This window comes from Epinephelus lanceolatus, chromosome 6 (genome assembly GCF_041903045.1).
Source record: "Epinephelus lanceolatus isolate andai-2023 chromosome 6, ASM4190304v1, whole genome shotgun sequence".
NCBI classification, from domain to species: Eukaryota; Metazoa; Chordata; class Actinopteri; order Perciformes; family Serranidae; genus Epinephelus; species Epinephelus lanceolatus.
In genome coordinates, this window is record NC_135739.1 from 35,337,711 (window position 1) to 35,409,799 (window position 72,089).

Here is a 72,089-nt window from a genome sequence, read left to right on the forward strand (position 1 = left end):
GACAAAAAGAAAAAAGGTGCTCGTACACTGTCCTTTAACTTGCAAAGTACTTTACAGATCATGAGCAGGAAATGGATGTAGGGAAAATCCACATCTGGTTATTCGCCCTAGCTTAACTTATGGGTAGAAACAATGGCGAAGTCAAGAAGTAGTCAGGCGTGCAGTGTTCCTTTTTGACACAAACAAACGTATTTTTCATTCCACAGCTTTCCAATCAATGAGGATCTGAGAAGGACATGGATTTTGTTCATAAGGAGAGATGAGCGAGTGTGATTTACCATGAAGAGAGGCAGCTCTTTTGTATGTGCCTTGCACTTTGAGGAGAGAGAAGTCTTGGCCCACCCAGAGTCTGGTCGGAAATATTTGAAAGGTTTTACCGTCAAGATATCAACAGAATAACTGAGGAGAATGTAAACAGTGCCAGACTCAAACAGCCAGTGTAAGGGGTTGTGATGTGGAGGAAACAGCAGGCACTGAAATTGAGTGTGTTCCTGTGGCAGTGATGCTGCAGGGACGGGTCCACGTCATTGGTTTGACAGCCCATTGGTTCGACATCCCATTAGTCCGACTGTCCGCGGTGCTGAACAGCTCGCGGTGGGCGTATGGTGCGCTGCGACCGGCTTGAAGCGGAGCAGGCTCACGGCTTACGTGTTTGTCACTTTCTTTTTCATTTTAACCCACACCATGATCGTTACCTGACCCTAACCAAGTGGTTTTTGTGCCTAACCCTAACCAGACCTTAACCACAGGGCATCATGATGATTTCGGAACAGGCTTCGGAACAATGAGTTTAATATGGTCGGAACAATGGGTTGTCGAACCAATGGGCAGTTTCCGCAGGGACACGATTACAACTGCTGTTTTCCTCCAGGTGAGTGTAGCATGTTGCTAAAGACTTGGATAAATACAGTAGCCATGCATAGTCGCAACAAGTTGATTTCAATTGCAGTCATAAAACTGTTAATAGATTATTACCTAAGGCAACATTACACACTTGTCAACCTAATGTTGTGTGATATAAATCCATGTCTAGCGTAGAGTTACATTACAAACGGCACGAGTTTTTGATAATGACAAAAGAGGGCATATAAGTCCTGAAATAACGTTAGATGTAAGAAAAGTTTAGTAGCAGCTCTCCTTCCGTTAGCTTGGCTACAAACATTAGCATACAACATTATGAATGTGGTTTTGTCCATTTAAACAAGTCAGTATGCTGACTGCCATAATGTTAGCTTTACAGTATATAATACAGGGCATGGGGTGGAATTTAACTCCTAAAATAGATTTAAGAAAAGTTTAATTGCATATATATACATACATATATGTGTATATATATATATATATGTGTGTGTGTGTGTGTGTGTGTGTGATATATCCCATCACGCGTTGCGCCAAAGGAACGGACAGATTGTGTGGGACGGACACCGACACAGCCGAGAGAGAGAGCAGCAGCAGGATTACAACCTGCTCTGTATGTTTTACTTATGATAACATGTTGAAGTTTGTTCACCAGTTTCTCTTTGCCATGTAATAAACTGTCTATTTAATATGCAGTCGTTGGTCCCCGAAGAGATCATAAAAATAAATCAGCAATTGAACTTCTGCAGTGCTAAACAGTTATTGTACATACTAGGACTAATGACACTAGCTAACGTTAGCAAGGTAGGTTGCGGCCAGTCCTGATTTGTGCCATAATGGCCTAATGTATAATGTTATACATTAAATTCACAAGTTACTACATTACTGACTGGTAAAACAAACTTCATAACAAAAAAGGTTAAACCGAAAATTACTTTAATTAGTAGAACAGGTTTTGCAGTCACGCAGCTTTCTCTCTTCTCTGTCTGACAGTGTAATGTTATTAATAGGCCTGTGTTTAATGTGAGCAGAGCAACACATCACACAACACAACACAAAAGGTCACAAAGTACTTTGTAACATTATTTTAATTTTTAATTTAGGGAAAATACGCTCAGTATAATTTCATGTATTCATCACAAGTATGCATGGCAGTATTTGCTGTATTATTCACCAGCCGATGTTGATATGACAAGTTTTAATTGTGTGACAGCAATGCCAAGAAAATAACCTGAGTAGTGTCTGAAAGGGTTTTTCATGTTACAATGAGCTCACTGTATAGTCCTCAACATAGAACTCCCTACATTGCAAATAGGGTGTAGTGAATGAATGAATGATTTTGGACACAGTCTTTGGTTGTCCATTTATAAATTGACTGTAGTGGCAACAATCTTGTATTACAGTTAAACAGTAAGCTAAAACATGTTTGACAACTCAGTAACAGAATATTGGTTTATGATTTGATCAATGCTGCCTAGTTTTACTGTTTGATCACTGTGATCAGCACTGTGCAGGAAACAGTATGGCACCCACTTCTTGTTCAGAAACTTTCGCTATTTCAGTTAAACACGGCAATAAAATGTGTATCTAAAAACACTGTATGCAAGAAATAGGCAATATGGTAACATGATCTTGATATGAATTCTATCAGTACTGCCTAGTTTTAATGTTTGATCAGATTTTGGTCTGAGTTGCAGAGAGAGAAAGAGAGGGGTGGGTCTGTCTCTTGATCTGCTTCTATACTCTTTAGCCGTTTTTAAATAGGAATTGTGCAAATTTGCAGGAAAGCCCAATCAGTCTTCTTTCAGCATTTAGCAGTATAAAACCAAATCGGGGAGTGCAGCAAAATGCTGCCTGCCTACTTTTGTTTCTAGAGACAGAGCGCAACGCATCATAATCTGAAAGCCACGTCCCCAAAGGGGAAACGAGCCCCGCTTTCCCCTCCGCTTCTTCGCTCGTTCACTCCACGACTGAATTGCTAGCTAGCTAGCTAAAATTATTAGCTATAGCTAGCTAATAATTAGTTAATAATAAGATGGCAAAGGATTATTTTAGCATGCTATATTGATAAGCTTAATATTGCCGGTCTACCTCAGTGTCCCTTCTCCTTACCTTGCTCGTCTTGGAAAAAACATGAGCAGAGCAGAAATTAGTCAGTTAACTAAATGAACCACTACTCCCCCATCTCCACATTCTCCCCTTACTGTAGTCCGAGCATGATGTGGAGATTCTTTTTTAAGAAGATGAGCATTTCGGCATGCTCAGCCGTCAGCCTGCTCCTACTACTGGCACACGTTGTTGTTCTGAGACATGCCTCTACATGCTGGTAGATTGATAGAAGTACTAGAGCGGACCACTGGAATGGACTGCTTGAATCGCGGATCGCTGGGCACAATTATAACAGAAGTTGCATTCATACTGTTAATGCTTTAGCTTAACATACATAAATGCAGTTAAATGTTACTCTAAAAAATACATTAGGAGGGTTTGACAAAGTGTTTGCTGCACACATAGGCATACCGAGTGTCAGGATCCCACAATTTCTTCCCTGTTGAAGCCTCACGTTTTATTGCCTGTATCCACTTTTGTCTTCTGCAAGGTTCCGTTTTTCTGCTCGGCAGCCGATCAAAGCTAAGCTCTGGGTTTTTAGCCTTATTAGCTGTGCAGCCTCGCACACAGCAACTTTTCAGCATTTGGTCTTAGGGAAAACTCAACAGGCTGGAAACGGAGGGGCAAAGTATGAGGGGAAAGCGGGCCTTGTTTCCCCTTTGCTGGCGTGGCTTTCAGATTATGACGTGTTGCGCTCTGTCTCTATACAGAATGTTATACATGATGTGCCTTTGTATTGTTTTGAATGTAGCCTAACAAAACGTGTAGCTCAGCATGTGATGTAAACAGTGACGTGGGAGGGGAGCCGTGGCTGGTCAGCCCTTCGGCGATTCTCTCATAAGTTGGCCTGTCCTTCACTGTTCCCGTCATTTGACGGTTAATGGCCTCTTCATTTTCCTCGTCTTCAATTCCTTGTCTCCCCAGTTGCTGATCTTTATTGTAGTGTTTGTCAGGTTTGCGTTTCCCTCTTGCTACTAGTACTAGCTGCTCATTCCTGCTATCAGCTGTTTCCTGTTTATCCACCGCCAGTGGGTCGCACGTGCGGCATACCTACGGCGTCATCAACAGCTCCTCCCACAAGTCATCAACAGCCCCTCCCGTGGCGGAAGGGTGCCTCGTTCATTTTAAACCAAAAAAGTTCCGCCAATATGTCTACACTATGAGGCGGGAAATTGGGCACCTCGGATCAACTCGCCAATCTGGCTCTGTGTGTTTAAACGTTCGCAGCTTTCCTGTAAAACGGCCCAACATTCGCCGAAAATCTGGCAGTGTAAAAGGGGCTTTTGTGTCCGTGGTGGCGGCGTGACTGGGAGGCAATACGAAAATGCGGAAGTACAGCCTGTAGTTTGAGCAACAGCCAGAGTTAAGCCGGGGGGCGAGGAGGGATATCTAGGCACTGTTAGATGGAGGAAAGTTTACCACAGTTCTTTTACACATACTACCCCCTTTGTTTTGATACAAAGCTGGTTGAAAATTAGCTAAGTATCCCTTTAAGTCAGTATTTGTAACCATTAGAGACATGTTGAAAAGCTGAAATGCCATGTTAAGATTAGCAGAAATAAAAGACGTGGTGCTTTGGGTAAACAGACTCCACACTTTGTGTTCATTGGCTGAGAGTTTTGAGAGATTTTGATGTGAAGCAGAACAGCCTGTTAAACCTCTAAAGACTCTTTATTCAGTGCATCCTTCACTGGCTATCCATCCACTGTAACATTTTATGAAGTGCAACTGCAGCTGCTGCCGCTCCACCAAAGGCACAACTTTCAGAAGGAATGCAGGAATTCAAGGTTGGCTGGTTCCTGGTCTCAGCGATATTACCCTCTGGAGGAAGGGGGCATCAATCGCGCTTGTCTGGAGGAACAAAAGCCTGTGTCTGCAGCCGGGGAGTTTTTTGTTTTTATTTATTTATTTATATTCCCCCTCTTCCCCCCACCCCCGCCCTCCCTTTCCCCAAAACTCCTCATCTGACTTTCATTAAAAACTCAGTAGGGTTCTCCAAAGTTCCACATCACATAAAAAAACATCAAAGCAAAGTAGAAAAATATCTTCATACAAATTGGGAAATCAAATTTGAACATTCCCTTTGAAGGAAGACTTTATGTGTATCTGTGTTTGTTTTTTTGTCTTTTTTTAATTTTTTTTTTTGGGGGGGGGGGTATTTTATGTCTCTTCTTTCAGTCCTCTGTTGGACACCAATTTTTTTTTAAAAATGCAGCAGATTATGAATAAATGATCGTAGCGCCACGGGCATCAAAAAGAGAATTAATGTGATTTTAATCTCTGATTTATCCACCAACAAGATGCTTCACTCAGTTCATTTTTCTCAAATTTAGTTTACTGACCCAAAGATTCAGAAAGATTAAGTCGGGTCGTGCAGCTGTTTCATTTCACTCACAGTTCTTCACTTTGTTTTCAGTCACATAAGTTCCTGGTGTCACTTTGTGTTTGGCTCATATTTCTTAGATTGTTCTTCCTTCTCCTGTGACATCCCTCTGACCGCTCGATGACCACCCTCCTCCGGCGCTCCCTGCAATTACAAAACATGATTAATTTACTTGGAACCCGGCTGGTGTGGTACATCCCGAGGCCTGATGAATATGATGCAGTCTGTCTCTGCCAGGCCCCCCTTTTCTCTCTCATTGTACAATCATTCTCATTACCATGCACAGCAACCTTTCCTCCACAAGGTCAGCTTTTGCATGTGACGCACAACGGTAACTACAGTTCACCATTCCCCACTTAGGAGAGAAAATAAAGTCAACTGGTTGCAAATGGGAGCACCATCATTCTTGGTTTATTCTAATTATCCAGTCTGTCTTCCTATAAGTACACTGGATCAGTCATTGCTGAAGAAAGGGGGGGGGGGGGGGGGGGTGAGAGAATAAGATGGGAAGGATGGAAAGAGAAGTGGAATGGGGTTTGCAGGAAGTGACAAAGCAAGCAGGGAAAAAAAGCATGTGGGAGGGGAGAGATAAGTAAAGGTGTGAAATCTGTAGGAAGACATGGCAAGGGGAGGAGAGCGAATTGAGAGACGGGATGAAAGAGACAGAAAGGGTGACGAAAACACTGAATACTTTGAGAATCAAATTTCTCATAAAATGCATCTGTGCTGCTGAAAATAAATGATTGTGATCATCGGCTCTGTACCTCTGGGCGAGATATCTATAACCTCCGAGCTGCTTTTTATAATGTTCAACCTAAACACTACATACTGAGAGAAGCGCAATCTGAGGCCAAAGAGCTGTTTTATGATGACAGGCTCCTCCACGGCACAGCTTCTTTTATTCAAGCCCCGCTAACATTTTAGAGATATTTCAATAAATAGCCTTCACACAACGAGTGTCTTTAACTACAAAGAAGCAAAACAAGCCTGACAGTGCTGTGTGTATTTTTTCCCTCCTTTGAATTTGGTCATTATTCTGCACAGAGCTGAGAGGAAGCCAAGTGTGGCAGGTGAGAGCATCTCGACGAGACAGCTGTCAAAGCCACTCTGGATGCAAGGGCAGTGCAGGAGTGCAGGAGAGCAGCATCACCAGCGGAGGCCCCGTCGCTCCGACTGGTGAGAGGCAGGTACAGTTGGTGTACAACAAACACACAAACACCGGAAGAGTCACGCTAACACACACACACCTGCATGGGTGGTTTCATTGCCATGGCAACCGGTGATTGATCCCCTGAGTTATGCAGTGAGAGAGGGAATATTAATGACGGAGAAGAAGCAGCGGCGGAGGATGGAAAGTGACGGCATAGTGGGTGAGAAAACAGCTAACATACACACAGAGGCTCACAGTAATATGCTGAGGGAAGGATCAAAGAAAACAGCATGTAGAAAGATTTGTGTTTGGCCATGTCTGCAAGGCAACACTGTCACACTGCAGGCTTTCATGCTCGATTTCAAACTGCTGCTCGCTGCCGATTGTGTGGATGACTGTTGGTACTGTATGAACTGTTGGTTGTAACCCACATAGGCACTCGAAAAATATCCACAACTTAAACCTTTGTATTCTTTTTTCATTGTTAAAGGGGAACCACAGATGTAAAGCTCAAGATCACTTTGCTTATCAGGAACAGTACTACTCAGACAATGAAAACAATTGAATGCATAAAACCTCTGACTGCTGTGGGCGATCATTATCATGTCTGAAATGATCAACTCAGTGACGTCTACTGTTGGGCTCTACATGTCTCCTCTAGAGAGACTTTGCCCCATACCTGCAGTATCAACACGTTCTCACTCCTAATTCGTCAAATATATAAATGCTTGGTTAGTGGTCCTAGGCATCAAACTATGATGCTCCAGGCAACTCTGTCTGCTAGTTGACTGAGTGGATATACAGGTGCAGGACTGCGACACCAGAACCCTGGGTCTGCATTCAGACTCCTGTCTGTGGTTACGATTTGCATACCATGTACATTTGCTTATCTATGGTTTCACTAACAAAGACCACACCAATAAGATAAAGAATTTGAATGATTTATTGCATATGATGGATTATGGGATGAAGGGTTGAGGGATGTGGGATGAAGGGATGAAGGGTTGAGGGTCGAAAGGATGAAGGGATGAGGGATGAAGGGTTGAGGGATGAGGGATGAAGGGTTGAGAGTCAAATTGATGAGGGATGAAGGAATGAGGCATGAAGGGTTGAGGGTCAAAAGGATGAAGGGATGAGGGATGAAGGGTTGAGAGTCGAATTGATAAGGGATGAAGGAATGAGGGATGGAGGGTTGAGGGTCGAATAGATGAAGGGATGAGGTATGAAGGGTTGCGGGATGAGGGATGAAGGGTTGAGAGTCAAATTGATGAGGGATGAAGGAATGAGGGATGGAGGGATAAAGGGATGAGGGATGAAAGGTTGAGAGTCAAATAGATGAGGGATGAAGGGTTGAGGGATGTGAGATGAAGGGATGAAGGGTAGCTGGCGAGCATGGTGATGAACGTGTTGAGTCAAAGGCAGGAACACAGGAGGGATCCCAGGAGTGAGACTGAGTGGGGGAGTTGTCTCTTCGTGAGCTCGGCTTCAGATAGAGCCCCAACTGGTTCCTGTATGCAGAAGGGAGGAGAGAAAAAGGTGTGTGCATCAGGTGTGCTTAAATACTGTTGGGCAGAAATGGGATGTGTTCGAGCCGTGGTCTTTGTTCCCGAACCTAGTTATAAAACTACATATAACAGAAACTGCAACTGGACAGAGAATCTCACCTTCATTTTAGTTATTTCAAAAGAGACACTTTACACATATTTTCCATTTTAAAAACATTTGCCCTTCAGCATTAAAATCTCATACCATTGCAACCCTAGTCATGTGGTATACTATGTTACATTATTAAAATAATTCAACTTTGACTTTTGTTTTCATGGGGGACACAAACAGCGTCCTCCTGGGTTGAAGTTCTGTGTTTGTTTGACCCATCCGTACACCTTGACCTTCTTCATAGGTCGACTTTCTCCTTCTCTACACTACGTCAGTTTCAGATCGTTAATAATGACCCTCGCATCACATGCAAACACTTAAAGGTACCTTGGTGCGTGGGTATCAGATGCTGTGGGCCGCTGAAAAAGTTTCAGTATTTGAGAAGTTGCGAGTGAGAACAGGTTGGCACTGTAGCTCAGTTAGCAGCTCTTTAACAGATGCTTTCTGCTGTATGGGGGTAGCGCCAGGACATAGTCATAGTCTCTTATTGCAGTAAACATTACTCTGCTCCTGTGCTGAATACCTTGCTGACCCCTGAATATAGTACAGTTGAATACAGAACAAATCTCTTATTCTTGAACAACGTTGTCTCTCGCCATTTGTGAAAGCTTGCTCATACCAGCAGCTAAATGCGAGAGGCACAACAGGGCATACAGTTATGTTGTGGTCATAGAAGGGCCAGAGAATTCAGTTTAACTTAACTTTCAAATGTAAGGGGACACAAAGAAATTTTAAGCAGAAAAAAGGCAGGGTTTTTTTCACACAATATGTGCATTCCGTATTGAAAAAATAACTTACATGTACCTCTTTATGTGTGAAAGTCATGGGTGTCTGAAGAAGAGATGCTATCCAGTTGCTTCATAGACGGTGTAGGAGCCAACATTTTTGGGGCTTGACCCATATGAAGGAAAAAAAACAGGAAGTATTACCATGTTCTCTGCGTCTTGCAGATCCCCTAACTTTATGAAAGTACAATACTTAATTGCTGGAGTGCCTCTTTGAATATATGCAAAAATGCACTGGACCTGTGCCATTAAAAAATACAGTGCTGCTTCTTCACAATGGATTCAAGGTCCCTTTCAAAAACAACTTAATATTTTTAAGAAAGGTGGCACAAAATCAAAGGTGCACCCCTGCGGCCATAGACGGTTAATGACTATTACACTAACATGAAGCTGCGGATGGTTGAGTGAGAACCATTACTTTTTCTCTTACAATTTTATCGAGGTGTGGTATGTTAGAATATTGATTACCATGCCTAAGACCATAATTGGATCATACAGCCCCACACGCTGAAGACATACTGTACTGTAGATATCCATTTTGGTTCGAGAATTCTCTTTTCTTACCTGTTGTCACCACATTTTGCAGCAAAATATGTGGTTTTAAGTTTTAACAATAATGGTGTCAGCAACCAACAGTTTCTTTTTTTTTTACCCCACTATCAATTAGTAAATCCAGCAATCATCTACCTGGGTTAACACTAATGAGGACTGCCCATACCAGAGCCTAAACTGTTTATGCTGTGCAGGGTCACAGGCGCTGGAGGCGGGGCAGATCAGCGGCCCGTCCAATGTCTAACATGTATAGCTTCATGCCTCCGAGTCATTTGCTGTCACCAATTAACCTTTGTGGGAGGAACTGGGAGAAAAATGGAAATGGAGAACATGTGGGAGGAAACTGGAAACAGAGAGAATGAAAACTCCAGTTTAAAGCATGTTAACAATTAGTTGGAACTTGGAATTGATTCTTTTTCTGAAGGAAAAGGAATGATAGCAGTGGTGCTCCTGGTGTCTCCAACACCCACAGACTCTCTTGAAGAGAAGCCGTTTTAAAAAGATAAAAAGATCAAGGCACATTTTTTCACTTCAAGAATTGATTAATTTTCTCTTGTTAGGCTAATCAATTAATTGACGGATTGTTTCAACAGTAGTCTCCAGTGTTTGCATTTCCATATTGTATCTCTCAGACAAATGCTGCCTCATCGAAAGTCATTGCTTCTCCCTTTTTTTCACATTTATGCAGCACATTGTGTATCCTCGTAGCCCTGCAACATCAGATCTGTGCCTCCCGTGAAGGTAAAAACAGAGACGCTACACTTTTAGATACAGTGTGAATGCAGTCAACAACATGGTGATAGAACAACAAGAAACGGAGCTTGTAGATAAGAGAAGCCATGAAGAAGATGGTGACAAGTGGATGAGTCGGAGGAGGAGAATCGTCTCTGAGGTGCATCAGGAAAAGGCTTATTACCACAGAGGACTTGTAACAAATGCAATGTCTTTTGTAGAAAACTGCAGCTGGGGAAAAAAACAACCGTCAATCATGAGCCGATATAGGAACAGACAGTGCAGACCATTCATTCTGATCAAACGTTTGTAATCCTGTTGAAGAAAATCAGCACCACATGTAAAAATAACACGGGTGCAATTCAGTGGCAACATGAAAGGATTCACTGTCAGTCACACTTGCTTTTCAAAGGAATAAATAATATGCATGATAATGACAGCACACTTTTTTACATATGGAACACATTAATTATTAATGTGTTTCTTCCTCTGTAAGCAATTATGGATGGAAAACATCACTGCTATGAAGAGCATATTTTTCTTTCTTTCTTTGAGGACAATGAGGCTCAGCATGCTGAAACCTCGCCCTCTCTGACTTCAGGGCCAGCAGCACTGTAACCCCACAGCGGCAACCTGGGGATCCGCTGGCACGCAACTCGTTTATTTTATTTTTTTTTCTGCTGATTCCCTTTCCCCGCAAAGAAGATTATTGTGCTCCTGATAAAGTGTTTAAGTTGCTGCAAGGTCAACGTAATTCCTGCTCCAGATAAAGCAACACATAGAGACCTGGCGCTCTGCTTGGGGGCTCTGAAGCCAGCTGATAATACTGCATTGGGGGAAGGATTCTTAAAAAAGATAAGAGAGAGAGGAAAAAGAAAAAAAGAAGAAGGGGAAGGGAGAGTTTGGGGAAGATGGATCGCCAGCTTCCATAGCCAACAGGAAGTCATCTGTGATTGCCGCAGGCCACCCACACAGGAACAGTGGCAGCGACAGGCCATTTACTTATCTACCTTGGCCTACCGAGCCTCAGGGCTTGAGGATTATTAGAGATAAATGCTATATTTTCCTCCTGACATGTGCTTCTACTGCGCACTACATTAGTTATTGTCCTGTTTATGCCTACTTTGCACATACAAATCTGATGTTAAATTTGGAAAATGCATGTGACAGGTGATATTGAACCAAAGCAAATTGTCATTGACTGAGCAGAATAATACTGCACAGTGTCAAAAGTGTCAGTTGTGTCTGCTTCAAACAAAGTTGTCCCTTCTCAGTTGATTGGATCCTTCCTTAATGTCAGGCTCTGTCGCTGAACATTGGCTGCTGAGCAATACAACAAAGCAACTCTGCCCTCTTCAGTGTAAAAGCAGAATTACACCAAACATACCTTGTTTGGCTTTGTCTCAGATTTGATGGAGCACAGGTGGGAAAAAAACCCCTCAAATTTAAGCCAGTTTTTCTCACATTTCTCAACGCTGAATGAAACTGTGCATGATATTTCAAAAGAATCAATTAATCTGTCAAACATTTCTCCAACCCATTTGCATTTTTATAATACATTCATACCTTGTCCTGTACATTGTGCTGTTGAAACATCAATCAACTGTTAAAAACACAAAAGAGTTCAGTGCTTTGATACATTTAAATGGCTTGACTCACATTATGTATCTGAGACTCTGAAATGATAATAATGGATATTGTGTTTTTGATACCAGCACTGCCTCTGATTTAAATGTCAATCAAATATAACCACAACAAAGTTTTGCTCAAGATGTGCAGCACATCAAGCACCTTCGAACATTTAATGAATGTATTCATGCAGAAGCATTTTTAATGTGCAGCTTGAATGAGTGTGTGATAAAACAAATTAATGTGTTTAATCAACTCAGAGGGAATAACACTGTATAGCGAGGTGCTGTTGACCTTATTTGTAGGGGACAAGAGCACTCGTCATCGTGGAGAGATACAGATCAGTGGAAGTAGGGTTCAGTAAGTGTTTCAGCATCGTCCAGGGGGCCGTTTTATTTGCCATCTTGTATCAAGAGCTCCAGGATTACTGTGCTCAAGGAGCTGTGAAATCTCTTCTGACACCTCGAGCCACTGAAACAACTGGTGTCCGCCTCTCCTATCACAGAAACACACACTGGCCGGCGTCCATCCTGAATAACAAGGAGAGAACCCCACCCCACCCCCATCCCCCTACCACCACCCGCTCTCTCTCACACACACACACACACACACACACACACACAGTCAAAAGAATTGGAACCTGTCCTTTTTAGACTTCTAAACACTAACCTGACATGCCACCAATCCAATTTGTGTCAACAGCAGTCCCTCCGCCCGTCCCCTCGACAACAACAACAACAAAAACAGCAATTCGTGTTGACAGCAGTCAGGAGAATACTTACTTGACACATTGTCGTAACCTTCCCTAAAACAAATGTCACCGTCAATAGCGTGACCCGTCTCAGCTGACGCGAGCCATGTCCAATCTTTCAGCAGAGACATTTAAAAAACCAACGATGACACATGAGCAGGAGAGGAGCACAGAATTCATTTAAACCCTACAAATAGAACTGTGGAAGCATGTTTCTGATTTTCTCCCATGTAATCCTTAGTCTAGATGACACCTTGGTGGTTTTCTGTTAAATAAGGAAACTTTATTTTTTGGCCCGCACTGAACTTTGTACTGCTACTTCGGACAGGTTGTCCATGCTATTTTCGTAGTCCTGTGCTGACATTTTGGGTCGCTGATTTTATAAAAAGAAAAAGAAATGGAGGGTTTAGGGCTTCCTGATAATGTATAATTGAAAAAATAAACAGCCTGTGCCCAGCTCCAGAAAATGTTTCTCATAAATAAAGAAAAACATTCTGCCAGAAATGTGCTGCCTCTGTTTTCATTTCTTATTCAAGCAACACAAAGGTCACTGAGGGTCACTGAAGGTCCACTGTGTCCCCTCTGAAAGATACACATAAAGACACACTCCACCCCAACAACACATACATATGTATATACTATTTACAAAGAAGCAGTGGGATAAAGCAAATATGTGGCCTAAGATCACCTAGTTTTGAGGTTACAAAGTATGTTTCAAAAGTAGAGTTGAACATTGCCACATATCCTGAGATTTGGTTGAAAGTGACCACAGAGCATTAATATAGCATCAAACAAGCAAAAATTAAGCTGCAAATGACATATCAGTTATGAATCATTCATATGATTGAGCTTACGACAGTCCCGTTAAAACAATCCTCACAACTTCGATAATTTTTTTTAACCCTTTGATTCTTTTGATTGGTGGACCCTTACGGACTAAAGGAATCAACACATTCTCCCGCCGACCTCGTCACATATCGACATTTGGTCATGGACTATCCACGTCCAGATACGATGTGAAAGGTATCTTTGGTGCATTGGTTGTCGATGTTCTGGGACATTGTGTCAAGTTCTGCATGTATGCATTGCCTTCTTTCAAAATACACTTCCGTTTTCACAGTTTTTTTTAATAAATGCACTACGTTGGTACAGCACTGCAAATTGGGCCATCAAATCACAGCATCCGTGGGGAGAGGACACGGAATTCTGTGCGCTTTTACGCACGCGGGTCTAGGCGATCACGGATATTTGATGTGGGAAGATGTAGCCAGATGTATTACCTGTTTTTAAGCGGCACCGAGATACGTGGCTCGTCCGTCCGTCCGTAGCACAAGTCATGTGCGCCACTTCACCACCGAATCGTGCGTAAAAGCGCAAACAATTCCGTGTCCTCTCACCGCGGATGCTGTGATTTGATGGCCCAGTACTCATTGTAGCCCACTGGCGAACGACCCCCTTAATGACCGCACCATTTTAATAGAACGGAGCACGTAAGCTACTGACCTGTTGCCAAACCTGGTCTCACACCATTTCTTGTCATATTCACAGTCTATCACAGTTAGTCAACAATTAGTATCACCCCCCTCCCCCCTAAAAAAAAACAAAACCTTTTTCATGTACTAATTTTTCATAACCGTTTATGATCTCAAACACATGTAAACGTGTACACGGACTCACCCCTACTGACGACCACTGATAGAGACCAACAAACAAAAACAATTGCAAAACCAGCTGTAATATAGCGAGTCATTGCTGTGTTTCTAGCAGCTTTTTAGGCAATGAATGTGGGTATTTTGTAGCAGGTCGTTGCTAGAACAGTGGTATGAGAAGCTGTTGTTTTGTACTGAGACATTGCTGCTTTTACAGTGAGGACTGTGTCCCTGAAACTGTGTATTTTATGCCAAAACATGATCTTTTTTCTAACTAATACCAAGTGGTTTTTGTGCCTAAATCTAACCACAAATAACCGCAGTATTTTTGAAATGTAAAGTTTCAATGTAGCCTTTTTAATGTGCAAATGTATCATATGCATAGTTTGCAGAGATGTACAGTGCCAACATTCTGGCGATTAAGCTGACATAAAATGTCAGTTATGGCATGGCCTTAAAATAAGTTCACACCAGGCAAGCATTGTTTTAATAATAAGTTAAGGGAATAAAACAACTTGTGTGAATGTGTGAACACACAGCGGGGAATTGCTAAAGCCTCTTCACACTCTGCGTCCACCCACACAGGGGTTTTCACATACTGTGCCTGATTGGACCTCTTCTCAGGACCTTGTGGGTGTGAACAGGCTGGGTTTGATTGATACCTCCCTCACTCTCCTGTAATTTCCAGTGTATCTCCACCCAACATCAACCTGAGCGGAGGTCTACTCAGACAGACTGATTAAAAACACCTGCGTGGGTGCACAGGGGCATTTAATGTGGGATGAGGTTGTCACAAGGTTGTCATCCATGGTCCTGATCTCATAGCATTCTCGTAAGTATTCCAACATGCAAGTAAACTAGCACTTAACCAATCACTAGACTAAGTTAAATCATGACATTTATTCTATTCAACTGGGTTCTTGTAGAGCCTATAAATTCTCCCTACAGACTGTTTAGTCTTGAGATACAACATTCAAAGACAATGTCAGAGAATCAAAGATGAGTTGAGTTTTAATGCCAGTTCAGTGCCTTAAGTTAGTCATCTTCTTCTAAGTTACCTTATCATGTTAATATTTCGTATTCAGAGCCATAAGAGACATTATTTTCATCATTGATTAATATGACAAAAACTATTACTCTCTGAAATAATCATCTTTCGATTGACTAATCCACTTATCATTTCAGCTCTGGTTCTTTTCCTCAAAAGACTCAGAAGTGAATCCGGCTATTAGCAAAAGCTTTCAAGACACTCTTGAGTCCCTATGACTCAACACTTCCTTCTCCACATGAACAGTGACATAGATTATGGGTTATGACACTGTAGCTGAGTTCAGGTAAAGATTGTGGAAATGGAACCCAACAGCAAGAATATCTTAAGTGCTATAGGCAAGTGGACATGCTTGAGTTTCTTGAAGACGTTTCACCTCTCATCCAAGAGGCTTCTTCAGAACTACCAGTCATCAGGATTTAGCACTTAAGATTACCATGACCTGAATGACTGATACAAAAAGCCAGAATAGATGTTGGTATTGCAAAACTGCGGTTATGTTACATTGGTATGTTTCATATTTAGGAGATATGTGAAAACGTTATATTTCTTCTATTAGAAATGTACAACAATTTAATGCTGAGCAAATTACGTTTTCTATTTACTTAATGACAGTGTTGGGGGTCGTACCTCAAAAAAGTAACGTATTACACATTACTTAGGAAAAAGTAATCCCTTACTTGGTTACTCCCTGGAGAAAGTAATTAGTTACAATACTCTTTACATTACTAGTTACTCTGTAAAATTGCCTGAAATGCATTGTCACGTAATTTGCCACATATGTGTTACATATGTGTAACAATCCTAAGGTAGGTATAGTTTACCTGTTTACCTCAGATTTTGATGTTACTTGTTGAAAAGAAAGCCTTTGCTGCTTGCGTGGGGTCGAGGCGGGTGACTCAGCTTGGCTCTGTGGGTCTCTCGCAACTAGCTTAGTGTCGTCTCTGCAGATGCTTCGTGAGATTGGATGTTGTGTTTGCGGCAGTAGATAGCAGCTTGTGGCCTGGGCAAAGTTTGCACCTCACTGTCACATTCTTGTCCTTCCATGCAACAAACTTGAAATAATGTGAATATGTCCACCCATCAAAAGTTGTGGTCGTTGCTGACGGTGAGAGGGGAACTGCTGTTGGCGCCTCCATTTTTAAAGCCTGCTCACATTGACTAGAGTCAATCGGCCAGAGTGACGACTCTTGCCTGAACCTAACCAATCAGCAATTGTTATCATTCCTCTTGCCCAACCCGAACCAATCACTGCTCCCCGTCCCTCCGGCTCATCTATTCTAGGGGTGCGTCCCAAGTCTCTTAAAATTATTGCTAACCACCTAACCTAACTGTTTAGTCCCTCCCACTTAGGCAAACATTTAAGGAGTCAGGAGTTAGGAGTGAGGAGTGAGGACTGCTGATAAGAGACATGAGACGGCCTTACTCTGAAGCGTCACGTGAAACGACATCCTGTCCTGTGTGGAAGCAAAAAAGTCAAGGTCCTGAGCTGTGCCAGAAAGCTCGCGATCTCGCTCTTCTCTTCTCAAACGGACTTTCTTTGTCTTCCATTAGATATCAAAAACTCAAATACTCAGAGGTCAAAAAAAATCACTGGAGACACGTAGAATCAGATGCAACTGAGTTTAATGTGCTCGCAGGCAACAAACACATCACAACTCAATGAGTCAAGCTCCGGAGCAAGACTGAAATTTCTTTGTTTGCGCTCACTCTTTTATCGTAGAATTTCTGCTGAGTCATCTCTTTTCCTTAAACTTTTCCACTGGGCGCTGATCATAAAGGTGTCACATTTCTGCTGAGTTTTAGTCCTTCCCACCATATCGGTGTCACATTTCTGCTGAGTTTGCACTTTTTTAGTCCTTCCCCCTCTAGGGTCATTATCAGGACAAACTGCAATTCCCCTAACTTTCCACTAGTGTTTTCTGAACCCATCCTCATGCTATTTTTAGAAATGATTCACAGTGAGTCCTAGGTACTTCTCCACCACAATGCTTAAGTGCTCAATGAGTGTGTGTGTGTCATAAGAATACATGAAATATTAAACCAGTGTGTAATTTGTCAGTTGCACAGATTATATTGCTTCAACACGTATCTTTTAAAGGTCAGTTTAAAGGTACAGTACGAACACTATAGTAAATATTACACTACACCTGATGACGGCGGCACAGCTGGATCTGCTGCATAACGGAGCCAGCATTTGGCTTACATCCCAAGTCCCATTAGTCCCAAGCCCCCCCCCCCATTACCATTGTTATTGAGTCATTTGTCGAAGTTTGTGGCAATTAAAGAACGGTCTGTAGCCCTGTCACTGTCACTGTGATCAGTATCATTATCATTATTATTATCATTATTATCACTATTATTAAATCCACTCGCCATCATTCAACAAGTCAGCTGCTGAGTAAATAAGACATCAGACCTGTCAGTCTACCTCAATCAATTCAATTTTATTTATGAAGCCCAATATCACAAATCACAATTTGCCATCCCTCTGTCCTCTGTCCTTAGGACCCTCACAGCTGATCAGGAAAAACTCCGCAAAAAACCCCTTTAACGGGGGAAAAAACGGTAGAAACCTCAGGAAGAGCACAAGGAGGGATCCCTCGTCCAGGACAGACAGACGTGCAATAGATGTCGTACAGAACAGATCAACATAATAAATTAACAGTAATCCGTATGACACAATGAGACAGAAAGAGAGACAGAGAGAGAGAGAGAGAGACAGAGAGAGAGACAGAGAGACAGACAGAGAGAGAGAGACAGAGAGAGGTGCAGGACAGACGGTAATGACAGTAGCTTACAACAACATTAATGAAAGTAATAATAATAATTAATATTAATAATTACCTACAGGCTATTAAACATTATTCCACTCACATGACATGCAGGACAATTAATGATGGGCAAATGTGTTTGTGTATGTGTTTGTGTATGTGTGTGCGTGGTGTTATATCATTCAAGCAGCTGCACATTTAACAGCCACGCATCACAGTCCGCTGAACACCGCAACGGGTTGTGAATGAAATAAACTTAATTACAACATGACAGGGGCGGCACGGTGGTCTGGTGGTTAGCACTCTCGCCTCACAGCAAGAGGGTTCCCGGTTCGATCCCGGGCGTGGAGTGCGGAGTTTGCATGTTCTCCCCGTGTCAGCGTGGGTTCTCTCCGGGCACTCCGACTTCCTCCCACAGTCCAAAGACATGCAGATTGGGGACTAGGTTAACTGATAACTCTAAATTGTCCGCAGGTGTGAATGTGAATTGTTTGTCTCTATGTGTCAGCCCTGCGATAGTCTGGCGACCTGTCCAGGGTGTACCCTGCCTCTCACCCGATGTCAGCTGGGATAGGCTCCAGTCCCCCCGCGACCCTCAAGAGGATGAAACGGTTAGAAGATGAATGAATCAATGAATGAATGAACAACATGACAGTCTTGCGAAAGACGAAATATCATTAACGTTACTCTTTGTAGTCACGTAGGCATGTGAATTACAGCGTTTCATTGCAAAGAATGCACGTAACTGGCATACTTCCGCTGTTTCTTCGCCATCTCGTTCAAATGAGATAGACGTAGGGGGCGGGTATTTATACGTCATGGCCTCAAGCTGAAAAATACTTCCTGTTAGGAACCTCTCGTGTTACCTTACTCATTGCACCTAACAGATCCCTCCTAACGCCTAACGCTAACTCCTTACTGGCAGGAATAAGAGACATGAGACGGCCTTAAAGATGGCGGACCTTGAATGACTTCCGGTTAAAGTAAGGAGTTAGGAGTTAGCAGTATAAAATAAGAGACTTGGGACGCACCCTAGCACTCCTTCTTCTTCTTCTTCTTCTTCTTCTTCTTCTTCTTCTTCTGCTGTTTATTGGTGGTTGGCAAATAATGAATTGGTGCATTACCGCCACCAACTGGAATGGAGTGTGGATCAAAATGACTCATATTACACCCTCTCACTCCAAACGATGGGGAGACATTTACAGTCAGCAGCTGTGTTGTGCGTTTTATTGTCCCGATAATCTTGCAATGAAAATTGATGAATTTATGTAACGCAAGTAACGACTTAAGTGTTTGATTAGTAACCACGTTACTTTGTGGAAACGTTGTTACTTGGTTACCCTCAACACTGCCTAATGAGAAAAAGGTTGTGATTTAAAGTTTTAGCAATCTGGCAAGTCACAAAAAATACTGAACATATCAACAAAATGTTAACTGAAAATGTATTTCAGTTGTTCTGCCCAAATAAGTAATCTTGCAGTACAGTATCCACTCATTTTATCACCTTTATTAACAGGCAACCAAAATCATTATCTTTCCCTAACCCTTAACCAATGTGCTTTTGTTGCCAAAACCTAAAACAGGACTCAGGACATGAACCTGAAGTTCTGCTGTCAGTGTCCCGCATGAATATAGTATGTCATTACCTGAAAACAACGTCTCCATGGAGTGATTATATTTCTACAACGTAATTAAGAGCTATTTCTAGAAGAGAATGTTGGTTTCTTTGTGTCTCAGTTATATGTTGTGACAATTCTGGTTGGTTCAACATCTGGTTAGGTTTAGGCACAAAAATATTTGATTGGGGTTAGGAAAACACTATGTTTTGGTTTATCCCTAACTCTCACTGAAAACTGGTTTGCTGCTGCTGTCTGCTGCTGATGGCCATCTTACCCAGGTGTCACAACATTCACCATTTTTCCTTCCACCTGATGAGAAACTCAGGTTATATACATATAATCTGAACAAGGTCATATGTATTAAATGTACAAATGCAACATATCCATGGTTTGCAAAGGTACAATGCCAAGACTTTATTCTGGCGCCCAGGCTGGGTCATGCTTGAATTAGAAAAACAACCTTAAATTTTATTATAGGTATTACACTAAAGATCTTTTTGGCATGATTCAGTTGCTGATGGCAGGTTGTCAAGAGTTTAATGCCCCATTCACAGTCAGACTCAAACACCGGAGATGCTACACTGCCATTCATTGTGAATTGAACCTTGAAAAACATGACAACCGTGACTCAGAGACACAGGCCTAGTGGTGTGACATGGGGAAGTTAAGACAAAGAGCAACAATAGCAACAAAGAACTGTGCTCTTTAAGGCATGGATATCTAAAAAGACTTGGAGATCCAGGTCCCATTCATTCCTATGAGAGTTGCTCAGTGGCACATGAAGCCAAAATGGTTCAACTGCTGTGTATGAAACTTCCCAGATGATCCAGGGATTATTGGTGCTGCTTCTGCACTGTGCGGCCCATACAGCTGGTGCACTAGGGACTTCTACCAGCTGAGCTTGCTACTTCCAGTTTAGTGCTCTGTTCACTAGAATGGGGATAAAATGATTCAAGTCCTTTTGTCGGTGTTGTGATGCTCAAACAAATGTATCCACTGATTTACAGACTTCTCTTTTCCATGCAAGTCAATGGCGGAAGTCTTTTTGGGCTGCAAGGCATTACGTGATGGTATAATTGCACAGATTGGCCATTACGAGAACTGGCTTCCAAGCCCGGCACACTTCCTGGGGGCCTGTTTTGAGTCCCTCATAAAACAAATGCACCTGATTGTGTTCTATATGATGATAATATGATGCATGGAAACCTATCATTTTCCACTTTAGACGCAGTGTCTTCCAACATGTGCCAGTATAGTGGCAATATGAGAAGATAACTGCCAACTTGCAGCCGCCTATGTAAATTACATGCTCAACACAAACATGACAGCTAAAGGCATGTGAAAGCCAAGACACATCCTGCCACCTTCAATCCATATCAGACCACAACATCTTATATTATTTAGTTTTAGAAACTACTCCCTAAATCCAATGATTTCTCCTCCAACTTAATACTTATCTAATTGAAGAGAAAACATTAAGTATTTTTCTCACTTTCTGTGCGAGAAACATGTATTTGCATTTCAAAACATCCCTCTTATTCATTTTGACAAAATTCCCAAAGACAATGCTGCACCAAAGAAAACCATGAAAACCAAGAAAAGAAAGAAAACAAATGTGAATGCGTGATTGCACCCTGACAGCCAATCGGCAACCTGAGTCATGAGTGTAATCAGGAATGGCTGCTGGATCTGCCATGTCCTGCTGGCGAGCCGGTGATTGTCCACTGGAGGAGGAGGAGGAGGAGGAGGAGGAGGAGGAGGAGGAGGGGTATGGGTGGGGGTGGGGAGATAACAGTACAGCCGACGAGATTCATGACAGCCTCCTGCGGAACCTTGTGGACTGATTACACGTCCAAAAAAATGCATGCGGCAAACCGATATTAAATCAACACAGCTTATTGCCATGCCAGCGTAGGACCGAGCCCGAGCGTGGGCAAAATGCATCTGCAGCTCACCTCTATAAGCACTGTCGGCAGTGGGAGAATTACATTTCTATGGGGGCTCTGGATGAGTTAGGCAATCTTCCTTTCCACGGCAATGATTAATAGTGATGGTCCCATAAATTGTTCTGTCTGAGAAATATATTGCTGCCATAGTATCTGTTGTTTTGCACTGGGGAGGCCACTCTGCCTTTGAGGGCAGTGGGTGGATAAGCAGTCAACAATGGAGTGCAGACCCAGAAAAAATGCACTCATCTTACAGCAGAGGTAGACCTGATCCATCAAAACTGACTGTCACTTGCCATGCACAGATTTTTTTTTAGCTCTTTGGTGTGAAATTAAGCTCCCAGAGACCAAATAAATCAGACATCTGGCAGCGTTATCTCATTTTATCTGGCTGACCCTGTACGCTTGCTGTCATCTGAACAAAGGAGTCTGTATTTTTAGCTGACTGGAGGGCTATACTTGCACTTGAATCTCATCCCCAGACCATTTTCTAACGTCTTTCACTTGTCACACACTTGTTTTTATTTTCTGAATCATTGTTCAAAGTTGAGTCACATATGTTTGTCTTGACCTGGTCTTCGATTGCTGAGTAAATTGCATTCCATCACTGGCAGCGTAAATGAAAGGGAAAGTTGTACACCCAAAATCTACTTTAATCAAAACTTTTTCCAATTAGGGAACTTTTTAAGGGCTTTAGTTTTTGCCTTTTAAGAACTCCTTGTACATCTTAAAGGTTCTATATGTAACTTTTTAGATGTAGCCTTTTTAATTGATTTTTACTGGCAATGGGTGAACAAATTGCGATGCAACTTAAAATACTGAGACCCTCCCCGACTAACTTGTTTGCATAACAGTCTATGAACTGATTTCTAAAGGACTGTAAAGGAATGTTTTGCTGTAAAATCAGAAGGATATGACGTTTATGCGTGCCTCTGAGTGCCTTGCCCCTCTCCAGCTGCATCACAGAGCTAACACTGTGCAACAGCAGCTAATGTTAGCTTGAAAGGGAGTCAGCTGAAGTCAACAAACAACCAGCACCCACCACAACACAGAGTCCACACATGCTCTATTTACATAATATATATTTTGCAGCTATGGCCCTCAGATGGACCTTTACTTAGCACCCTGTACAAACTCCAATTCAGACAGCGCAACACATTGCACCGAGGGTCTGATCCCTAAGGTTAGCCAATAGCCAGCTAGCTGTAACTAGCCATAAATTTGCCAGCTGTAGATGAGTATGCCTCTCTGATTTTTTGTTTGTTTGTTTGTTTGTTTTTTGGGGTCTCACATTCGATGTCACTGACGCGCCGTAAAACAAGCTAGTAAACAGTAGACAGCGGCAAGAATGCCAGTGAAAATGTTACAGTCTTGAGTCTTTTTTATGTCCTTTACTTATACTCCATCCCAACCTAATTTAAAACAGTATTCAAGTGCTGCATGGACAGAGATGGACAGTATTTTGTGGCGGCCGGTAACTGCATCAGGTGGGCAAAGCAGCTAAAATTAGCGCATCTACCCAAGTGTCATATTTCCATTGGGCTACTTCCAATCAGAGCTGGAGCCAATAAATACCCATGACTACTGCAGAGCATAGACTGCAAAAATATGAATGTAGCTACCAGATGTCACCCAATAATTTGTGGACTCATGTTTTGAAGCTTCGAGTAAGTCATTTTGCCCCTCGCCCTACTTGTTTTTTTGGAGCCAGAAGTGACCATATTTGGGCAAGAGGCTGGGGCTATGGAGGAGCGAGGGGTGGATCTGACTGAGAAGCTGAGGACACTATGTGCACACAGTCTGTCATTCAAAGCATGCAACACTTAATTATGCATACTTGACGGGTGAGTTATACAAAATTTCACCCCCGTTACAGTTGTCATGAATGGAAAAACTACCTATAGAGATCAAAAGCATTTTTTGTACCAGGCTGTAAACATGTTTAATTCTGCTGTGAAGTTGGGCATTTTTACATGGGGATTTATGGGGATCGACTGCCTTCTGGAGCCAGCCTCAAGTGGACATTCAAAGAATTGCAGTTTTTGGCACTTTTGTATTGGTGTCATTTTTCAGACCCAGAGGCTGCCGCTTGCTTAGGGGGGCACTTGTCCTGAGAATGAATGGTGACTGTGACCTTTTACATTAAAGACAAAAACCAGATCTTAGTGGGCGTTAGTGGGGTTTTTTGTCCAATAGGAAAGGGGCTTCAGGTAGACTGCATGGAGCTGCTGTTGGTTGTTTCGTAGCGTCAGCGTTAAAATAATTAAAAAATGGCAAGTTAGTGGTCCAAATAAAACATCAGAACATTACAGATAGTAATGTTATTCTTAACGTGATTGTTAACTTTTCCAGCATTCTGTCAGCATGATGCCGGTCAATCAAGTTCAGTCTTGCAAGAAGTGCAAGTGCAAACAAAAGAATGTGCTTAATGGCCACTGGTCATTAATAACAAGGATTTTCTGACACATACAGAACTGTTAAATTGATATTTAAATTGATAATTAGAGGCTTTGTCAAATATTTTGAATCAGTGTGTGAAGTAACCCTTTCTATAAGAATTACTTTGTTAATAAAGAGCCTTTTCAAATTAACAGTAAGTTAGCATTGGGTATTTTGGTCATGTGACAAATGTTATTCCAGCATTAAGCAGCAGTTTAGTTCCGTTCCCTCCTCCATTAACTTCTGTTCAAGATAAAGATGCTCTATAGAGTTATTAAATTGAATGGGGGAGCAGAATAGTATTTTGACATTGGGAAAAACCCTACAGTACAGCTTTATTGCAGAGCTTGGCTTTAAATATGTCCTGATTTTCTCTGGCCATGGTGTTGGCTCAGTCCTGACCCCTTTGGACCTGGTCTTAAGCAGACTTGGAATCAGCCCAGGCCTTGCTGACTGCAGCCAGCTCTGACTGACAGTTTTCTCAACGCATAAAAAATGTTGAGTCTGGCTGCAGCTCAGCTCCGTTCCTGACTGAAACTCACATGGAGTGAAAAATCACAATGACACACACTTTACTTATCCGCATGATAAGTGCTATAGATTTTAGTGTTAGCTTATTGATGAACTGACTAAAAATGAGTTATTATGCACTTTGCCAATTGCCTGTTAAGCAGAAACTCCACAACACTCAATCAAGCTATGGCCTAGAGCTATGCTTTGATCAATGGAGACTACAATTGAGATTTTTCTTCAGTATCAGGCTGTTTGGCCCAAAGAAACTGCTAACTGTGGAGAAAATATAATCATGTAAACGAGACTAAAAAAAAAGCAAACAACTTCAGACTTTCTTTAGACTTTAGACTAAAAAGTTGGGGGTGACAGAAATAAAATGATACGTATAAAAAATAATACAACTAAGGGCTATTTTTTCATTACATTTTCAAAGCTTGCAAAAATGAACCAACACATAACCTTCTTTCATTATTGACTGCTCAATTATAAATAATTTCTTGCATCCATTTAAAAAGACCTACTTATTCTCAATTATGGGATCAATAAAGGTGTATCTTATCTTATCTTATCTTATCTTATCTTATCTTATCTTATCTTATCTTATCTTATTGTACTACAAAGTTGCCACTGACATCAAAATACTTCCCAAAAAGTCAGTCCTAATAGGCTGGTCAATATAGAGAGGAAAAAGTTACACGACCCCCCACAGAACTGACCAGAGCTGAACATGTGTCATTAAGAGTCAGTCATGTGGCATTTGATTTATCACTGTAGTGCAGTTTTTTATTTTCATTTTTTTCTCATAGGGATGAAGAGGAGGAGTAGACTGTGTCAGACAGTGAGGGAAAACCTGACTCATCAGTCTCACTTTTCACACATAAAAAGGCACTTGCATATTCCTTAAGGCTGCCGGTATGCCTCTTACGAAATTCTTGTCAGATGGTCAAATAACTTCTGAAACTCCCTCCTCCCACACCTTCTGACATCGCATTAGGGGAAGCTGTGTCCCACCATTTCTGTAACTTTCCAAAACTGACAAACCGGCATTCACACCCACTTCACGCCATGATTAGCCAGCTGCGAGGATGTGAGAAAGGAGCCAGATTGTGATCTTCTCTCTAGCTCTCTTTTTACAATCTTTACACAACTATTTCTGTCACTTTTCATATGAACAACCCAGTGCAGCAACACTGTGGCCTTGTCTTTTGGCATACACACATTGTATCCAGACAGCATGAAATCAGATCCAAACAACATTTGAAGGTGGCTTGAAATGTGATTCCAGTCTAGTTCCTACAGATGCATCTCAGTCAGACACTCTGTCCTTTCAAATCGCATTTCAATGTGTCTTTTTTATCACTCACAACGCGACACACGACTATGTAAAATCCAGATTGAAGGAAGTGCTGAGCAGAATTCATGCTAGCAGATACTGGCAGGACACTATAGAGAACAACATGGAGAATGCAACGGAGGAGTTCTGCACCGTGACTTGACAGCCTGATTGTTTGGAGGGCAACGTGATGGACCCTCATTTGTCATGCGTCCACATTGGAAAGCTGCGTCACCTGCGTAGATATGTAGTTACTGACGCTTTCATCATTACCACAGAACCCCATGCCAACCCAGTCTCACTCTGAAGTCGTCCGATGCTGGCACTTGGACAGTGACTTCCGGCGTCAGACACTGATAAAGAAAAACTGTCCTTTCATGTCGGCATGATATGCAGCCTGGCACCACTACACAAGGGGGAAATGTGGTGACACAACAACATAAGTTAAAGGGGCAAAAGTCCAAGTAGGGTGGATGGGTCAAACAACCACTGACTTTCACCCGGCAGGCCGATATTTGCTTCCTGTATGATTATAAAGCCAAACCCTGTTCTTTTTTTTCCAAACCCAACCATATGCATTTTGCCTAAATGTAAACGTGCGTTTTTTGTTGAAGGAAAAAAATGACAATTTGTAGTGTTGTACTGATGCAGTGCACTTATTTTGAAAGAAACTGTATGCAAACTGTACATTTCCTGTGAGAACAAAGGGTATTTTGAAAACAGACAATGCATCTAACAGGCTGAATTTAACACAGTGTCCCAGGACATCAACAACAAATGCACCCAGGGTACCTTGTACATCATATGTCGATGTGGAAAGTCCATGACCAAACGTCGATATGTGATAATGTCGGAGTGAGAATGTGTTGCCCATGCAGACAGGTGAATAGTGTCTCGACACACAAATCTGATCTGATCATCTGCAAATGAGTGCATTTACATGGACAATGTAATTCCCTTTTCATTCGGAATGAAAGTTCATTCCTATTAAAAGTGATCTTGTAAACACCTAATTCGGAATGAAAATGGCCAATGCGATTGAAAATTCATCCAATGTAAGGGGCTGGAATATTCCGTTTCTAATTCTGAATGAAAGAATTTCTCACACTTGTATACACTCATTCCTCTTTAAGTTCATTACGGTCTTTCTGCGCATGCTCGTTTCCTTGCCCTTCTGGCGCGATGACGTATATAGCGTGCACAACTCGTTGCACTAACCGGTTTCCAATCGCCAAAGCACGGTCTTCTAGCTCCCTTCTTCAACCTTCTACCTCCCTTCCCCTCCTCAACAGACGAAGCATTAGCAGAACAAGGTTGTTGTCGTACTGCTGCTTCAAGAATATAAGCAAAACAAGCCCGAAAAAGGCACTAAGAACAGCATCGTCAAGCATCTTGTTATCCGGAGCGAGGACTACAGTGTTTTCTTCCAGTAAACGTAAACACGTAACATCTGCCCCGCCCCCTATCCAATCAGAAACCTTCCCTGCCCCAAACCTTGTGCAGACCCGAATAAAGGCGATTAAACTGATCTCCTGTGTAAACCCTCATTCGGAATGAATATTTCCCATGTAAACTACCTGGAAAGACTTTAATTCCAAATTATTTCATTCAGATTTATCTCATTCTGAATGAGAAGCCATCATGTAACAGATCTGATTTGAGAAAGTAGATCTGATTTGTCTGCAGTCTGAATGTAGCTTATGAATGCCTTCCAGGAGAGATTGTCTGAAAAAATGTGCTGTTATCCCCATCTTGATACAATATTGTGTTTCCCCCCTCTGTATGATGGCCAGCTTTTCACTCCCTCTTCCTGTGTGGCTGTTCAGGCCATCTACATCATAATACACTTTTCACATCTAAGGTGGTCGGACAACATGTTGTGTGAACCAGTTCTGATCGAGCATAACCTGATCTTAACTCTCTGTGCGGAGATTATAGATTCTCCCTGTGGACAACATGTACCTGGTGTTTGTGTGGCTGTCTTCCACCAATCCAAAGATACATATCAGGAGGATCTGAGGCATGAATTGCCAATACGCATGAATGTGACAGTCTGTGTTACCATCACAGTGATGGACAGGTTTCCAGTCCATGAACCAGGAAGAAAGTGACATAAATAAATGTAGTCTATCATGAACAATTGTGATTTGCATCCCAAACAAATGTTAAGCCAGGAGAAGCAATGTCAACAAGTCACCCCATGCTGGCTCTAATTTGTCAAAGTGAAGCATCAGTTGCCTGATGCCAATGAGATGTGTGATATAGATCACACTAATGGCTGCTTAGTCTTTTCCAAAGACAAATTATCCACAGCAAACGACACACAGTCCATTTTCTGAATAAGGTAAAGTCCTGTCTCGATCCTCTAATCTATTGCTGATGTGGGACTGTCTATGATGGCAAATTGTGTTGTCTGGACAACATCACTTGATAACATTTTGCATATAGGTAGGCATATTAAATGTTCTTCGGTTATTTTGTATATGTACACACATCTATATTGGGAGACTGTATAGATGTTACAGTGGCATCACAAATGAGATGGCTCTATCGTACCCAGTAGTGCGAATATGTCCACCAGCAATTTGTCAACAAATATCAGTTCCATGTGTCAGAATTTCATAGCAGCTTGAAATGTTTTCTCATGCCTCATTACCAACTTGTTTTACATGAGGGAGGGCACACACATCTTCCTGACTGTGTCTCAAATGGTACATGAAATGTGCATTTTTAAAATTCCTGTCACTTTTAAGAGTTGTAGTTTGTTATCACATTATTCTGTCAATGAGGACTATTTAGTATTTGTGTCTAGGTTTGCTATTGTACTGCTGTAGGAGAAAAATGCCACAGGGCAGTTATATACCTACACCAGAATGAGCTAAACGTGCCTCCACAATGCTTAATTTGACCAGTAATGGAGGATTTGTCTGCTTTTCTATTCGGGAACACAGAATTAATGATGTTACATGTCTCCATTCAGAGGTTACATGCTTGTCAGTGAGGGGTGCTGTCCATTGCCATGGCAACCCTTTGGCCAGCTAGTGGGAATCCGTTTTCTGTTATCCCCCGACCAGCCTTTGGTGAAGATAACCCCAGTACAGGCTCTGCTGGTGTGATCTCCTCAGAAGAGAGGATTCTAAGATGTAGCACGGGAAGAAGTGATATCTAAAAACACACACACAAACACACACTCTTGTATCAGTTGGACCAATCCTCCCTGTCTTTTATCACATGTATCGATTCTGTGAACAGGTATTTGAACCCTAATGCTATTCTCCACCGCTTTTCATAACATTTCAGGATTTGTGTTGGGTATTACCCACTCCAGGGCAAAACTGCACATCTCTTTGATGGTGTGAATCATTCTTGAAATCATGCAATTCCTGCTTGGCTTTGAAAAAAATGGTATTTGAAATGAGGCACTTTTGTGCTGCCTCATCAGATATCTTTAGATTTGTGATTGATTCCCTAGCCCGTGAACCTATCTCAGGCTAACATGGTAAATAGGAAACGCTTAATTCTGAACTAATGCATTTCCTTCTGAATTTGAAGAGGGAGGGGAAACGAAAACCTTTGAGGATAAAAGAAGAAATGATCTGCATCTGTGCCAGCTTTGATGCCCGTGCTGCACAGACAGAGTGTGCTGACAGAATAATTTTATCTTCACTCTGCTGGAATCCCAGTGGTCTCTCTTTGACCTCAGCAGGTGACGTTTTACTTGGGGTGGCCCTGGCAGTGGAATATCACCTATCAATGCTTCTATTATTAATACTTTTTTTCATTCATTCATTCATTTTCCGTAACTGCTTATCCTCTCGAGGGTCGCGGGGGGGCTGGAGCCTATCCCAGCTGACACTGGGCGAGAAGCGGGATATACCCTGGACAGGTCGCCAGACTATCGCAGGGCTAATATATAGAGACAGTTAACCATTCACACTCACATTCACATCTACACGCAATTTAGAATCACCAATTAACCTGCATGTCTTTGGTTTGTGGGAGGAACCCGGAGTACCTTGAGAAAACCTATGGTGACATGGGGAGAACAAAAAAAGGTTTCCCTTCTGAAGTTTTTCATGATCATCTAACCAAAAGAAATCAACACTGATAGAGGTAATTTAATGAAAAATGCATTCCTTATGTCTTCATATACAGGGCAGTAAAACAAGAAATGAACCTCATCAAAATTACACAACAAACAAATGCTGTCCTCCTCTAGGGTTACGTTAAACCTTCCAGTCTCTAAGGCTAATGAGTGCAACTGTGCACACATGGATCTTTGACTTTTGTTTAGATTATACTTCACGCAAGGTTTCTCAATGTAGCTTTTCTTTATGAGACAATAAAGTTCGTAGTTTTGGTTTATACCATATGTCAACAGACCGTTTTTCTCTAAAGGTGCAGACACACCAAACCGTCATCAAAGAACTAGCGCCGATGAAAGCCAACTGTTGCGTCGTCTACGTTGCCTCACGTCACCCTGTGTCAGTTGCATTTGAACACACTACACGGACTACATCTGACGGCCAAGTAGCACATATGTTCTGCGCCTGTGTGAGAGAGGGGAGTGACATAGTGGTACATCCTGACAGCCGAGGTGTTACCTATCTGTGTAGCCGAGCACCGCAGCACCTCCACGGACTATTACATCCAGACGGTCCCGGTGTTTCCTCCGCAGGCTCCACTTCACTCAGCTGCCCGATAAACCCGCTGCTTCTTCCCACTTTAACCTGAATAACAAACCAGGGCTCAGTGCTCCGGCTGGATCCAAACGGAGAGCCAGGGCTAGCTGGGAAGCTAGCATAGGCTAACTCCCGACGGTGCGGGACACACTGCAAAGACTAGGCCGACAGACACTCACCGACAGCCTGACTTTTGTCTTTAAGGGCCTTAAGCATGCAAAACATTTCACTCCCAATCTCCTGAATATCACAGGTTAGCCTGTTTGGAAAATAAACGACAAGTTGTTCAAATAAAGTAATGATTCTGACTCATTTGTCCAGGGATGACAATGGGAGGTGTCCCAGTTAAAAATCTGTTAAGTGCGTCTCTGAGCCGACATCTTAACGAGTCTCTTCCAGAGCTGATGTTTGGAGGGTCCCCATCTCGTATCTCCACTTACGGCCAAAACTGAGGTAAATCTATGGACACACATCAAGGATTGAATTGCTCTATAATGCACTGTGTTACAACTTGTTTGTTCTTGGAAACCCAAAACACCAGAGGCATGGTCAGACACAAGACACACACATGAATTATAGTTTTGTTTTTACTTTGTTCAGTATGGATCCCAGTGCTCTACCTGCTGACTGAGCTAGAACACTGATAGTTCCTTTAAATAACACGTGCTCGTCCAGCGTCAGGCCAGGTATCTATACTGTTCAGTATATGACAGCAGTAATGACCAAAATTAAAAACAACTAAACTTCTCTCCACTGATTTTCTTCTGAAATATACTGTTTGCATTTTGTTTTGATTTACTTAGTCTCCATTTCCAGCACCATTCCTCTTGTTCAGCATACTCTACAGATTTTCTTCATATCATACTATTATTACCAATTTCTCAATCATGTCAAAATCTGGTAATAATCCACACTGAATACCGGTGGCTTATATTTCTCTGCACTCGCCTCCTCCTTTGCTATGGTGGCCACTTGGCAGTTTGACTACCTTGCATTCATGGATCACCCAGACATAGAAGCCAGTTTCCACTGCCAGGGGGAGGAGAAAGAGGTCCCAGGAAGAGCCAAAATTAAAAACAAAACAAAACAAAAACTCAAAGAGATATTGGATAGACTGCCTCTGTCACTGCATTAGTCATGGCTGTTTCTACAGTACGTGTTTCACTTGGGCATTGTACCAGAAATTAAACATTTTTTAGAATTCATCATGAGTCTTACTGCCACAAAAGCTCTGTCAAAAACTGAAGAAAACAAATACAACAGCTCTGATTAGTCTGTTGTCAGAGAGCACAAAAGAATGAGGATACGGGGTAAGTATAGCAACATGCAATATACTGTGTGTGAAATGTAATATACACTATAGTTCAATTTAACATAATTTATCAGATATGTCTACACTGAACAAAACTTCAGATGCAACACTTTTATTTTATGCTCCTATCTTTCACAGGTTTAGGTTAAAGATCTACTTTTTAATATCTCAGATTTTGAGGGAGTGTGACATTGACATGCTGACTGAATGTTCACCACAGCTGTTGCCCGTGAACTGAATGTTTATTTCACAACCATAAGACGTCTCCGATGTTGTTTCTGAGAATTTGGCAGTACATCCAACCTGCTTCACAACCACTTAGGTTGGTTACATGAACTGCTGTCAGGAGAAGACCCAGGAGAGGATGATGAGCATGCAGATGAGCTTACTTGAGACGTTTTTTTTGTGCAAAAATGTTTAGTTGTGCAAACCAAATTTTGCATCGGCTGTTCAGCTGGCTGGTCTTGGACGATCTCGCAGTTGGAGATGCTGGCTGGTGTAGCTACATGTGGTCTGAGGTTGTGAGGCCAGTTGGATGTATTGCCACGCTCAGGGAAACAACATTGGAGACAGTTTATGGTGGTGAAATGAACATTCTGTTCACAGGAAACAGCTCTGGACCCTATCTCAGAAAGCCGGCTCAACAAACTCTGAGTCTAATCCCGATCTCTGAGTTGACTGAGTCTGAGCTGGGAATCTCTGAGTTTTCGGTTCCAGAACAGATGATAAGAATTAGCTCAATCAACTCTGAGTATGTTCACCCTGAAGGAAGCGCGTTCACAGTGAGCACCAAAAGCCATCATCAATGGAGTGCAGATGACATGACTTTCAATGGCAGAAAGCGGAGGTAAAAGCAAAGTCACTTATTTCACCCAAACTGAATTGGAGATTTTAGTGATCATGTATGTGGACCTCGAACATGTCTTCAACAAAAAAAAAAAAAAAAAATCTGTTATGGCAGCTGCAGCTAAACAGCATGAGGTGGGATGGGAAAAGATTGCAGTGTGTGTTAATATGTGATGTGAAGTGATGTTATGTAATGTGGTGCATTAATGCGTGTCTAATATACAGGAAATATAGAAACATTTTTATATCTTAACAGTGTTCATATGTTTTAATATAATTTGTGATATGGTCTTATTCAGCTGTAATCTGATGGGGCCCAAACACACTGGCAGCAACTCAAAATCAAACACAAAAACATTGTAGTTTGTAGCCTAGATTAAAAAGTCTTTTCAGAGCCAGCGTCACTTTTCTTACAGCCAGACACACTGCTGTCTTGCTGATGTGTTCAGTGTCTCTTATTTTATAAAGAGAACTGCTAATGCTGAAGAATCAAAGGGCAATGCATAAGATTTGCTCTGATGATGATGCAAATGCACAATGTGTAATATTTGATATATCTGGGCGGAGAAGATTGTTAAGATAAATGATAGAGTGTGAGGTGAAACTGAATCTTTCATATAGACACTCCTCCGGGAAAGATAAGACATCCAAACGGGGTGTAATCACCATCTCCTTACGCAACAGCCTCTGAATAAACTGAACCTTAATATCCACGACTTTATTCACACGCCATAGGACACGCCATGTCTCTCCTTCCTGCTACACGCTCAGGCAATCAGCCTATGTTGCCATAGTAACTGACTCAGGGTTATGCTGATGCTGAACTGGCTAGAGTTTCCCTCATCTCAGGCTCAACATACTCAAGAGTTTTCACAAATCCTGCTTTCTGAAATGGGGCCCTGTTGGGTGGATTATCTTGAACAAGGAGACACTCTCACCTACACAGATTTTAACAAATGTAGGCCTACAACCTCAATTTAAGAGAAATTTGTTAATATAGATCTTTAACTTAAACTTAAATTTGGAACTAAAACAAAAGTGTTGCGTTTAAATGTTCAGTTCTGGTACAGAGCCAATAAAATGAATGAATAAAATCAGAGCCTGTTGTTGTGTGTTTGGACGACATTTTGATGTGTTATCAAAAAGATTTGGGTTATTTATGAGATTGTAGTCCCGTTTGAAACTCCTCCTCCATATTTGTAGGGGCGTTACGTTCAAACTGCGTCTTGCGTCAGAAACTACTTCCGGTGACACGTAAGGTAGGCTTTTAGGTATAAACAGTGTAAATAAGGGGCTAAAGCACGCGTACAGTAACAGCCAGGGGACGTGCATGATATCAGACCTGTTTGTACTCTAACTGCATGTTTCATCCAGGCCAACAGCTCGATTATTTTTTAGCCGTCTTTTCGTTTATCAGCATGTTTGCTCGAGCAGGATGTCTCCCCAGGTTGGCATGGACCGGCTGCCGAAGGTCATTCTCGCTAGCTTGACTATAATAATAGCCGGTAGCTTAGTTACTAATAAATTCACAATAGGACATTATATAAGAAAGCAACACGACGACAACGTTAACATTAATTAGTGGTACAACATAGCGAGCCATAATTTTCGGTTCACAGGAATTTAAAAGGCTGAGCTATCTTGGCGAGTACATTCACTGCCTCGTGCACAACGTAACGTTAACGTTACACCGCCATGCGAAACCAAAAATGTTACACAACATTCTGGATTTTATCTATTTAAAAGCGCCTAACACAAATATATTGTGACATTTATGATTTAATACATCCCTCTGGTAAATTCGGCATGCATATGATCCATTAATAATCTAGTATTTCATCAACATTCCATCTTTTATGATTTGCATGCCTGTTGTCAGCGTTAGCTAACGCTACTTTCGTTATCTTTAACCAACTGCTCTGTGGTAGGCGGTAGTAAAGCAGTTATAAACATTTGGATTTAACTGAAACAAGTACTGTAAGAGGTATCAAGTGTATGCCGAATCGTCAGTGAGTTGCTCATTTTTCTTTCAACATTTACATTTATGTTTCACGAAGTTTTGTTCGTTTTCAAATTAGCGTGCCGTTTTGATTTAGCCAGATTTTTAATGGAGTTTGGTTTGTCGCATGCCCACATGAAATCTGAGCCAATTACAAGCGTGTGTACTCCTAATCCTGGATTAACTGGCACATAAACCTTACTGCGGTTGTAGATCAGGCGTCAGAAGGAGTAAAAACAGCGGTATTTGAGACGTAGTATAATCATTAGCTGCGACTATTACAATGGGCATTTCTAGACCAGCAGTTGTTCTCCAGTTGGATATTATATTAATGCTTATTATTGGCCTTCAGTTCGTCTCATCCCGTAATATCTTCACGTTTCTAAGGTTATTGCATGGACCTGGCCATACTAGGTTGTGTCAGTCCTTGTAGTGTGTGTTGGTTAGATTTCAGGAGGTTGAAATGTAAGTCACAACAATTGAACAAAGGCTTTAAGTACTGTATGCTCCAATATTGTGATTTGTCTTTTTCAGAATGGGGAACTTTACATCGGCCACATCTCTGTCCAGCACATCCTGTGCACAGTATGTTCAGGTTAGTAGATCTGTTACAGTCAACTTGTTAAACATTTTGGTTCAGCAGCGTGCTGTGGATCTCTGTACAGCCTAGTTTAAATTGTTTGTGTCTGATACATTTGGCATTAAAGGAAAATAGTTAAGTTTCAGTTATGTCTGGAGATGAATCTCTAAAATTCTACCTTCTAGTGTTTCCTACAGTCCACCAGCATTATTTGAGGCTTTTAAGTCAATTATGTAAAAAACCTGTCACAAAGTGGACCCCACAGTTCACTCACTGACTAAATATTAACCATGAAAAGACTTAAAGGCGAAGTCCGGTATTTTGCACTTTGAGCCCCATTTCTGGGTTGTTTATGATGAAACAGAGTGGTTAAGACCAAAATTTTGATGATTGCTCCTTTTCAGAGAATTAAGCTTTCCCCTTCCTGGCTTAACACTGCTACCTATGGCCATGTGTGAACCTGTCCTAAAACCACCCTAAACATTTGTTTTCAAAGCCATGAAACTCATGTGGTGTTCGTTGATTTTCTGACATAAAAATCAAACTGTGGTTTCCATCCGTGTTTTCGCTTTTCATCTTGATTGTGGAACTATTTTTTCAGCTGTCTCACACCCGTGTGTAAACTTCCGCTTGTTTGACCCTGAAGCATTATACACTCCAGCCCACTTGATGGCGATAATGTTCCTGTACGTGGGTGTCGCCAACCGGCAGGAAAACATTGCAATAGGCTCGTTGGAGATGAACTGCGCCTCGCCTGAAAAGTAGACGAGAGCAGGCGGCCGCAGCGGGGGGCGGTGACAAAAAGCTGCGGTGAAGTCGGACAGTTTCCAGCAGCCTTCAGTCCGTACAGGAAGTCACAGATACACTAACATCCTGTCTGGAATGATGTCAGTTCATTAAAAAAGTGATCAGACCCATATATCAGTTTGTTATCAGTCTCCAGTTGTTTTAATTATGATAGATCAATTTATTAAAATGCTTTACAGGTGATCTGTAGTTTATGTTCGTGGTTTATCCTCCATTTGATATGAATTCTCCTGTAAATCAGCATCATATCAGTTTGAACTGTCCCATCAACTACACAGGCTAAATAAACAGTGTTTGACTGTAAGGTTCATATTTTCAGAGGAAAGAAAATACAAGACAACAGTTTTCATTAAGGCTCAGTCAGATACAGTCAGGGCTTCACATCTGTACACGTTATTTTAAGAATCCTCACATCCCACTGACCACAAGTCTCTGTGTTGCTAAATACTTCAATAATTAAACCGTCCAATATTAATATAGTACAGTAGACTCTGTATAGTTTATGATGAATGTATTTAGTCTCTGACAACTAAACTTCACCATCAGTCACACAACATGTTTTCTGTTCACAGAATAAACCTTCAAATCAGACAAATACAATCTTAATCTCTAAAATTCAACAAAAATTAAAAGTTTATCTAAAACGTCATCTTGTTGAGTCGACATCTGAACCAATCAGCTGTTAGATCAGGTGAGAGCCAGGCGGTGCAGTCGGTGGAGAGCAACTGCAGCGCCTGGCTCTAAAAACTGCGGCCGCCTCGCTCTCGCGGTTTTATCGCCGTCCACTTTTGTAATATGTCAGAGCAAGTCGGGATGAAGTCGGACACAAAACTAACCGGCATGCATTGTGCGCCGATCGCTGGTGATCGAATCTGCGCAGGCCTGGCTCATCTCGAACAAACCTGATGTAATGGGACACAGAAAAGAAGCAGATGAAGAAGGTTGGCGTTGTGTTCAAAGGCATCGTACTGCAAAGGTTGTTTACAAGCGAGTAATCCATTGTGCAGTTGTTTAAACTTATTACACAACTTTTTCGTTCGTTCAGCTAAAAGACTACAGTGACTTAGGGCTGGGTGATATGGCCTAAAAAAAATCTTTGTTTTTTTTTTTCACAACAAATCCGATTTATGATTTAAATCGATTTCGCCCCTCTATTTAAAATCAATTGTCAGAAGAATATCTGCGGCCTGGTAGCATGTACCTGGGCTCCAAAACTTTCAGCATGTGAATAAAACCCGGCTTTTCCACGGTAAATATGGGCACCATATCTCTTGCAAGATACATCGCGACTGCATCCGTGATTGCTTTCCACTGGACCCCTTTCTCATCATACGGCAGTGTTTCCCCTACCATTATATTGTTTGAAGTGCTGCAGTAAATTGGTTGTACTGCTACCTTGGGTAGCAACAGCCTTCAAACACACTTTGCAGCGGGGTGCTGTCGATTCTGTGTCTGACGCTACAAAACTGAACTCGTTCCCTTTCTTGGGAACGAGTTCTTCCCCGCTCGCTGCCATGATGTTTGTGTATCAAGCAGGGGGGAGGGGTGAGCCCACTCTGAACTATGGGAGCCCAGTGGGGAGCGTCGGTGGTGGATGTTAAAGAGAAACTTGATTCTCATTAAAACAAATCGGCCTAAACTACAAATTCGAATTAATCGATAAAATCGATTTATTGCCCAGCCCTACAGTGACTACAACCTTGTCACCCCCCTTTCCAATTCCTTTGGCGGATTACTACCAATGTACAATGAGGCTTCCTATAGAAAATCAATGGATTAGACAAAATGTCAAATAAATCATCACTGAAACCACAGTTTGCTTCGATTTGTACATCAACAAACACCACTGACCACTTGGTGAGTTTCATGGCTTTGAAAACAAACGTTTAAGGTGGTTTTAGGACAGATTTACACATGGCCATAGGCAGCAGGGCGAAGCCAAATTCTCTGAAAAGGAACAATTGTCAAAATTTTGGTCTTAACCACTGTATTTCATCATAAACAACCCAGAAATGGGGCTCAAAGTGTAAAATACCGGACTTCTTCTTTAATAAAAATGCAGAATCAAGTTTCTTTTCATCTTTGCCCAGCAACTCATTTGACATCTGGTATGTGCGGTCTATTTCTGTGTTCTACTGATATTAAATTATATGTTATTTTTGCCTGACCTTTCAGGAGGTGGTATCACAGAACTGTGTCGTGATATTTTCCAAGACCACATGTCCTTATTGCAAAATGGCCAAGAATGTGTTCAATGAAATTGGTGCAACGTACAAAGTGATTGAACTGGATGAGCACAATGACGGGAGGAGACTGCAAGAGGCCTTAGCTCAGATGACGGGAGCCAGAACGGTAAGAGCCTCATGTTGTATTTTGGGATCGGAATTTGAAATAACTTGTTATTTCAGCATCTATTTAAAAAATATATATATATCAAAACATGCATATCTGACAGCTTGTTTGTTCTGGCAGCTCTGCATTTAAGTTAAATTTAGAGTGACTGGACCAGTGTTTTGTTTGGGCTGCGGCCAAGAATTAGGACTTTATCTTGGTTCAAAATAGCTGCATCTGAGTCAAGATAAAGATCAGAGCGAGCTGCATCTTTGACGGACTGTAGTCTTAAATCATAGCAAATATGGAAATAACATTTTTGAAAGTAATAATTATTAGAATATTTTGTATCAGACTAAAAAGATATAGGTACAAGTCCATATTTAGAGAAAAGTCACTCATACATTAAGTCTGTTTCATTGCTTAGACAACTGAATGTTGTTAATGAGTTTTGGAAGCTAAAATAGGCACAGATCAACATTAATTTCTGATTATGTTTTTGGTGGAATTATATATATATTTCTAAAACAGTATTTCTTTAAATGTTGATTTTAGAACGCAGTAATTAAATGATGAGTAAAATGGGTAAAATAACTTTTTGTAATGCACTTTACAAACTGGTCGGCACAGGACAGCAAATTTTTTATAGACAGGCATTTGAAATTAGAGAATTACAGATCAAGTTTTTTTTGACGATCCAATCTGAATCTGTCAGAGGCACGCTATGCAGGAATTGTCAATCACTCTTTGTAAATACAGCATTCAAACTTAGCTCCTCCTTGTGATGGAAAAGCCGATACTTAAGCAAGCTAACTGAGTTAACCACTGGCACCCACCTATCCAACAGAAAACAGGCTGATTTGGGTCACTCCTCATCCCCATCCCCTCCTTTGGTGTGAAAGTGAAAACCAAACCCAGATTTACTCTTGCTTTGGCTCAAGCTTTAAACACTTTACCTCAAAATATTTGTGTTTTTCCTGCACTGTGTCTGTGATTTTCATAGCTTCCTCTTTGATGTGGGGTGCTTTATGTCCAATTACCACCTTTTTATGAAGTGCCGACCTCACCTCAACATGCGCTGTTTCGGACTCGGGGCTACATGCCAACATCTGGAGCACTGCAAAATTAGAGGAAAATAAGAAAATACAGGCAGAGAGCAGAGTCTCTGCAGGTAAATATTTTGCCACAGATTTCTTGGGGGTCATAAGTGATGATTGGTGATTGTGATGATTACTTTTGTATGTGTCTATAGATTGCTTTTTAGGAAAATCTTGCATAGTATACCTTTGACTTTGGATATCGGCCAGTAACAATCAGAGTCCAATACCTTTTTTTTTTTTTACCTAAATGCTAATGTTAAATATCAGTTCAATATGTGTCTTATTGTCATGGGCTACCTGATCCAGATACTGAAGCTCCTGATTCAAACGTATTTAATTGATAAGTGTATATATTGATATGATAGGAATGGATAAAAGGTAAACTGAGGATATGTGACACCTGAAGTTGACATGACACATGACAGAAGATGTGTCGCTCTGTTGGAGTTGTGGGAACAACAGAAACACTCAGTCCACTGGCAGTTGTAAAGTGTTGTGATAAGAGTGGAGGTTGTTCCCTTACAAATTATCTTTTGCAGTCACACATTTGCAAAAAGTACTCGAACTAGACAGCAGACAAGTTGAATTTTGGCCTGCCTTCAAGTTATACTTAGGGAATTAACACTAATTATCTACAGCTAATATGACCTCCCTCCGTTTGTAATTTTAACTGGTGAAAGTGACGGCTAAACCTGAGAAGCTAGCTGCATGTTTTGTACACTGCTCCTTGTTAACAAGAGGAAAGACTGAAGTTGGTGCTTACAACAAAGTAATTTTTAAAAAGATGGTTTTAAATGCTGAACGCCTCGGGCAGCTTGTAGTGCTATGGCTGGATGGAGTGGAAGCCAGAGGGAGCTGCTTCAGGATGTCAGCTGCCTCATGAAGCTTAAACTGTTAAAGACATAACGCTGCACTAAACCCCTTTTCTGTTTTTTTAAGTCCTAATGTTATGACATGATTTTGTGTTCAGGTCCCCAGAGTCTTCATTAATGGAAACTGCATCGGGGGTGGCTCGGATACCAAACAGCTCCACCAGCAGGGAAAGTTGCTGCCCCTGATTGAACAGTGCGCTACCTGCTGTGCTGGGACCAGCGCCGACGGCTCGGGCAGCGGACAGTTCGCGTCTGCTAAATGACTAACCGTTCTTGTAGTGTTTTTTAATCCTGTATTTATTAAATCTTTGCTCGACCTAGTGCTACAAGTCTTACACTGCTTGAGCACGACTATGTTATTTATTTATCAAAGTGCATTGGATACTTGATGTTAGCCTATATACATTTTCATCCAGGAATGTACAGTATTATTGTTATTAAAGCTGCCGTCTTTTAAACAAAACCTGTGAATAGTGGAAATACCTCTCATCTGCATGGATGTTTTATTGAAGATTGATACAGTCATCAAAAGGCATGGTCACTCCAAACATCAAGCACCATTGAGCTGTGAACATCATTCATCCGTGAAGTACTGACAGTCTGACTCAATACTCATCTTGTCTGAGTTTAGTTGAGGTCATTCTTCATATCTTGTTAAATTGAAAGAATTACAGATTTTTGTGATTGATGATCAGCACATTTATTTGAACAATGCATAAAATAGAGAAATGTTAGTTATTTGCATAGACTGTAAAATCTATGATATAATCATTTTGTATTTTTTTTTTACATGCTTGTGGAAACACTTTCTATGTCAGCGCATCTGGGATTTAGCAAGGACTGTTTGTCTCAATTTCTTTTATATTAGATAAATGGTTGGTTAGTGTATGAACAGCCTAGTGAATCACGGTATTGGTCATTGTTATGAATATGAAGAGTAATGGGCGTATGTATAACGGCTGATTTTAAATGTTTTCTTAATGCCTTGAATGTGTATTTATCATTAATAAATATGAATGAAAGTCCATCACCCTCTGGCATTGCGTTTTTTTGCAGAGGAGTGCTTCATTTGTCACCCCGTTCGTCATGGGCGGGCGGGTACTTGTTATAGTTAACGAGAAGGGACGTTTTATTTCTGTAATAGGTGTATATTTTGAGTTTTCTCTCTATTAATGCAGATACATGCACATTCACAAAATTATACTTGTCGCCAATGTTTTGAAATCATTTTTGTCAAATATTTGTTGCTGTGTGACGGTATACGCTTTAAAATCAATCGCGCGCACCCACACTGCCCACATTGCACTATGACTCCAGTGCTTCAGTGAAATTAGCTTGACTAGCGGGTGCAGTGCTAAGCTAGGATATTAACATCTTCTGTATGTGCACTGTAGGTTGAATAAACAACATAGTGAAGAATGTCCGGAAGCGCAGGAGAGTGGTGTCTGATGGAGAGTGACCCCGGCGTGTTCACAGAACTAATAAAGGGTTTTGGTGAGTGACTTAACGTTAGCTGCTCGTTCAGTGTAACGTAACGTGGCTATCCGACAGCGCTAGCAAGCTAGCTCCTTCAAAGCTAACGGTAACTTCGAAATTAGCTACCATTGATTTCCAATGCAAAAATAACACTAATGCTATGAGAGTGAACACTAAACATTTTAGAAGCAATGGACTCTCAACAGCCATATACACTCTGTATTCTGTTGGAAAATGCATGTAATAATTGGACAGCCTAAGCTAACTTAATTAGGCAAGCTAACTAGCTAGCATTACTCAGCGTTCAAAACAAGGGCGCGTGAAAACAAATCCTCACTCATGACTGACATTTGCTGTGTTTTGTTTTGGTGTCAGCCCGTCACTGGGAAACGCTGCTCATTCACCTAACGTTTGTAAACCATCGGGTGTACTTTACTCACGTAATTACTACTACAAGTGCGAATGAATATTTGATGCTCTATTTGTCCTTGTCAGGTTGCAAAGGCGCCCAGGTTGAAGAAATATGGAGCATGGAGCCAGAGAACTTTGACAACCTGAAGTACGTTCATACCTGCAGCTTCATTATTGCATGATCTCTGTAGAGACAGGCCTTGTTAATGCATCTGTTCTGTTTCAGACCAGTTCATGGGTTGATTTTCCTCTTCAAGTGGCAGCCAGGTGAGGAGCCAGCAGGATCAATTGTGCAGGATTCAAGGCTTGACCACATCTTCTTTGCAAAACAGGTATGTTTAGTTATGTCATGAAAAAAAACATAAATATTGAGCCTTTTAATATTAGCAAGACATACTTATTATGCAGCTGTAATATAGATAACAAACAAGCCCATAGCCAAGAAAATGTCAGCCTGTGGGCCTGAATAAACCTGAAAGTCTGAACCAAGCCCCACCAAGGTTTGCATTTCTGTTACACTGCATGCATTCGATCCAGATTAGCATTCGTTTCACATTGCAATTATGGGAGCACGTCCTAGAACTATTAATGACGTATGTCTGGCCATTATCTCCTACGTGAGCTGCATCACCCTATACTTGATATTGATTGCTTTGTACGCAGGCTCTTCTGTCCTCTCGTATCCCCTCTTACTCATCCTCTCGTAAAATTATTGTAAAGGTAGACATCTCCCCTCCCCTCCCCATTTGCTACAGCGGTTTATTTTGTTTTGTTGCGATGTTCATGGACAAACTGAAACCTACATTGTACGTTTACTTGGCGGCTTTACTGTTAACTTCTCCTCTGCTCTGACTGCAACACCTGTCTGCTCTGAGTGCACTCTCTCTGTCAATACACCCAATATTGGCTGTTTGCTCCCTACGTGGTCTGGGTGAGGTTGTACACCTGTAAGTTTGGTTCAGATCTAACTCAAAAGTCCAGAGCAAATGAGGAAGGTGTGAAAGGGCTCATTATCTACTTCAGTGCATCTCATCTTAAACTTTGTCTCAGTTTATGCATGTGTGTTCTTGCAGATGCATTTGACTCGATATCTAACTGCTGAATTGTAGCTCCAAAGAAGGATCATAAACAAGAATAAAAAGTCTTCTCTGTAATCTGACAATTAAGGGTGCATCAGATAGTAACTACTCTGACCAGAACAAATGAGAAACCCAAGTGTAATTGTAAGACATTATTATCCATTGTGTAGAATTGTTCAGCCAAATTGGATATTGAATGAGGTTAGGAATTGTTGTGCTTTTTAATTAAGTGGGCTTATGACATTAAGCAACCAGCCCACACAACAAACCGCAACAAAGTGCAGAGACGCTTCTCCTCGCTCTGATATACTTCTTACTCAGTACAGGAAGATCTGGCTCCATATGGACATACGTATATTCTCCTGTCAGATTCAAAGAAATGAGCAATTGAAATTGGTAGCAAATTACATTGGGTGTATTGTGGTCACTTTTAGATACATATTGTGCTTTGATAAGGAGGTTCCTTTGCCTGTCCTCTCAATTCTTGTGAATTTTATCTGTGTGTTTTCAGGTCATTAACAACGCCTGTGCCACCCAGGCAATCGTCAGCGTTCTGCTCAACTGCTCCCATTCTGACATGTTGCTCGGAGACACACTGACAGAGTTCAGAGAGTTTTCGCAGAGTTTTGACGCTGCTGTACGTTCATGGTATTTTTCTCTTGAATCCAAGAAACTGTGGGTTTTGTTTTGTTTTTAACATTTTTTCTATTTGGAATGGCATGCATTGAACCAGGAATTTATTTTCCTGCTTCCTACTTCCTAATATAGTGTACTGTTGGTGTGTTTGTTGACAACTCCGAACGTTCCCTTTTAACTTAAGTGACACCAGCATTTGGCTTGTAACTCTAATGACAAGTGATACATTATTCATTCAAAAAGAATGTTCAAACTGCTTTCCCTCTGGGAGCAGTAATTTATTACACAGCCTGCTACAGTAATTTCCACTTCCATCTCTAACACTGACAGTTTTATCCTCTTACCTTCAAAACCATGATGACTCAGTTGTCTGTCCCACAAACGTTCAAAAGAAGCAGGCTGAACTGATTTATGATGCTCCACTTCTCCTTTGATTTGAAAAAGCTCAAAGTAGAGAGACGTTTTTTCCTAGACTTTGTGTTATTTTTATTTATTTATTTTACTGTAAACTAGTTTAGAAATGGCAACAATTAATTGTGAGAGAAAACAAGCAGGACTGGAATCACTGTATAGAAGAATCTGTATAATTATAGGTGTGACGGCAGCAAATTAGTCATTTATCTTAATTAGTGGCTTAATAATATTACTGAAACACTACTTTGATGCATGTAACTAGAAAAAGGAATGTATCATGAATCTATACAGCCTTCCATAACGCCGCTGCTTCTTTAAGACATGGGTTATACAGTCAGCATTATAATCCTGAACCTCCCGCTCTCCTCAGATGAAAGGTTTGGCTCTTAGCAACTCTGAAGTGATCCGACAAGTTCACAACAGCTTTGCCAGGTAAGCTCCTGCTCATATCATCTCCAGCTGGAGAAATTCTGTTTGATTGGCTTCATGTTATTTTTAGCTCCCTCATTCTAACTCTGTGAACACTGATTGGCCCATTTGTTGCTAATGCACCTGTCAGCTTTGGTGAAAAATGGCGAATGTGAGGATGGGTCATTTGTTGGTCATCCCAAAACTTTGCCAATGCTGATTCTCATATGAAATAAACAGCAAATTAAAAAAAAATTATGATTTTCTCGGAGTAGAGTGCAAATGTACATCCCTACTTGTTTAATTGACACATTAATAACATCTATATCTGTTTGACTGATGCATGATAATTATCTTTCAATACTGATTTTATAATTGTGCGTTCTCTTGTTGCAGACAGCAAATGTTTGAATTTGATGCAAAGTCTTCAGCAAAGGACGAGGACGCCTTTCACTTTGTGAGCTATGTTCCTGTAAACGGCAGACTATACGAGCTGGATGGACTCCGAGAGGGACCAATTGACCTGGGTAAGCAGAAAAAACTTTTTCTTTTTTTTTTTTTTTGTTATTGCTTTATGGTTTCACCGCCAAAATTGGCAGTTTAATGTTTAAAGTCCCTCGGCACAAGATCCTGCTGCGTCCAGCTGAATTTCGTCTTGTTGGCCACGGCCCATTTTTCCTAAAAACTGTCTGTTTTATGATGATGTACAGTGCAGTTACTGTATATGTGGACATCCGCAGGATTATTTGTTCCTGTCTGTTTTTGTACCAGGTGCCTGCAACCAGGACGACTGGATCAGCGCTGTCCGCCCAGTGATTGAGAAAAGAATACAAAAGTGAGCATATTTCTTTATTTTGTATTATTTTACAGTCACATTTTTTGGCCAAATACTGCACCGTCTTTGATTTTCCTGACAGCATATCATTCTGTTCTTCCAAAAATTACAAAATTGTATCGTTTCCATCTTCAGGTACAGTGAAGGAGAGATCCGATTCAACCTAATGGCCATTGTGTCGGACAGAAAGATGATATACGAGAGGAAAATCGCAGAGCTCCAGACCCAGCTTACTGAGGTGAGTGGCAGCAAAAGAGCTCAATTCAGGGAAGACATGACAAATAATAATGTATTTTTTTGCGATCTCCCCGTGAGGCTATACATGGAATACATAAGATGTCAGCTTTGGGAAGGAAGAGATCATAACTACATTGTAGTATGTCATATTTGTCTGACACACATCATGCATCAGATACAAGTGCTCTGGTTTTGATGAAACCCAGTGTGATGATGCAGTCTGCTACTGAGCTGCAGCATTTAGATATTGACATGACTATAAATCATGGAGGTCCTGGAATATTATGAAAAGAGTTGACATTTATTTAGACCAAGAAAGTCAGGGAATCAGGTGTATTTTAAACAAGAAATCCATGACCATGTAGGATGGTTTTCAGCCCACCCATCTGTAATGGACATCATGACTGTCTGTCCCTTCAGAGAGGGTTGAAGGAGTAACTCCACCCAAAGCTTGATGTCCTTGTTTCATTGAGCTTTATCCTGGTTGAAAGGTGTAGTCTGTTTCTCTTCAGCCAGTTTGAGTTCTTGAAGTCTGGGAGGCGCTACAGAGTTCCTCTGGCTAAAGGGGCTTTTAAAAAGTCCTTTGTCCCCAGTGCTATTAGCATCCTTAACTCTACTAAGTGACTAAACCACAGATATTGACATGAACTGCTCTACCGTACTTTATAGCACTGTATTTTATTTTATTTATTCATCTTTTAAAAATGTATCTATAAGAATTTTTATCTTGTGTTTTGGCTTTGTTCATATTTTAGCTTTGTTATGTGTTATGTTATGCTACGTCCTGTATGTTGGTGAGCCAAAGACAATTTTCCACCCTGGTGGACAATAAAGATTTATTCTATTCTATTCTATTCTATTCTATTCACCTGATGTCACACCAGCGTCATTATTGGGTGTTGTCTGAAATGTACCCTGTTACACCTGTAACCAAACCACACCTAACAGTGTTGTCAAAGTAAACGGATCACACCCTAATGACACTGCCACATCACTGCAGCAAGGTGAAGCATTCAACCACTGGAGGTCAGCAAACACAAGGTTTAAGGTTTCACTTCAACAGTGCATTCATATTTAAGGAATGAGGTATTTCTGCCCGTTGCATTATATTAACTACTGCCTTATTTGGTTATTACTAATGAAACTGCACTACATTGAGTTTCCCATCGTACTAAAGATGGCCTCAGGTAAACTTCACACAGGTGTGACAAACCCAACTATCATGAGCTGCTAGAGTGTAAAGCTGTAGTTGGTAACTTCTATAAAAATAGCTTTTTGTCATATTTGCTCAAACTGTCACTATATCCTCACAGTGGTGCATGAGACACAGAATCTGTGGGGAAAAAAAGCATGTTCCTTTTCCTCCTCGTACTGTTTCTGATGGCATTTGCAAGAATCCACGGCGGCTGAAGGAAAACAACCATCAGAGCCGAGGAGTCTCCAACGTAGCTGTCAATCACTGCTGGTGAACTGCGATCAAACTGTCAAACTAGGCCGCGCTGATCAGTTATGAATCAGGATTCTGTCACTACATTACTTATTTCTCACCTCGTATGTTTTCAGAAACATATTTTAGTGTAACATTTAGCTGTAAAATGAGAAAGTTTGTAACTCAGCCAGTGGGCTGTGCTTTTCTTATTGGCAAGGTTATTTCTAACATGGCGGCTGGGTCATAGACTTACTCATTTTACAGCTAAGGGATACACCAGAATTTGTTTCTGAAAACATCTGAGGTGAGAGCTCTTCTGATCTTTTCTTTTGATCAGCGCTCCCAATCTGTCAGTTTGATCGCAGTTCACCAGCAGTGAAAAAAAAGCTTATTTTTAAATAAAAGTTACTAACTGCACCAACTGTCCCATCATCAGAGTGTTACTTTTTCCAGCCAGACAAGTCAGAATATTTACTGGTTGTATATGAACCTTCTCCTTTTGTTCCCAGGATGAACCAATGGACACAGACCAGAGCAGCACATTTCTTAGCTCCATCCAGTCAGAGATTGCCAAGTACCAGCTCCTTATCGAAGAAGAAAACCAGAAACTTAAAAGATATAAGGTGGGTTTCTTCTCAACATCATATTCCGTACTATCTCATGTTGTGTTTCATGTGATATAAATACTGTGAAATGGCTCATGAGACTACAGTGTGTTTCTTGTGGGGAAAAAAACCTTTTGAATAACCATGAGCATATTATGAATGTCGAGTGTGTGTTTACTGCAGCCACCTTCAAATGTAAGAGGTCTTTTTCATTTCCTTAGTAAACATCAGTCACAGCCAGATTTCCCCTCAATTGTTGGATTTATGTGTTTTCTCACAGATTGAAAACATTCGGCGAAAGCACAACTACCTTCCTTTCATCATGGAGCTACTGAAGACACTGGCAGAGTACCAACAGTTAATACCTTTGGTGGAGAAGGTATTTTCTTTTCTTCCTGTGGCTCTCTTCAACGCTACTACGCTTTTTATGCATGCGTGTCTGGGGACACTTAAGTGCCTTGACATTTTGAAACGTCATTGAGTATTCCTCCTCATTATTTTTAATGGGATATCTTGTAGTTTTAGGGGACTCTGGGGAGTAAATAATGAAGGACTTTGGTCAGTGTGATGGGTCTCAAGAAACATAACCAGCCGACATAATGAAATTGCCAAGGCATTTCAGCTTCAGTGTTTATTCTGTCCACTAGAGGGCAAACGTAAGGTCTCATAAGCATGCCATGCTGAGTTCATGAATAAGACTTTGAAATTAATTTTGTTATGTTTAATAAAGTGCAGTAATTAGAATTAAATGTCTGCAGAGTGTGTGCCTAGATTTGGTATTCTGCAGTACTTCCTGTGTAAATTCTCCACAGTAATAAAAAATGTTTTTGGTTATTTTTTTCCATCTCGCTAGGCGAAGGAGAAACAGAGCGCCAAAAAAGCCCAGGAGGCCAAGTGAACAACAACAAGACACACTTGAACAGAGAAGCCTCTAATCACACACACGCACCCAGAACCCTACAGTCACTCTTCCATCACTGAGCCACACACAGATACTGTTTATCATCTGTCATATTGATATTAATGACCATGGACGGTGTGCGGCACTTCTTCACTGTGGCACCCTGTGAACCATCCAGACATCAAGAACTGCACTGCAGGTGTAGCAGAGAGACTGTCCGACAAAATGCGCTCTCTCCATGTGTCCATCAACTCTAATGCATGGTAGAAGGAAAGATGTGCTCAAATTATGTTCTGTCTTATTTTCATAATAAAATGTCTAGATGTTTGTGAATTGGTGTTTTTATGGACAGGTCTCAAAAACGGGCTATTTTACATATCAGTTAATTCTCTGCAGATATTTTTGTCCTAACACTCCTCACTCAAGTACAGTTACTCAGCAGTCAGGCTCAGGGGTAGAGCTTTGCCTCCACCTGCTGGTAAAAGAGAGGAAAAGCTATTAGTGTGTTTACAGAACATTTCAAAAAGCCATCTGCTAAATGTTTTTTAGTCCAGTGTAAATTAGTTAAGGTATGTCTTTGGTAAAATGAACATCAAACCTTTAAGAACAATCTTGCATTCAAATCTGTGTTCAGCCGTTTGGCTAGATGAGAACACACTGCCAAGCTGCCAAGTCCTTATAAGTGCATCATTAAGAAACGACTGGTTCAAGTGACCCATGTGGTTTTTGGATAGCTTCCTGTAGCAGCATGTTGATGTTGTGAACATGAGAGTCTGTTGTGACCTCTGAGATTTGCCTTGTAAATCAACCTCTGGTCCGTAGTACAAAAAGAACCCATACTCGGCTCTCTGACTTCTGGAGTCGTGCTTGAACACAGCGTACGTCTTAAGGCTTGCGTAGTCTGACGTATCTGCAGTGTGACGACCGAAGCAGAGCGTGGCCCTTTTTCTATTTTTGGCTCCAGTGTTTACATACACACCTTAAGTGCGCTTTGGATCTGATCCCAGTAGTCTGTTGCCAAGATCCTTCATGGCAACAAAATGAAAACCCACAGGTTTTACTACCAGCTCAGAGACAAGGAACAGTGTGTCTATTTTCTTAGTGTATCTGAGGTCACATGGATGAGCAATCAGAAACTATTCGATGTGACAATGTTCCAGTTCTGCAGGGTGTTCATGGATACCTTCACCGCCTCACTGTAGATGCTTTGTCAGTTATTACACTGTCCTTTCATTGCTGTTTTATCCTTCATATTTGGCTGAGGCTGCACAACACAGAATGTATGTTTTGGCAGGCAGACACAGATGCAATTGCTACAAAAAGAATTAAGTCTTAAAAATAGCCTGCTGCGTAACGGAATGTGTGCTGCATAGGCCTACTTTGAAGGTCAAGGGAAGTTTATTTGTGCAGCTCATTATCACATACAGTGTCTGAGAGGGCTTTAGGGGCCCATAAAAGCAGCAGTTTCATACCCAGACAAGGAAAAAGTCCTTGAAAAACAACATTAAGGCTGCAACTAATATATTTACATGTATATATACATACATGAAACCAAAAAGGATTCCTGTTTACAATGATGTAAAACAGATAAGCAGCAAAGTTGAGAAGCTGGAGCCAGCGAATGCTTGGCATTTTTTTGCTGATAAAGATGATTAATAGGTTTTCACAATTAGCATTTCCACAAAAAAAAGAGGAAAGGAAAAACAGTTAAAGGTGGAGTATAAAATCAGCTCATGAAGAGTTTATAATACAAACAAAACCAAGTGTCTCTGCCTTGTGCTTAATGCTAATGTCAACATGATTGATGTTAAGCTGGTTTGATTACCATGGTCACATCGTAGTTTGGCATGTTAGCATTTGTTAGTTAGCACTAAACTCAAGGTACAGCTGAGGCAGATGTCAGTGTCTTTAGTTCTTTTATATATTAAGTCATAAAACAAAGGATTGCACAAAGTGACGTTTTGATGTGTGAAAGGCACTAAATGACAAGTTATGGGAAGATCTGTACTAAATGTAATGGCAATCTCCAATAGCTGTAGAGACATTTCATGTAAATCACCAATGTCAACCTCATGGCAATCTCGGAACTCATCACCTATTCTAAAAACGATTTAGCTTCTTTGGGCAATGGCCAGTACTTACAGGGTTCCAGTGTAGCAAGTGAACATCCAAATAATTGATAATGGATATCAGGGCCAAAACTTTTCTGTGTGCCGGTCATTGTTTTAAGTCCGATTAGCAACTTGAGACACAAGAATGGAGTTAAAGTTGAGAGACAGCAGCTAGGAATCTGCATATGAATGCAGATACACTTTTAAAAATGCTATCTAAAAGCTAAATCGTCAATAGACGATAGCCTAACGGTTTTAAAATTGTATTTCCACCCGCACATTTTGCGTCATCTGCTCTACACACAAGGCCCCATTTACACTGCCTCTTCAAAGCAGGAATTTCATGCCATTATGCAGCTTCTCCATTCTGTATTAAAGGTACAATCATGAAATGGTGGAACAGAGTTGTCTTGCCTTTAGCCTGGCTTATGTGTGCCACCCACTGTGGTAGATTTAAAAGGTAAGTGATAGCAGTTAGCAGCTAACTCAAAAAAGATAGATGGTAAATGATTGTTATTGCCATGTTATGCTATTATTATGGTTTATAAAGTGCTGGCGATGCATATGTTACCTGTCACACTAAAGGCTGATGCTGTTCTGTTACATGTCACATCTGTCACACCTCTTTTGATTCTATGATGCTGGTATGCGTTGTAAAATCATCACTGGAGCAGCATGATGCCGTCATGGTTTGGTTCTCTGTAAAAATGCAAAGCTGGCATGAAGAAGGGACTTAGTAGTGGCCCTATTGCACAATTTCTTTGTAAAAAGGACTACAGACTGTTTACCTGCAGGCAACCATCCATCCATCCATTTTCGTCCACTTATACAGGGCTGGGTCGCAGGGGCAGCAGGCTGAGTGAGATACTGCAGAAGTCCCTCTCCCCAGCAATGATTTCCAGCTCCTTCTGTGGAATCCTGAGGCGTTGCCAGACCAGATGAGATATATAATCCCTCCAGCGTGTCCTGGGTCTTCCACCAGTTGGACATGACAGGAAAACCTCTGACACGCAGTGTCAGCATTGATGCGGGCGCTACGCCAAATTGTCCTGGTGAAGAGGGAGCTGAGCCAGAAGGCAAAGCTTTCAATTTTATGGTCCATCTACGTCCCAACCCTCACCTCATAGGGTCAGGAGCTCAGACATCTGGTGGGAGCTCAAAGTAGAGCTGCTGCTCCTTGGTGTCGAAAGGGGCCGGCTGAGGTGGTTTGGGAATCTGATAAGGATGCCTCCTGGGCACCTGCAGGCGAAAAAAGCAGGCTCAGAAGTGATTCGTCGATACTACTCAGAATACAAACGGAAACCAGAATGCTTCTGTTACCAGAATCTTTTCCCTCTAGCGACAGATACTGCATTTATATGAAGATATCTGTTTATGTGGTGGTGCTACAAGAAAATCAGAGGGTCACTGAAGTCAGTTGTATTAATCCTCTGGGGATCATGAGTCACCAAGTCTGTACAAAATTTCATGTCAGTCCATTTAGTTAGCCTGTAATTTCAATCTGAACCACAGAGGTGGACTGACTGACAGTCCCATCCCTATTGTCATGCCAGTAGTGTTTATTAAAAGTGTGAGTTCCAGTACTAAAGAAAATAACCCTTTATTAATACAGTTACACACACATACTTTGCCAGGTGGTCTGGACTTCAGAACACAAATCCACTCCCCTAACCTGCATGCCAGCAGAGCATACAGTTCTGAAGATGACCTCATTACACCATGACAGCAGGCCCCAGGTCTGAGGAGAGAGCAGGAGTTGTCATTCCTGTCAAGAGCTATGTCCGGGTGTCTGGCCACTGTCAGCTTCTACTATGAGTTCACGGCTGGAAACAGCCTCTGTATCAGAGAGCAGACACACACAGCAGCGAGGGGAGGACTCTCTCTGCCAGTCAAGGTGTTCTTTACACACTGTTACAGTACGGGAACTCAGCAGCGAAGACGTGGCCCCCCAGTCAGCTGCACAAAGAGGAATGAGATGTTCCACAAAGACGAGGAATGTTGTTTTTGTTGTGCAACTTAACATTCATCACATTGTCTCTTAAAATATGTCAGTGTACAGTATGTGGATGTATCTGACCTTTGTTAAACCAAACACCCAAAAGTGCATGACGTGTACATTAAACCATTTCAAGTTCTGATATTCAAGATTAATAGTAATTAACAGTCAGTGGAAGATAAACGTTGAGTTCCAAAATACTGCTTCTCTTTGCTTCAACAACTAAGGAGATATTTTAGGACTGTCTGAGCCACTTCTTTAACAAGGACTACGGCATTTTAGTGATATCTATTTAAAGCTGCTTTAAAATTTTTCCCACTCAATCTGCACGTGATGCCCAATGGTGACAGTGAAAACAGGATTTTAGATATTTTAAAAATTAATAAAATGAAAAAACTGTATTTCCTTTGAGATTTTTCTACACCTTAATTGGAGTCCACTTGTTGTAAATTTGGCAAAGCACGCACCTATCTATATAATGTCTCACAGCTGATGATGCAAATCAGAGCAAAAAACAAGCCATGAGGTCGAAGGAACTACCTACTGAGCTCAGAGATAGGGTTGTGTTGAGGCACAGATCTGGGGAAATAATAAAAAAAAGGCTTGAATGTAGCTCCCCTCCTTTCTTTGGAGCTTGTTGTGTCTTATAAGTCATTGTTCCGGTTTTAAAACCCTCAATTTTACTATTCTGATGCATTTTCAGTGCTCGTGTTAACATTGTTTCCGCTGCAGCAGGCAGCAGATTTCTTGTTGGTGAACAGAGTAAAATATCGTACTTAGGTTTGCATGATGACCAGAAACATGACTCCAAATGAATGCTTATGTTGCTCCTTAAAGGCTGGAAGTGTAAAATAAGCAACAATATGTGATCATATTAGCCATATCAAGATAGTCAACAGACCTTGTTGTGAGCACTGTCATGTAGGAACTATTTTCTTTCTACCAAACTACACCCGCAAACTGTATCACCACGCAGAAGGAAGCGTGCATCTACTCATGGACAAGAGGCTTGTGCTCGTGACAGCACAAAATGTCATCATTAATCACGACCTGCACACCATGTCACTGTACATATGGAAGTGTGAATCTACTGCTAGCTCACCTAGCACCACGCTAGCTAACTAACATTACAGGTCAGCCTAGGAGGATGCTGCAGTATTAGGGGACATGCCGAGGTAGGAACCTTACATGTATGTGAGTTGTATTGTGTTGCACACGGGGGCAGAGTGAAGTAGGCACTTGAACCGTCCTGAGGCGCCTGCCTCCATATATTACTCCACTATACATGAGAGCAACAAGACAGATGCCATTAATGTTTACATCTCACACTGTGATACGGTTTGCAGGTGTAGTTTGGTAGAAAGAAATTAGTGCCTACATAAAAACTCTCAAAACAAGGTCTGTGGATTCTCTTGAGTAACCAGGTCATGATTTCTGGAAAGAGACATTGCTGTTGAGCTTTTCAAATGTATTTTTTTGTCACTTTGAGCATCACAAGCCAAGAGCAATCTAGTTCCATTACACTGGAGAGAAAGCAGACATCTCCACGGCCGATATCTCCATCTCTTGATAACAAACACCAAAACAGTGTAAGGTAATAAAGACCTCTACAGCTAAGAAAAAAAATGTCTCTTTAATTTTGGGGTGAACGGTTTCATTAAAGGTACTAGTACATCAATTTTGTAAACAAATTGTCACCACTGCCTCCAAGTAGCCAAAAAGTCAGCTGATGTAGGTCCAAAGTAAAGGACTAGTTCAGTGTTTATTTCAGCAGTAATGTAGACATTAGTTATGTGTCACATGTGGATGAAAGTTTCAAAATCTATAAATACCTAGAGTCCTCTGATATATTTTCATTGAATTCACAAATAAACACAACAGAGACATTTCATAATTGAATTGTAAATTTTATTTCTCAAGCAGTCCAGCTGCCTGCAAACTTAAATTCACATTCACCACGTGCAATAATTTCACAACATAAAATAGTCACAGTAACTTCAGGCCCAATATAGTCTTTGGTGGAAATTGTGAATTATATAAGTTAACATTGCACTTCTTGTGTAAACAGATGCAAATCCAGCAGAGCAACGTGGCACTGAAAACCCAGGGTCACATATAAAGTCCTGCGTATGTGACTGCTGTGCAAAGTTCTCAGGTGGATATCAGCACAGAAATATATTCTAACAGCATTGTCGGTAAGAGGCAGAGTCAAGTGTTTTGACAGTCATCTCAGCTTTGAATGCAGTTGCACTTCAACTGCATTTTCTTCAATGCATCATTGCTCAAAATACCCAAGTCTAATAGCGCAGCGTAAAGAAAGTGCAGGTAATGGCCCGGAGAAGAAAATGTAACCTTAATCCCATCTGGTAAAAACGCTCTGTGCACAGCCTGCAGCAGCAGCATACTGTACAGCATCCTGCCTAATCATCCCAACTTCATTGTGAGCTCTCAGCAGGACGGACTAAAAATGGCTTCACTTTGGCATTTTCCACACTCGCCATTATTGTTTATGCTCGGGATTTGCATTGAGGTCTGTTATCCCCGAGGCAGCGCCTGGAATGAACAGCATCAGTGTGTCTATTCACACAGTCACAGTGGTAAACAAATGACTTCAGGAGTGGGTGTCTAGTTTGACTAGGACTTAATGTGCTTGCCCTCTCCCCTGGCAGCTGCACACAGTTCTTTGTAGAGGTCAGAGTAGATGAATCTGGGGTAGGAGTTGTTCTCCATCAGGCTGTAGACTTTCCTTTGAGCTGCCAGAAAGCTGGTTGCAGTGGGCTCATGGAGGCTCTGCATGATGGCGTTTTTGGTGTGGAAATCCAGGTTTATCTGTGATCAAAGAAACAGCTGTTATGAGCCTTTGACGTCTTTTTTAAATGAGGAATATTTTGTGTATTTTATTTGGCTTAACAGCAGATGCTTTAATGGTAGCTGTTACCTCTTTGGGAGCTTCGTTTTTAATAAACTCCTCATAAATACTGTTGGCCTTGGTCGCCAGCTCCATGTCTGATGTGAGGGTCCTGTAATCCTCACAGGCTGTCCAAAACTCAATGTTCTCTTCACAGAACTCTGACTTCAGGAAGATACAAAATGCAGCTTTCCCGTCTGGGTGGAGGGGAGGAAAGAGAAGAGGAAGTGTTAAAGATAAGCTCAGGGACACATCTATTAATATAAGGTAAAGTAAGTGAAAAGCCATTACAGCTTTTGTTTTATTGAGGCCAATAAAGTGCCTTCATTCAGTACACAGTAACTGTGCGACCTTTGAGACTTTTATGAAATCGGGCACCAATAGTGCGCTGACGGATACTTACATTTATGACTGAGTAGTTTGTCGAGTGACTGTGCCCATTGGTGCACGTCATCAGCAGTCGGCCTGAGGGGAGAGGACACGGATTGTATTACATAATCACACAGGAGGCAACTAGTACTTTTAAATGCAACTTAAAAAATATATAGTAATCTGGTTTGGTTTTATTTAGTCATGAAATAATATATACATAACATAAAAAAAATAGTAAGAAATTTAGAAAAATATGAACAATACAAAAAAGTCCAAAATAAAAATGTGGATAATGGTTATGCAAAAACAAAAAAATAAAGTTGAATAAAATAAGTTTAATTAGATAAAATAGAAAAACAGATTTAAAAATCGTCAGAAAATAAAGTTGAATAAAATAAGCTGAATTAAATAAAATGTAAAACTTAGTTTAAAAATAGTCAGAAAATAAAGTTGAATAAATAAGTCAAATTAGATAGTATATAAATCTTAATTTAAAAACTGTAAATATATATACCTGAATAAAAGCAGTTAATTACATAAAATATAAAACTTTATTTTAAAAAAGTCAAACAATAAAGCTGATATGCATTAAGATAAATAAGATAAATTGAAGTAGATAAAATAAAGAACTTAATTTAAAAATAGTCAAAAATGAAGTAGAATAAAATAAGTTAAATTAGATCAAATATAATAGTTTTAAAATGTATTAAAAAATAAAATTGAATTATATGTTTGAAATTAAATAAACTATAACATGAATCACAAACAGGATGTTATGCATGTGACATAATCCTGACAAAGGTCTCACCTGTAAGATCTGTTTTTCATCAGGTCTAATATCGACTGGGAAGAGTTTGTCTTCAAGAAAAATCCTATCCTGTTCCTCCAATTTTTCCTCCTGGAAAAAAAACAGAACAATCACTCATCAGTGTTTTATGGCAGCATCATTTTGAGTTATATTTTTACAAGGTCATCACAACAGACACAGTCTCATTAAACACCACATTAACTTACTTTATCCCCCTCTTCTCTGTGGACAGGTCAGTGGGTTTCATACAGTCAGTGAACGCCATGTTTTGGGATGACACAAAGGCAAAGTACTCTCTCATGGTTTAGTCTGCTCTCCTTCTCCCTCTTGACTTGTCAGGCTACTTTATAGTCTCTCTCTTCAGCTGGGAGGAGGGCTTGGCATGGTCTTTAACATGATTGGCTCTTGCTACGTAAACATGACTTGCCCCGGTATGACTCTTAAGGCCCGAGGCAATGATAGGCTGTCACTGAAAAAGCATTCCCTCCCTGTAGATCCTGTGGGCTTTCATTTTTAAGGTCAAGATGTGACGTACGTGGCAGACTCTATGCTTTTATTCCTAAAATAAAGTTCTGTCAGGGAGTAATGGAACTTTTCTCTTATTTCTGGTGTGTTTGTCTTTCTTCTTTTACTTTGTGAGAACATTTTGCAAAATCGCATCATGTATCCACACACACACACATTCACAAAGCATCCAAGGCGTTGATACTTTTATTTTCAACCTATCTTACAATTTAAGAACAAAATGCATGCTTAAATGAGAGAACTACACTGACTTTACACCTTGGATTAAATTGTGTTTTCTATCCAGATTGTATCTAGATATGATTTAACCTGATTATATTTACTGCTGTGCTATACTGAGGGGCGTGACACAGCATCGGTTTTTGACAACCTGGGACTGGGTTGATCACTCTGTCCATCTTAAACAACGGAACACTTGTAGCCGTTCTCCATCCGCTGCATAGCCATTGCTTCATAACTAGCTGTGTTGCGATATGAATTGCCAAGCTTCAGCTGTATACTTCCGCTGAACCAAATTGAAAGCAGACACTTGGTCTTGTCTTGACATCCATAGGTGACTTGAATATCCAAAAAAGTTCTTGGTAGTAGCTTAGCTTGCTAACTGGCTAATGGCTACTACTCTGCTGGTTTGGAACAGTTGCGCATGATTACATGTTTTTTACCCATGTGCTTGTTGTATGTGCATTGAAAGCGCAACAACATTTGCAGTTGTGTTCAGTGTGGTCACAATGCGTCCCTGACCTCCTCTGGAGTTGGTTCGACCGATTGGATCACAATCCATTCTCAATGTGTTTTGGGTGCATACAGTTGTAGCCCACTTCCCTGATGTGAAGCACTATCCAACCGCAATTCGAATCCCCAAATCTATTTCAATGCAGATGGTAAAGGGGGTGAAAAAACACAGCAGTCACCACATATAGCACGTTCAGCCATAAAATTGCCTTTCCTGTTTCCGGGAGCGGTTGTTGCTCACATGTCATCATTTCTGATTTTCAAATGATTCATCGTTACTTTACAACACTACCTACAGTGTTCATATTTTAATGAATTACTCATGCAGGGTGTGGATCCGTGAAGCGTAACTTCTGTCTTGATGGCATGTTGAAATATGACAGATTGGTACACAGATGATTATGCAATATCCTCTTACCTCTATTGTGTGTTTGAGAAAGGAAATAAGGGCACTGCTGAACGACTGTTCTACACTCCTCTTATATCAACGTCAGAATCATTGTTGGTCATTGGTATTTAAGTCCTCTGGTGATCTTTGGGGCCAAGGATTTGGACGTCTAGGTTAACTTGTTTCAACAACACCTCAATAACTATACAGCAGAGTGTAGCTAAAATCTGAAACCTTAAATCATAGTTCAGTCAGTCGGCGAGGCTTCAGCCAGGGAATTGACCATTTATAGCAAAGAGTCACAGTTAGATTTGGTGGAAAAATCTTCGCTGTTTGAGGAAGCTTAAAGAATCCGTTGCTGCTAGGAGAACTGATCCCCCCATCAACAAACACATACATGAACATGAGATCTTATTAAAGTCAACACTACTGAAAGCTTCAGCACCATAGGAGGAAGCTAGAAGGAGCAGCGTTGGCATGAGGGTATCAGCAGTCATAGTGAGAAGTATCAGGTTATCAAGGTACACCTGTAAGAATATGACGGAGATCATAAAGCATCAATAAAACAGCTGATACTCATCAGCTGACGCAAGTGTAAGTTCAGTGCTCTGTCGGAAATCTTCCACTCGCTGACACCACTGACAGTCTGTTGAAAGGTAGTTTTATGTAACCTAGACATCTCAAAAATGTAACTGTCAACTGGTTCTCACTCAGTTTCAACCCTGACATTTTCAAGTCTGTCGGCGGTATAGTTAAAGCAGCATGTTTTTGGTCACTTGGGGGCTGAAGAACTCGAATAACGACCTAAAAATACATACTTACATAAAGCGCGTATGGCTGACAAAGACACAGAGTAATATTTGCATTGTTAGTATTTATTGACATACATTTTTGGTTGTGTGGGTCTCTTAACAAGCTAGCAGCTTAAAGGAATACGTCACCCATAAAAGGATAATTTGTATATCAATAACTCACCCTGTGTTACATGAAATTCATGAAGGCAAATTGTTTTTTCTCACATGCATCCATGGTGAAGGAAGAATCCAAAAACCGAATTGCAGTAACAGGGGGCCGCATTAAACTGCAGCAAAACTATGTCAGAACATCCGTTTACAAACTCTTACACAACTTGTGCAGTGTAAACCAAGTCTCATTTATTTAGTCCTACACTGAGTACTTCCAAAACACATACATTGTTGCTAAAACCTTACTATTTAAGGGAACTGCCCATTGGTCCGACAGCCCATTGGTCCGACCATTATTGTTCCGAAGTCCGTTCCGAAATCATCATGATGCCCTGTGATTAAGGTCTGGTTAGGTTTAGGCACAAAAACCACTTGGTTAGGGTTAGGAAAAGATCATGGTGTGGGTTAAAATGAAAAAGTAACAAACACATAAGCCGTGAGCCTGCTTCGCCTCAAGCCTTTCCCAGCTGACCCAGAGCCGGTCGCGGCGCACCATCAAGGTAGAAATACGCCCAATGGGAGCCGTTCAGCACTGCGGACCGTCGGACCAATGGGCTGTCGGACCAGTGACATGGACCCCTATTTAAAACACTTCCAAATAAGTAGTTTCATGCAGGGAGTAGTACTGGGCCCAGTGGTTTAGTGCTAGCTGAAGAGGTGGGTGTACTACCAGATGGATAGGTTATCAAGGAGGAAGTGGGTATACTCTCCTAATGTCTTTTTGGCTGATAGGTGGATGTAATGCAAAGGCCAGAGAAGGTGTTGGGTATGCCTCATATACCTCCACATACCCTCCACTACACTACTGAGTATGTGTGCGTTTAAACTCTGCTTGTGCATTAAATTGAGCAGTTCAAATGCACACACTTGCCCAGGCATGCTACTCGTATGCATAGGTGTTTTAAATAGTAATGTTTAAGCGAAAATGTATGTGTTTGGAAAATATGTATGTAAAGTATGTGAGCGGATAAATGAGACTTGGATTATCTTGTGTGAGTTGTGTGAGAGTTTGGAAACACATGTTTTGATATAGTTTGTAATGTTGTTGTTGAATGTGGTCTCCCTTTACTTCAATTCATCAAGAATTTTCTCTGTTTTTTGGATTTGTCGCATACTGTGGGGGAATGCAAGAGAAAAACAAATATAACACGGGTTGAGTAATTTCTGTACAAATAATCATTCCGTAAGTGAAGTATTCCTTTAAGAGACTTTCTTTACCAGCTTGTCAGTGTCTGCGCCTGCTGTTTTGTGCTGGGCAAATGTTTACTTGGTTTATCTGGGATCTTTGTCCTTTGCTAAAACAGCTGCACACTGCTGCTGGAAATGGAATTAATGAGAGCTTAATTTGCGAACCGGAAAAGCAAAACAGTGAGTTAGAAGATGCTAACAAGCTCCACAGAGCTGCAGAATTGAAATGTGAGTTCATCACTATCTCATGTTACTCTACATCTGATAAGATGAGATAGAAGATAAAAGATAGAAGATAAAAAAAATTCACGTTACAGCAGCTCAAATAGCTCAGACAGAAAATATATCTGATATATTTATAATACAAAAATACTGATTCATGGACTCAAATTTACGTAATGATAGAAACTCACTGTATAGATTTTGCTTTACCTAAATCTATTTAAGGAATGCTGTCTTACAAGGACACTAATATTACATAACTGAAAACGTTCTTTGGCTGCAAATGTTTGCTCTCCCAGCATTCCAGGAGCAAACTAAATAAGCGTCAGCTGTCTAAAATATATCCTCTGATAGATCATTGACCAGCTCACATAAATTAAAGCTCAGGTCACGTACAGACATGCATTTCCTTGTATGCACTACACACAAGCGCTCTGTTGCTTTCCGTTTGTTACACATGTATCACGGTATCAGGTGGATTAAATGTACAACCTGTACATCCAGTTTTTGTGCACAGCAGATGAGTAACTCACACCATCCTCACTTTGCACGTCCCTGCCATGTTTCCATTCACTCATTGTTTGCATACAAAGCTGTGTTCATAAAAATGTTTGTCATTCCTTTACAGGTACGATTTGTCCGCTTGACACCTCAGTGGAAAAGTAAACACAAATCCAAAATACTCACAGCAATTAAGCAACTGAAGTCCAAAAATAAAAGTTAAAAATGAGAAAACATTTGCACCACATGATTAATGCATGCTCTGGTCAGTTGAACAGTCTGCACACCATTTAAAAACTTTCAACACTGAAAACAGTTTTGAAAGTCATTTACCATCAGTCTCTGTTTAAGGAAAACTTACCATTTAAGTACTGGAAACTCCTTATTTCAGTAATAACGTAGTTTGACAACTTCATCATATTCCAGAAACACTAAAAGGGTTATTACTTTGAGGAACAGGACAAGCATATATATAAGAATAATCACAATTTGTACTAGATTATCTGTGCTACAATGCATCTGCGTCACCTGCTGTGTTGTGTTGTTATTATCACTGGCCTCCCTCTCTCCATTGCACCAGTTTGGAGCTGTGCTGGGTGAAAACACAGTGTTCACCTCGTGTGTTTATTATGATGTGCAGACAGTGTGTAAGCAGCCGTCTGTTTAGAAGTGGATGAAGAGCAGAGCCAAGTTTCCACTAAGGCACAAGGTCTCTTCAGAGGGCCTGACGCAGAAGGTGATTCCCAGCACTGGCTTGCAGAGTTTGTCTTCTTTTGTATTTGGAAGTTGTGATATTAGCACCAAACCCAAGTGTCTAAATCTAGCAGCTTGGAGTGATTAAAGTAAGTTGTGCACAACATCATGGACCTCAAGGGAGGCCACAAGCAAGCATATCTGCAAGGCAGGCGGAGAGGATAACATTCACAGCTAGTGTGTGTTTACTACAGACTACTACATGCACTCAGCCCAAAACAATAAGGAGGTGAAAATAAATTAAAGAAAAGCAAGGGATGGTAACTGCTCTGAAAATGACTTTTGAGTTTGGCTGCAAAGTCCATAACTCATGATTTAAGTTCAATTAATAAATGTTCTTTTCACATGTAATGGGTGGGCCGCTTTGAAACACCTTGCTAAACGTCATTAAGGGCAAAAATGAAATTTTAACTGAATTATTGTGAAATATTTTTCACCTTTAACCTGATGTTGTTTTGGATTATTTACAATTAATCAATATAGTACAGTATAATTTTTCAGCAAACATTTTTCACAAACAAAAAGGCAGTGAATAAAAGAGTGGTTAAAAAAAAAAATTTTTTTTTACTTTATATGGCTTTAAGGCAGATTTATACTTGTGCCCCCCTGTAGAGCCTATGCCGTAGCCTACACACATGGCCTTGTGAGCATTTATACTTGCAGTGGTGTGTCTGTGTCACTCTGCAGTTACACCTTCAAAACACAGTTGGCGGTGGGGTTTCTGTGAAGTGCTGTAAAGTTTAGCTGATTCAAAACACACCCAAAACACACACATGGCTTGATAGAGACAATTTCAAACACCAGTAAACACATCTGCTTCACTATAACTTGCAGCATTCGTAGTCAAAGCATTTGTCTTTTGCTGGACGCATTTTCCCCACAAACACAACATGCTAATACTATTAGCACAAGCCTATGGCATTTTACATTGTATAAATTAACCTAGCAGCCAACAGAGATTTCTTCAGGGACAACAGCAACATTAAACAAAGGTAACATTACAAAATTAATCTCCATTACAACTCACACCAAACATGTTTTCCAAACATGCTAACGTTATTAGCACAAGCCTATGGCATTTCACATTCTGTAAATTAGCCCAGACTAGCGGAGATTTCCTCCACCCAATGAAGCGCACACACAAGACTTGAAATGCTTTTGTGGAGGCTTTATTGTCTTCATAATTGATTGTTTCCAATGGCTACCCTTGTGATTTACATCCACAATACGCTTCATCTAAACCATGACTCTGTTTTTAAACTTGACAAGGCTTGTTCACAGTAAATGTTTTGCGCCTCACAATCAGTGTAGCCTACTCCTTCAAACTGAAGCTGTAGCCTATATTTGTCTTTTTAAGGAACAGGGTAACCCACATATTTGAAGTATAATTAAAACAGGATTGTTGTGGAACCTTGAAGTGTTAACTGTACTTGACATAGTTTTCCACTAGCTTGGCCATCCCTATGAAAAACTTGTCTGCTTACAGGCTGTTCAGGTGCTGGGATACAAACAGTGTTGTGCTACGTGACACCTGTGCTACATGTACTTCCCATGTCTCCCATTTACATAGCCACTAGAACACAGAGATCATTGTGTTAGAGAAGAAACTGAGTGATCTAACCAAATGTGACCCAATTTAAAAGTATATTGAAAAAACAAAAATTAAGGATCCTCAAATATGACATTATGCACACAAAATCTGCATGACTGTGTTTTTGGTTGACCCTGGTGCCCCACACAACCTTGCACAAATACAATAAAAATGAAAATGAATTCAAACTAAAGGATGGAGAGATCAACTCTGGAAAGACCATAACAAACAAGGAAACAGGTGCTGGAGGTGCTTTCTTTTTCAAGTTTAATTGCCCATGTCACTCTAAAGTCAAATTTTGATTGATGCCTGTTTTGTACCATTTCCTGTTTGTACAAAACGTTAACATAAACAAATTTCTTTAATACTAACTGAAGACATAGTGTACATATAGGCTATGCCCAACTAGTAGAGACACCTCTATCTTATAATGGTTATATAAAAGTTAATACCTTGATGACCCATTTACTTTTGGCTTCCTCCTGTGTACATGTATACTGAGACCAGCAGTGGTGAAAGATTACGTGTTGTGATTGACTGTGACCTCCCTTTCCTGTATTTTGCAGTGTCGGGCAAGCTGAGACAGGAAGAGCAGACACTACCTTTCTGCCCTCGGCGGTGCTAGCTCCTGAGATAGCAGCCAGTCCCATGGTGACTGATACCTGTTCTGTCATGTTGGGTTGTTTTGGTGTTACTGTAATGGCTGACTTGGTTGATGCAGAATCAGGTTATGGCATGTTTTATACAAAGGTTCAACTGTGGAAAATTCTCTTAGTAGCTGGCTAAGAAGGTATCCAAGCTCTGCAGTGGAAAGTTTCCCATCCTGTTGTCACAGTACATAAACACTACACACATCATTATTTATTTATTTGTATATTTCTCCAGTCATATGTCATCTTCCTACAATGATAAAAATCATAGTGCTACTGACAGTGGTAAAATATAAACTTCATTGATCCAGAGGGGGGGATTTGGTCAGTCAACAACACATAAAGGACAGATCACACCCATAAAAACATACAGAAAAGGAAATACAAGAGGATATTATATTGCTCTGAGGCCAACCAAAGCTTGTAAAAGTTCTGAGTTTGACATCAATAAAATATGATACCAATAAACAGAGAAACATTCCCTAAGTTAATATAACACAAGCCAGTATAGGCAGTCCACATGAAAAAAAATCCACATACAAGATGAAGTCAGCTGAAGGCAAAAGATTTCACTGCTCTGTGCAGCATCTGTAACTGAGGAGTTAACCTTGTTTTTATTATAATTTATAATGTGGTTAAAAAATAGGTTGACATTTTGGGAAATCTTACACAAGAAGATTGATACCACGTTCAAATCAGTCTGTTGAGTAGGAAGCTAGTGACAGAGGATGATAAGATTAGTTTAGGATGACGACTGGAAACAGAAACAGCTGTCTCTTGTCATCACAGTGTGTTTGTTAATTCAGTTAGCGATTAGAAAAACGTGGGACAGACAGAATGACTGACTGACAGAATGACACACTGACAGTTTCCGTGATTATGTACAGCATACCATACCATGACTTAGTCATACCAAAAATTAGAAAAAAAACAACAACATTGGTCCACAGGGGGAGCCACAGCGATCGGTCGCATTTTAGCCATTTTAAAGCATTTTTCTGTTGTTATAGCGCCACCCAGTTGCCAATTAGAGTTAAATTTCTCCAGTCACCTTGAGGCATCCTGTTCTACAAGTTTAGTAAAAATCAATATGGCAGTTAGGCCTAGATAAGAAATTAGCTCTCTAGCGCCCCCATTTTGTTTGATGGGGTCAATAATGGAGGGGTCCCCTCAGAATATGTGTGGTCATATGCCTACAAAGTTGCGTGGTGATCGGTGAAACCCTTGAGATGTTATACACCTTTATGTGATGAGCCACGCCCTCCGCAATATTCATTGCCTTATAGAAGCTCAGTTTTAGTAAGTTTTCCAACTTTTGCCAAGAGGGAACTTTAGATATTGGTCCCTAGATTATGTTCACCCAGTTTCATGCAGATCGGTCAAACTTCCTAGGAAGAGATTGATTTTAAGTGTTTTTCAAAAAATTCAAAATGGCAGAAAATCTATATAACCGGAAGTTATGGGTTCCTGAGGCAAATGTGTTCCTCATGAGGAGAGGCATCTCTGTGCAAAGTTTCATGTCTCTACGACATACGGGGCATGAGATATGCCCATTCAAAATCTGCAATTTCAATCGGTTGCTATAGCGCCCCCCTTTGGCCAATTGATGTAATGTTGCTTCTTTCCCATCCTCCCATGATCCTCTACCACTGTGCCAAATTTCACATGGATTGACCAAGTCAGTGAGGAGAAAAACAGGGAACAGACACAGACAGACACACACAGACCCACAGACAGAGTTTTCATCATTATATAGTAAGATAAGATACAATGCATTCATTAGTGAGCTTTAGTGGTGGCACCTAAACTTTTGACAGAGCCAAGCTGGCTGTTTCTTATAGTCTTCATGATAAATCAGCTAAGCTAAGCTAACTGTCTTCTGACTCTAGCTTTGTACTTAACAGTGAGTCACTGCTCCTTTGTGTCAAAAGGGGTCAGTTGAGGTGGTTCAGGCATCTGATCAGGGTGCATCCTGGGTGCCTCCCATTGGAGGTGTTTTGAGTATGTCCCACTGGAAGGAGGCCCTGGGGCAGAAACAGAACACGCTGGAGGGACTACATATTTCATCTGGCCTGGGAATGCCCTGGGGTCTCCCAGGAGGAGCTGGAAAGTGTTGCTGGGGAGTGGGATGTCTGGGGTGCTTTGCTCGGCCTGCTGTCCCCGCTATCTGGCCCCAGGTTAAGCGGATGAAAATGGATGGATGGATGGATGTGAGACACAATTCCATATTTTAAACATATCAAAAATCCTAGAATGGATGAGTATTAATATCGGCCCTCAGCAGGTCACTATCTGTTTAATAGATTACCTGCAATTCATATAGTTTACACTACAGTAAGCTACATGGGCCTTTTAATGCTTTGGACTGACTAATGCCACTGAACAGCTACTTGTCTCACCACCACCAGCCTCGCTGCCAATGTCCTTGTTATTATCCTCTGGAATTGTGCCACCAGGTGTGATTTCAAAGCCTCAATATGTTTGCCACTTATAGTTCGTCTTTTGTTCTGCACTTTTTCTGTTCTCCTCTGATCATGCTTTAAAAGCCCATAATTATATCATAGAATGAACCTCAGCTCTCTCTCATCCCTCTTGTCAGCATTTAGCCTCCGTCCATACGATATAGCAGTGTCTGAAGGCAGCGTATTGGAAAGACATCAGGGCCAGGAGGACAAGAAGAGACTGCAACACACACATAGTGAGTACATTTAATGAGTGATTCTTATGCTTTGGTTACTGAATCATCACTGGCTTAACCCTCTTCAGATTCCCTCTGGCTTCATGTAGACATTTCAAACCGATGAATTTAAGGTCAATATCAGAAATGATGGACAAGTACTGCAGGCTGTCAGTCACTGGGTTACACTTTAACAGATTTAAGTAAAGGCATGAAGTAGCAGTAATTTCTTGCCACAAGGCATTTATCATGTTCTGACAACACTTGCTCATTTAGCTGAAAACACTCTCAGAGCTACCAAATCATATTTTGGCCTTGTCTTTGGCTTCCCTCCTGGTGGCTCCAGCCAGTTGTATCACCAATTAGCAAACCTCTTCACATACAAAGGCATCAGCTGCAACAGTTACATTAGCTGGACGGACATTTTCAAAATAGGCTGCATTATTCATACTTGTGCCTTTCTTGCCCACTTGAGGCAGAGAGAAACATGATTGATTGATTGGTTTAATTTCCTCGTCCTCTCAAATGGCCAACAGTTAGAGGCCATTTGTGGACAACATGGCCAAAATAAAAATGTTGCACATGCCAGCCAAGCTGTGGAGCTTTCCAGGGAATCCTGAAACCCGATAGGGAAACAGACAACATGTGCCAACCAAGCAATTATATTACCCATCAAATGGTTTGTGTAATGGCCTGTTTTAAAATATATGATGTAAGGTTTCACAGGTTTAGCAGCTTCGATGCTAAATTACTGTAATTGACAAACTGATATAGGAAATTTGTGTAATTTACTTAAGGGGTGATATTCTGTGATTTCCTAGGTTGAGGTGGTGTGCAAAAGGAGACAGCTCAATATCACAGCAGAAACAATCCACACATGGATGCTTCGGCTCTGTCTAGTCAGCCCAGTCACTAGAAGAAAATGTTGGCATTGTACATTTCTGCAAACTATGAATACATTACATTTGCACATTTGCTATGTATCATATTTACATTTAGAAAGAAGATATAGTGTATGAGCTGGCTTTGTTATCTGGAGGTGGAGGGGATGGTGGATGGTGTGACACCGAGGTCAAATGCTTGCTAAGCTGTAGACCCCTTCAGACAACTTTTTTGATACCAACAAACAACAAAACCAGTTGTCATTTAGTGAGTCATTGCTCGGTTTCAGGCTGTGTTTTAGGCACAAAAAGGTTTTCTTTACGGAGACGTTGTTGCTTTTCTTGCTGGGATTGTGCCTGCCAAACCGGGTATTTCAAGCTAAACCCACAGTGTTGTTGGAATAAAATATCAGCGTATCCATTATATAATAATGTGCAAATGTAACGTATCTGTGGTTTGCAGAAACCTACATTTTTTTCCTGCGACTGTGCTGGTCTAGTCCAGGGGAAGGCAACCTGTGGCTCCAGAGCCACATACAGCTCTTTCGCACTTCTCCAGTAACTAATAACTAGTTTTTGTTCTTTTTTACTTTTTAATTTTCATTTATCATTTTTGTAAACTGTTTAACATTGCATCATCTAAAATGTGGCTCATAAATCTGTGGCCTAGCACCCTTTACTCTAAATTTTGCTAAACCTCAATAGGAGAGTAGCTAGTCTTTAGTCTCCCTAGGTAGGCTAGCGATGAATTCTAAATCCAAAAAAAGGAAAAGTATTGGAGGAAAACAGAGTATTTAAAATGGGGTTGACAGGTTTGTTTGCTTTTACCCCCAACGCTGCAAAGTTGAAGTATCGAATAATTATAAAGTGCCCACTGCAGAGTGGCCATTTAGACCTATTAATAGGTCTAATTTTCGAGAGCCTCAGACTTAATAGGCCGTGTTACCTTCATATAAGGCTCAACTATGTTTTGTAGCCCCAGACAGATTTTTTTTTTTTTCAATTATTTTGGTCAAAAAGGACAGTAAAGGCTGCTGACCCCTGGCCTCATCAATAGTGATCCTTTTTTTAACATATACAAATCTACAGATTATCAAATGAAATCAACTAGCAACTTCTTACTTATGTTGGTGCTTACTATTAAAAACTTTTTAAAGGCAGTGTCCTGGTGTCACTGAACTTATGATTACATATTTGTGCGAAGAACTGCAGCCAACATCTACCAATTCTAATCTTGGAATGAAATTATAATAGGGCCAAAATTGCACGGTGATTCATTTTAACCCTGTAAAGGTCTGTGTGTGTGCACTGTAAGTGGAAGTCAGCACAGAGTACACACACAAAGCACTGAGGAACCTCCCTTTGAACACAAGCTGTTATTAAAGAATCTACATCTCCTGTAAAAGATAGGGAAACATATCAGAACCGGTTTATCTGTGCGTAGATGCAGGCAACACCCCACCAGTGATGTAGACCCAGCAATTCTAAAAGTACACTGCACAGCAAAGAAGCTTTTGCAAGATTTGGCTCAAGAGATAACACTCGTATGTGAGGCGTTGTTCTTGTTTTGTTTGGCTTTGCCAACAGAGTCGGCCAACAGTGTACATAAAAACAAGCGTATAATTAAGCTGACACCATGTTTAATCAGTCACAGGTTGTACCTGCGCCACAGTAAGTCACCTACAGCAGTGTTGACTTGTTGTACCCAAACATACAAACTCAGTTACACGTCCTTGTGCATAAAGGCATGTTTCAATAAAGAAAAAACGTGGTTGGTGCAATGGTGCTAAATATATCTGCATGCTTACCTGTGGAGAGGCTCCCAAACATTTGGATTCAGTAATATTTTATGGGCTATTTGCACAAAATGACCTCAGTTAATGAGCAGCACATTGCAAGTGCAAAGGCTTAAAAACCTACACAAACATGGCCTAGTTCAGGCTGATTGTACTTAACCTAATAAAAATAGGATGGCATCATAACCCATGTAATCATGAGCCAATAATTTGCGTACAGCCTGTGAAATTGGAAAAGCTGCAATCCTGTGACCAATGTGCTGACAGGAGTAAAAAAAGGAAGTATTAAAAAAGGTGAGAGTTCACATAAGGAGGCAAACAAATACAGGGCTTTCCCTTAGGAGACCAGTAATCATGTAGTCATGTCCCAAGTGAACTTTGAGTGGTTTTAATGTATACTGTCATTATGTTTCTATTCCTAAATCTAGCTTACCTTATTTTACATTTGTATGTAACGTGACAACAGTATTCGTGGGGTTGTCCCATCGGATGATTTGAGAGGCGGGCCTTCAGTGATGGTCACAACAAAAAGGTTACAGCAGGTAAACAATGGAGGAAAACTGATGGTAGTGGTTGCTGGATACCCAGAGCTATACAGCCTGACAACTGACAGCAGGTTGTCAAACTGCCCATGAGTCATCCTAACATATGCCTTGAGATGGGCCTCATCGAGGTGAAGCTCCTGGATTAGATGGTGGTACTCCCCGTGATCTCCTCTCTTTTTTAGGCTCTGATGTACGCACAGAGATCCTCGTTTCCCTGTGCCGAGCAAATTATTTGCTGATAGCCTCTCACCCTCGACCAGAGCTACAGCAAGTACCCTCTGCCTGTCCATTTTAGGAACTAGCTACTAATCACTGTCAAATAAATAAAATAAAAATGGCAATTTGATTACAGAGGAAGGTTAGTGTAAGGAGGTGATGGGGTGGTTGCCTGGCAACAATAAAAAGTTCTTTTTTGGTGGCATTTGATTTCCAAAAAAACCCTAAAAAAATAACGTGTGCACCTCGCGTTTTGCAACCTGTAAAACGCTTACTGTGTCATCAGGCCTAGGCGAACATAGGCCTGTATGGCTTTTAAAACTTGCCCATGTGTTCACTCTGTCTCACCCTTCACACAGCCAGCATCTAGCCTGCGTTACCTTTTTTGTTGGGTTGCACCTTCAACACCTCCATAGCACAGCATACCACACATCCAAGCTTTGCTGACCTGGCTCATCTACACGCTCCAGTGTGCAAGTCTGTTAACTTTAAATGTCTTGTTTTAAGTGAAACCCTTGACTGGACTCTCTCCTTGTGACATTGCCTGAGCCAATGCAAACTTGCTGCTAGCTTATTCAGTGTGTCTCCACCTTGCTTAAGTTATTTTCTATATAGGGGTGTGGATAAGTTAAATGTGTAAACTGAGCAGCCCGGTATCGGTATTGGTATCGGTATCGGTATCGGTATCGGTTATGGAACAGGTGGTAGATGTTAAATTTGGAAGAAAAATCAACTGAGAAATGACTTTAAAAATACTGGGGTTGAGACACATGTTATATATTTTACCTTTACTCACTCACCTTATTAAGCCCCTTAAAGTTTACATGGCATGCGAAGAAGAATGAGACACAGCTTGTGGGTTTCCTAGTCTGTGCCAATCCTAAAGCTCTGAGCCTTGCACATTTTGACAAATCACAAGTACAATGCTTTCCAGTGTTTTTGGCCGAAAGGCAGACTGACTCACACGCATTTGTTTAATGGCAACGATTAATCTGCCCTAAACAAATCAATAAGATTACTTTTTTTCTTTCCTTTTAACATTTAAATGACTGTGGGGAAAATAAGCAAACAGCAAAAGCAAATGTTATCATTAATCCTGTTGAACAGGACAGTGTTTCATTATGCTGTGTTGCTGCACTTCAGAGAAAATCTCATTTCTCACAATGACTGATTTCATAAGAAACTGGAAGTTCGGACCTTCCTGTTTCTGAGCTCATATCACTAATGCACTTAATTTTCAAGTCAACAGATGCTTTTCAGTGATAATAAAAAAGGATAACAGAAAACTGCAAGCACCCAGCATCCTTTGTCGGATATCACAAGAATCATTTTTACTTTGATGTAATAAAGTTTTAAAACAGAAATTGAAGTTCAAAGC

The 72,089-nt window shown here is 40.9% G+C and overlaps 3 protein-coding genes across 7 annotated transcripts; 2 read left to right on the top strand and 1 right to left on the bottom strand.

The window, feature by feature from the left end:
* The first annotated feature begins 32,287 nt into the window (after positions 1–32,287).
* On the top strand, positions 32,288–41,482 carry glrx2 (glutaredoxin 2). Of its 5 annotated transcripts, none has more exons than XM_078169012.1 (4): positions 32,288–32,767; positions 35,300–35,360; positions 38,328–38,504; positions 40,554–41,482. In XM_078169012.1, the coding sequence occupies exons 1-4, from the start codon at positions 32,334–32,336 to the stop codon at positions 40,716–40,718; spliced, it is 837 nt and encodes a 278-aa protein (XP_078025138.1). In that variant the 5' UTR covers positions 32,288–32,333; the 3' UTR covers positions 40,719–41,482. The 5 variants fall into 5 exon arrangements, with proteins under 5 accessions (XP_078025138.1, XP_033476932.1, XP_033476927.1 ...); XM_033621041.2 differs by lacking the exon at positions 32,288–32,767 and adding an exon at positions 33,972–34,025; XM_033621036.2 differs by lacking the exon at positions 32,288–32,767 and adding an exon at positions 34,016–34,237.
* A 265-nt stretch (positions 41,483–41,747) lies between these two features.
* Positions 41,748–49,219, top strand: uchl5 (ubiquitin carboxyl-terminal hydrolase L5). Its single transcript, XM_033620990.2, has 11 exons — positions 41,748–41,949; positions 42,427–42,490; positions 42,569–42,674; positions 43,933–44,058; positions 44,842–44,903; positions 45,276–45,406; positions 45,651–45,714; positions 45,850–45,952; positions 47,890–48,003; positions 48,266–48,364; positions 48,839–49,219. The coding sequence occupies exons 1-11, from the start codon at positions 41,874–41,876 to the stop codon at positions 48,881–48,883; spliced, it is 990 nt and encodes a 329-aa protein (XP_033476881.1). The 5' UTR covers positions 41,748–41,873; the 3' UTR covers positions 48,884–49,219.
* Positions 49,220–54,887: 5,668 nt separating this feature from the next.
* rgs2 (regulator of G protein signaling 2) lies at positions 54,888–57,418 on the bottom strand. Its single transcript, XM_033621199.2, has 5 exons — positions 57,288–57,418; positions 57,082–57,171; positions 56,305–56,366; positions 55,932–56,098; positions 54,888–55,822 (listed from the first exon to the last, which is right to left on the bottom strand). The coding sequence occupies exons 1-5, from the start codon at positions 57,380–57,382 to the stop codon at positions 55,628–55,630; spliced, it is 609 nt and encodes a 202-aa protein (XP_033477090.1). The 5' UTR covers positions 57,383–57,418; the 3' UTR covers positions 54,888–55,627.
* Positions 57,419–72,089: the final 14,671 nt, after the last annotated feature.

Bases quoted from the DNA above. Each gene is read 5' to 3' on its own strand.
- uchl5 (XM_033620990.2), top strand. From the start codon at position 41,874: ATGTCCGGAAGCGCAGGAGAGTGGTGTCTGATGGAGAGTGACCCCGGC. The intron at 42,675-43,932 runs GTATGTTTAGTT...GTGTGTTTTCAG, and splicing joins ACATCTTCTTTGCAAAACAG to GTCATTAACAACGCCTGTGC. The intron at 48,004-48,265 runs GTGGGTTTCTTC...GTTTTCTCACAG, and splicing joins AGAAACTTAAAAGATATAAG to ATTGAAAACATTCGGCGAAA.
- rgs2 (XM_033621199.2), bottom strand. From the start codon at position 57,382: ATGAGAGAGTACTTTGCCTTTGTGTCATCCCAAAACATGGCGTTCACT. The intron at 56,099-56,304 runs GTAAGTATCCGT...CCCTCCACCCAG, and splicing joins CAAACTACTCAGTCATAAAT to ACGGGAAAGCTGCATTTTGT. The intron at 55,823-55,931 runs GTAACAGCTACC...CTTTGATCACAG, and splicing joins AAAACGAAGCTCCCAAAGAG to ATAAACCTGGATTTCCACAC.
- glrx2 (XM_078169012.1), top strand. From the start codon at position 32,334: ATGTTTAGTTGTGCAAACCAAATTTTGCATCGGCTGTTCAGCTGGCTG. The intron at 35,361-38,327 runs GTTAGTAGATCT...CTGACCTTTCAG, and splicing joins CCTGTGCACAGTATGTTCAG to GAGGTGGTATCACAGAACTG. The intron at 38,505-40,553 runs GTAAGAGCCTCA...TTTTGTGTTCAG, and splicing joins AGATGACGGGAGCCAGAACG to GTCCCCAGAGTCTTCATTAA.